We start from the raw sequence: 71,920 nt of genomic DNA on the forward strand, positions 1-71,920 counted from the left end.
GAACCCCTTGCTAAAATATTTGAAGCCCACCCCGAATCCCTTCCCCCCCCCCAATCTTTATATCCACATAATTTCAGCATGTACCAGGAAAAAATAGATCTTGTGAATAGCTCAGGGTATATAGCAGGGCATCCTGTTCTGCTATTCCCCATCTTCTGTATCCTCTTTTTCCATGCATCACTTTTGTCTTTCGCTCAGAATAAGCTGAGGGGGGGAGGGAATTCTCTTAAATTTCAAGCCCGCTTTTCAAATATAAGCTGATATAGTTTTAAACGCATCTTCGATCCTAGGTAGAGGCAGGTATTTCTCTCTCTGGGCACAATGAGAATGTATCTGCTAGGGAAAAAAAAAAAACTCTGCATTGGCGACAGGAAGGGCATCCAGCCAGTAACCACTCAGCTCCATTCAGTTGCCCAGACTCCACCCCGCAAGGGATTATGGAGTCATTAAAAGACGATGATTCAGTCTAGGGCACTGTTTCTAAACCTTGGCAATTTGGAGCTGCGTGGACTTCAACTCCCAGAATTCCCCAGTCAGCCGGGGAATTCTGGGAGTTGAAGTTTACACATCTTAAAAGTTGGGAAACATTAGGCTAGACACATTTTTTTTAGAAGAGTGAACTTGAATTCCCAGAATTCCCCAGTCAGAAAGATTGTCCTGGGATGTTTTATCACCTGTATCCCTTCTAATTCTCCTGTTCTAATATCCATGGCAGATATACGATTGAGGAATCCGACTAATCGATAAAACGGACTTTTTGGCCTCTTTGCTGATTTTTGCATTGCTCACATTTTACCGACGGCCCCGGGGTGGGATCCCACATCTCCATCGCTCTCGCTTTTTAATCTCTTATAGTTTCATTTCATTTTATTCGATCGTTTCCAGGAGGTCAGGCATAAGTGAGCTGTTGTTGTTTTTTAAATACTGATTTATTAATTTATTGATCTTTTTTTTTTTTCTTTTCTTCCTCTGCTCAAGAACCCAAGCTGGTCTCTGGTATATGGAGCAACTCGACTTGGTGGTTTTCCTCTGGTTGACCAGGGGCCCGGTTTGAGTCTGGAATCGGGGTGCTTGGTGCCTGGAGTAGGAACAAACTGCAAATAGGGAGGGAAAAAAGTGGGTTTTAGTGTCGCGCTTTAGCTGCAGTTCAGCAGTAGAATGCTTAATTTTTATCTCTCCTTGATCAGTTTCCATCCATGATTCCTTGTCTGGCCCTTCAGGTGCCTTGGAACAGAGCTAAACATGGCATTCCTCTCCCTCCCAGTTGCACAGGCCTGTTATGTTGATGCATCATGCATGTTAGCATCATGCATCAAGCTTTCAGAAGAAAGAGAGACTGGGGTTTACTGTTTTGAGCAGCTGCCACAAGTTTGGCTCAAATTCACATTCTCCCCTCTTAAGTAAGTCCCATTTTGAAGAGGCACCTCCATAGTGCCAAATGCCAACATGCCAGAGCGCTGCGATTTACTCATGCACCGGGTCGGTACCTGTTGGCATCTGTTCCCGGCTTTGCAGCATGATGTCAGATTTCCACGTTGGGATCTGTGAAGCCTTTCTTTCCCTCATTCACCAGCACGGGTTTTTCGGTCCTTGTGTGCCAGACGAGAATCTGGGGATCAAAGAAGAAGGATTAGGAGGATCAGTTCCTCAGTCTTCTTAACATGCAACATACTATACGTTACATTATTAAACTTAAGGGCATCGCTAGCTATGTTCTCCAAAGACAGATGGGGTATCTCAGTGGTGAAATGTAAAATTTGTTACTACCGGTTCTGTGGGCATGGCTTGGTGGTGGTGGTGGTAATATGACTGAGTGGGTGTGGCCAACTTTTTTTTTTTTTTTTTACTTTTAAAACTTTTAAAGGTTGTAAAAAAAATGCTTTTAAAGCCTCTGACGATCCCAGCTGACTTGCCTGATCAGCAGAGGCTTTTTTTTCCTTTTAAAAACATTTTTTCTATAACCTCTTCAGTCGAAGAGGTTGTAGAAAAAGTGCTTTTAAAAGCTTCTGATGATCCCAGCTGAGCCTCACGATCATCAGAGGCTTTTTTTTTTTTAACTTTTCAGAGCATTTTTTTGGCCAAAGAGGTTGTAGAAAAAATACTTTTAAAAATAATTTAAAAAGCCTCTGATGATTGCACGGCTCAGCTGGGAAATGGGGGAGGGGCAGGGATTTTTGCTACCGGTTCTCCGAACCACCCGCCTCCATCGCTACCGGATCAGGTGATCCGGTCTGAACCAGGAGCATTTCACCCCTGGGGTATCTCCAGTTGTTATAACAGATCGGAGAAAAATAAGATGGGATTCCAGAGATAAAAATAGTGATGGAACCAGAGGTGTATTCGCCCAAACCGGTAGTGGAAATCGCTGGTGGAAGATTACCAGGGTAAAAAAAAACAATACAGTAGTGGCCAAAATTGTAGAAACCTTTTGGGAAAAGTGTATTTTCTAAAACTAGCTCATAACACCACTTGTTTTTGGAGTAGTACCATAAAATTATATATCAATGGAAAGATAATTTAATCAAAAATGTAATGCAATAACTTTTATGAAGGATTTGCTGTTAGAATAACAGTTACAATACAGAGAAGAAAAGTGAAACACATAGAGAAAACGAGAAATAAAAAAATGATCACCATAGCAAAAATGAGATATACAAAAATGATCACCATGTCAGTTAATACTTAGTTGGGTAACCTTTAGTATGAATTACGGCCTTACAACGTCTTCCCATGGAGTGAACCAAGTCTTTTAGTTCTGCAGCTGTTATCATGTGAAACCAAGATGGAATGATTGCTTCTATTAACTGGGTTTTATTGCTGGGTCGCTCTGACTAACAAGTTTCTTTAGTCAGCTCCATAGATTTTTCAATTGGATGAAGGTCTGGGCTATTCCCAGGCCATTCCAGCAGTGGAATAGGATTATCTTGAAACTCCCAAAAAAAATGTGGTGTTATTAGCCATCAAACCTCAAAAATACACTTTTCCCAAAAGGTTTCCACCATTTTGGCCACTACTGTATTCCTGTTGCCAGGAGACTAGCAAATCTTTCCAGTGGCTTCTTCAGCCCCATTCAGACGTGCTTCAAACGTGGTTTCCAAACACATCTCCCAAGAAAAGCACTTAGCTACCCTTGGTTTCCTTTCAACATATCACCTGAGTTTATAATTACGAATTGTGACTATGCATTTCTGAAAACATAGCAATGCGGGCATTTCCTTGCTCATCCCTGGTTTGCTTTCATCCTGGTAGAAGAGAATATTTGTAGCTCAGGGTTGAATATATAATGATTTGTAACTTGTGAAGCAAGAAAGCCGATGCATCTCCTAAGCATGATTCTCACAGCTTCCAGTGCTTACAACCTCTGGCAAACTTTTTAAGACTTGCGGACTTCAACTCCCAGAATTCCCCAGCCAGCCATGCAACCTCAGCTACGAAAAGACCTAAAAAATGGACCGGGCCAATTCTCACCGACGTCTCTTACACTTGAAGCACTTGTGGTTTGGCAGATCACATGAATCTGATTAATCCCTACTGCTATTTTAATTACACTCAACACCTACGAGTCTCCGGCATCGCATGCTGCCTCTCCAATTACGGGAACCGTCAGAACCATTATCTTAGTTATTAAAACAGAAGGAGGATAATTGTCAGCTCTCCAACGGGCTGTCATGTCTAAATCTGTTTTGGGCTGTTGAAATCGGGGGGGGGGGGCGGCAACCAAAATGATCTCGGTTTTTTAAGAAAAGAAAAAAAATGGAATCAAACTCGCTGGATGCTTTCAAGAAGAGACCGGACAGCCATTTGTCGGAAATTGTGTAGGGCAGAGGTGTCAAAACACAAAGATCTGGCCCTTGGGGCTTCCCTGGAAACAGCAAAGGACCGGCCCATGGTGTCTCTGCCAGCAAAAATGGGGCCAGGAGGAGCCGGGCATAGCCCCCCACTCCGGGCTCCATTTTAGCTGGCAGAGGGCTAGCAAAAGAAAATAAACAACAAAAGAAAAGGAGAAATGTTTCCGCCTTTTGCATTTGAGCATGCAAGAAGGGACAGGAAAGGAGAAAAGGAAAGAAGGAAAAACAAAGAAAAAGAAGGAAAGATGGGAAGAGAGCCAAGGAAGGAAAAATAAAGGAAAGAGGGGAAGGAAGGAGAATGGAGAGGGAAGGAAAAGGAAGGAAGGTAGGAAGGAAGAAAGGAAGACAGATTATAATGAGAGTGAGGGAAGGTCTGAGGGAAATCCTGTCTTAGCACTTGGCCACCACAGGTGCCCCCTGACATGAGTGACATCAAGCTGGCCACGCCCACCTTGACCATGCCCCTCCCAGCCCCCACATGAGGTCAAACACAACCTTATTGCGGCCCTCAATGAAATTTGAGTTTGACACCTCTGGTGTAGGGTCTCCTCCTTGGGCGGCAGGGGGGGTGGGTCAGACTAGATGACCTACAAGTCATCTTGGATGATCCACCAAATGTCTCCAATATCTTTTTAGCTCTTCCTTGTGAATCTCCTTACCTTGCCATGGGTCTGGTTGCCATAGCAATGAACAGCATGCTATCGAGACCCCCCGTTTCATGTCGAGAGACCCGGGTTGGGGTTTTTGCCTGGTTGGAAGCAATCGATTCTTCTTCCAAGGCATGAAAAACAGCGCTTCTCATTAGCCTCTCAAGCAGAGTCCCGCTGTTCCTCAATTTTCGGTATTTGAGCTTCGGTTCCCACCCCCACTTCTCCAGTTCCAAGTGGCAACCCAAGGAGTTAATCCATAAGAGGATTATAGGCGCACAGGCAGCTGTAGAAAGGCAGGCAGGCAGTCTCGCTTTATGGAGAAGTGAAATACCAGCCAGGGAAAAGCTTCGGAAGTCGCCCTCCCCATTCATGGGAGCCTAGAATATCTTTGGCCCTTGAAAATAAGAAAACTACTAACAATAGCACTTAGACTTATATACCGCTTCATAAGGCTTCACGGCCCTCTCTAAGCATCTTGCCCCCAACAATCCGGGTCCTCATTTTACCGACCTCGGAAGGATGGAATGCTGAGTCGACCTTGGGCAGAGTTAGCCTGCAATACCGCATTCTAACTACTCAGGATGGAAGGAAGAAAGGAAGGAAAGGAAAGGAAGGGAAGGGAAGGGAAAGGAAGGAAGGAAGGAAGGAAGGAAGGAAGGAAGGAAGGAAGGAAGGAAGGAAGGAAGGAAGGAAGAATGAATAGGACTTAGACTTATATACTGCTACACAGCCCTCTCTGAACGGTTTACAGAATCAGCATCTTGCCCCCAACAATCTGGGTCCTCATTTTACCGACCTCAGAAGGATGGAAGGCTGAATCAACCTTGAGCCGGTCAGGAATGAACTCCTGGATGTGGGCAGAGTTAGCCTGCAATACTGCATTCTAACTACTCAGGTTGGAAGAAAGGAAGGAAAGGAAGGAAGGAAGGAAATAAGGAAGGAAATAAGGAAGGAAGGAAGGAGAGGGAGGGAGGGAAGGAAGGAAGGAAGATAACAATAGGACTTAGACTTATATACACAGCCCTCTCTAAGCGGTTTACAGAATCAGCCTCTTGCCCCCAACAATCTGGGTCCTCATTTTACCCACCTCGGAAAGATGGAAGGCTGAGTCAACCTTGACCTATTCAGTATCAAACTGCCGAACTGCAGTCAGGCGGCAGTCAGCAGAAGTAGCCCGCAGTACTACACTCTAACCACTGTGCCACCACTAAGTGTATTCCTTAGAGCAGTGTTTCTCAACCTCAGCGATTTCAAGATGGGTGGACTTTAAGATGGGTGGAGTTTTGCTGGCAGGGGAATGCTGGGAATCGAAGTCCACCCATCTTGAAGTCACCAAGGTTGAGAAACACTGCCGTAGGATCCAAAATGGCGTGCTGAGGAGGCTTTAAAAGATGGAGCCCGACAGTCAGGATGTAAATGCAGATTGTCCAAGATGATATAGTCAAGAGCGCTTAAAAATGTAGTTTCTACTAGTTCTAGTTCCAGGGGGTCTCTAATTTAGTGTTTCATTGTGAAATGAGATCAAATAAATCGTTGCGAATTGCTCCTGAATAGAAAGAGCATTGTTTTAAAATCGCAATTAACACATGGATGCAAAATTCGACCCGTGTTGAAAAGGCACTCATGACATTGATGCAAAATGGAGTAGCTCCACCAATCCCTTTGCTTTTGTGCCTTGGAGATGCCACACTTCACTTGGGTTTGCCCAGGAGGACGTGAACACGCTGAAGAAGCAACCAAACCAAGGTAGTGTGGCTACTCAGATTCTACTCAGAGCTACAAAGATTCTCACGAACGAAGGCAAATCTGTGTGTCTCAGAATAATGTTGCAGGATCCAATCTGGGTTAGTAACGGGGACCAAGGGTTTATTCTTCCAAGCTCGTGGGCTCATGCTGAAGTCCATTGGAGAGAAGTTCCCTGATGATGAGCCTGAAAGCTTAAAAAAATAAACCTTTGGTCCCATTGATGGATCCTACTACAAAGATTATCTTCTATGGCCATGATGGCGAACCTATGGCACGCGGCACCCTCTCTGTGGGCACATGAGCCGTTGCCCCAGTTTAGCTCCGCTGCGCATGCGTGTGTGCCTCCCGCCAGCCAGCTGGTCATCGGGTCTCTGCCGTGCATGTGTGGGGGCCGGGATGCATGCATGGGGAGTGGGGTGGATGGGCATGGCCACGCACGCATTGCATTTTGGGGATTCGGGCGCGCGTGCACACATCTGCGCACATGTGCGTGTGCTTTGGGCACTCGGTCTGGAAAAGGTTAGCCATCACTATTCTATGGAGACTCAGAATTTGCTTTACCCAAAAGGCCTTCAAGTCAAGCTTCTTCAGGCTGGGTCTGGAGGAGAGGTGGGTTTCAGCTGGTTCTGACCAGTTCTGGAGAACCGGTAGCGGAAATTTTGAGTAGTTCGGAGAACCGGTAGTAAAAATTCTGAGTGGCCCCGCCCTCATCTAGTCTCTGCCTCCCGAGTCCCAGCTGATCGGGAGGAAATGGGGATTTTGCAGTAACCTTCCTCTGGAGTGGGGAGAGAATGGGGATTTTACAGCATCCTTCCCCTGCCACGCCCACCAAGCCATGCCATGCCCACCAAGCCACGCCCACAGAACCGGTAGTAAAAAAAATTGAAACCCACCACACTGGAGATTTGTGGTTCTCCAGCTGGTGTTCTCCAGAGAAACCAGCATCTGTATAAACCACTTCTCTGCTTGGGATACCAAAGGCAGCCGTACCTATAGTGGGCTGCTGCCGGTTTGCACCGGTTTGCACGAACCTGTAGTTCCGACCAGCAGCTGGGCCCTCCCATTTGCCATCGGTTTTTTGTTGCCGCATGCATATTTCGTGCTCACATTTTTGGTTCTGGGCGAACCGGTTGTTACAGTATGTGACACCCGCCTCCGGCTGTACCTTAGTGCAATTGGCAGCTTTGGGCTCGAGGTCATTCAAGGTCACCAGCTCCCGGAGCAGGCTGCTCTCCTGATAGCCCCCCTTGACCCCTCGCAGTTTGAAGTAAGCCTGAGGTCGCTGAAGGATTAGCCTGAGGTTGACAGCAAAGCCTGCCATGTCGATCGCAAATGGCCGGTGGGGATCAAAGACGGTCTTCCATCCATACACCTTCCCGGCAGCGTTGACTTTGGGGGACTCATACCGCAAGCCTCCCACAAAGGCCACCGGCCAGACGGATACTCTGCGGGTGGTCCGCATCTGGAAAACAAGAGGAGAACCACACAATGACCGGACATCCCTTGGATTGGCTCGATGGAAGAGGATGCCATTATGACCACAGTTGGGCAACCGAGGAATATTATCTCTCTGATCTTTCTGACAGCTGAGCACAAGCTCTTCTCCAAGGTGATTTTTTTTCAAGAGGGTTCTAAATCCCATTATCCCCAGGCAACATAATAGTTGGACTTGCTGGGCACCAGGATGAGGAAACTTAGCTGAAGCCACCTTAGATACTCGCGCATACCTTGGGTAAGAAGAACAATCACATCCCTTGAGTTTACTGTCCCAGAATATTAGAGTTGGAAGTAGAGTTGTGTAGTGGTTCACAAGGGGTGTCTGAGGATCCCTGAGACTCTTCTCGGGGGTCTGCGGTGTCAAATCCATAACTTAAAAATTTCTTGGCTTTAATTTCTAATACCGTAAATACGGTTAGATTTAACCGGGGTGAAATGCTACTGGTTCGTACCAGTTTGGGCAAACCAGTAGTAAAAAAAAAGCTACCAGTTCGTCAGAACCAGTATTTCCGACGATCAGCTGTTCCGCAGAACTTATATTGGCTAGAAAGCAGGAAATCCTGCTTTCTAGCATAAGTAAATTGCGCGGCACAGCTGTTTTCTCCCCCTCGCTGTTCTACTTACCTTGTTAAGCCTCTTTTTTCTACACGAAGGATGCATTTGACACGCACTGCGCGTGCATTGTGCAAGCACGGGCAGCAATCCGGTGGCAATCCGCGGAGGATTTCACCACTGGGTTTAACTCACACGAACCAAAGTCTTCGATCATTTTTAAAGAACATAAAAGGGTCCCAAGACTAAAAGATGTTTGAGAACTGCTGATCTAGTGGCAATCTCTGCCCAAGGCAGGATCTATTCAAGTATCTCTGATGGGTGACCGATCAACCTTTCTCGAAGACCTCAAGTGGAGGATATTTGTTTATCTGTAGAGAAAGTCTTTTTTCCCTTCATTTTTTTTATTTTTATTTATTTATTTATTTTATTTTATTTTATTTCTATACTGCCCTTCTCCTGCGGGACTCAGGGCGGTGTACAGCCAAGATAAAACATAGCATATAAAATTTTAAAAAACAGTTTAAAAAACAATAATTTTGGCCTAAAAATTTAAAACAACCCAATTAAAACCGAATTCAATTAAAAACTGAGAGGATGGGATCAAGCCAGCCCGGCTAGATGGAATAAGTGTGTTTTCAGGGCCTGACGAAAAGTCCGGAGGTCTGATATCGTGCGTATCTCAGGGGGCAGGTCATTCCAGAGGGCAGGTGCTGGGGGTCACCAGCCGGCACTGTCTGGCCGACGGCACCTTGAGGAGGCCCTCTCTGTCCGAGCGAACCGGTCAAAAGAGACTATAAAAGGTAAAGGTAAAGGTTCCCCTCACACATATATGCTAGCCGTTCCTGACTCTAGGGGGCAGTGCTCATCTCCGTTTCTAAGCCGAAGAGCCAGCTCTGTCCGAAGACGTCTCCATGGTCATGTGGCTGGCACGACTCAACGCCAAAGGCGCACGGAACGCTGTTCCCTTCCCACCAAAGGTGGTCCCTATTTTTCTACTTGCATTTTTTACGTGCTTTCGAACTGCTAAGTTGGCAGAAGCTGGGACAAGTAACAGGAGCTCACCCCATTACGCAGCGCTAGGGATTCGAACCGCTGAACTGCCGACCTTTCTGATCGATAAGCTCAATGCCTTAGCATCTGAGCCACCACATCCCCCTTCAAATAGAGACTATACAAAGGTGCATTTCTGAGTCAGCGCAGTGTAGCAGTGAAGCTGCTGAATTAGGACTGGGGAGAACCCAGGGGTGAAATCCAGTAGGTTCTGACAGGTTCTGGAGAACCGGTAGCAGAAATTTTGAGTATTTTGGAGAACCGGTAGGGGAAATTTTGAGTAGTTTGGAGAACCGGCAAATGCCACCTCTGGCTGGCCCCAGAGTGGGGTGGAAATGGAGATTTTGCAGTATCCTTCCCCAAGCCATGCCCACCAAGCCACACCACACCCACCAAGCCACGGCCACAGAACTGATAGTAAAAAAATTTGGATTTCACTACTGGGAGTACCCATGTTCTAATCCATCTTCAGCCACAAAATCTTCCTTTTGGCCAATACAACTATCTCACTATATTGTGGTGGTAATGGTCAAAAATTGAAGGAGCTGGCATGATGAAAGTCACTTTCACATGAATGAAAGGCTAGTGTATTAGCCAAAGAAAGGCATGAGTAACTCCTTGAATTAGTTCCCATGCTGAAACAGGAGGGAAGGAAGGAAGGAAGGAAGGAAGGAAGGAAGGAAGGAAGGAAGGAAGGAGGGAGGGAGGGAGGGAGGGAGGGAGGGAAGAAGGAAGGAAGGAAGGAAGGCTACACCCCTCCTAGAAGAATGAAATATTTTGAGAAATATTAAAAGGGCAGAATATTATATTTCTCTAAAGGAGAAATAGGCTCTTGAAAAGCAGCCTCCACTTTTGCTAATAGCCCCAGCAGGACTGGGCCAGCCTATCTACAAGACAAAAGACCTTCAGCTCCAGGATGATGGGATTAAGACATGACCCTCCAGGACGTTATAGGATTATCTAGCAGCAGAGGTCACTGCATTGCACGATCTCCTAAGGGCATTGCATCACCCAGCAAACTTCAACCAAACTTGACTCAGACAAACATGACCCCACATGGCCCCATGGAGTCTGATGACAGCCAATAGAATACATGCTCTTGCACAGGAACAGGAAGCTCAAGTGCAAAGCCCAAGAGAAAGTATAAATACCCCCTCGCTCTCAACCCCATGAGTTCAGCTGTGCCAGAGAACCATGTGCTTGGCGGTTCTGCTTCATCATTAAACCATCTTTCCAGTCAGCCTCCATGTTTCCAGTGTCTTCTTCTCGACTTGGAAAGAATCAGATGGATATTTCTTCCAACGGAAGGAAAGGGAAGGAAGAAAGGAAGGAAAGAAGGAAGGAAGGAAGGAAGGAAGGAAAGAAAGAAAGAAAGAAAGAAAGAAAGAAAGAAAGAAAGAAAGAAAGAAAGAAAGAAAGAAAGAAAGAAAGAAAGAAAGAGCTCCAGGGGGCTGTTAGAGGAATAGCACTCAGCTACTCTACACCCCTTCAACAGAAACTCTCATTCAGAATTGCTAGAAGGAGCTGATTGTTAAGCTTGCTCTTTCTCACAGAAGCTTTTGCTGGTACTGCGTCTTCTCTGCTCACCTTCCCTCTTCACCTGTCTCTCAGCATTATTAATTATTACAAGGGAAACCAAATGAGCTTGTAGTACTTGCCCTCTTGCATAAACGCACTTACTAAGAGCGCTCGCTACTCACAGGGGGGCAGAAGGACAGAGATGAATAAAGTCACCCGACAGCAGCCTGCATTCGCGTGTAAGGCGGGACTAGAACTCACCTTCTCCTAGTGATTGGCCCAAAGCCACCCAGCCAGCTTTCGTGCCTAAGGCAGGACTAGAACTCACCGTCTTCTGCTCATTGGCCCAGTCATCCAGGAGACTTTTCTGCCTAAGACACAGTGGTGAGTTGCTCCCAGTTCAGTCTGTTTCTATAGTCCAACTATATAGTTCTAATCCAACTCCCTGCTTAGGCAGGAAACTCTAAACCACTTCAGACAAATGGTTGTCCAATCTCTTCTTAAAAACTTCCAGTGTTGGAGCATTCACAACTTCTGAAGGCAAGTTGTTCCACTGATTAATTGTTCTAACTGTCAGGAAATTTCTCCTTAGTTCTAAGTTGCTTCTCTCCTTGATGAGTTTCCACCCATTGCTTCTTGTCTTGCCTTCAGGTGCTTTGGAGAAGAGCTTGACTCCCTCTTCTTTGTGGCAGCCCCTGAGATATTGGAAGACGGCTATCATGTCACCCCTAATCCTTCTTCTCATTAAACTAGACTAGCCCAGTTCCAGCAACTGTTCTTAAAATGAACTGGCAAAGCAAGACCCTGTCAACAATTAAACAAGGCTCCCAGGATATTTTTCCAGGAATTTGCTGAAGACCATGAGAAAGTGGAGATGATGTCTACCTGGTCTATTCTTGGACCTCACAACAGTGAGCATCTGATCCCAGTGTTGCTACCTTGGAAGACTGACTGCATGTAGAACAACTCTGGTGTGTACATTGACACCTGCATAGGATTCCTGTTCCATCTATCATTGTTAAATCTGACTTTGGGCAACCAGGTACTAAGAGTGAACGGCTTCTGCCAATAACATTTAAGCTCTGTCAAAGGCAGTGGATAGTGCTGTAGTAATATATCAAAAGCTCAGTCTTTATATTGGTGTCAACATGCTTCAGATTGCAGGATCCCCTCTGTCCCTAATGCCATCTTAAAGAAGACTGCGCAGCTTGTGCTTCCTTGCAATTCTTCAGAACAGCTTCCAGGCCGTTCTAGAAATTTCTCCCAAATTGCAATTGTTCATGTGGCAAAAGGGGGAATATTAAATATAGAATAGAATTCTTTCATGGCCAAGTGTTTGTTTGTTTTTGTTTTGTTTTTATTAAATTTGTATACCGCCCTACTCCCGAAGGACTCAGGGCGGTGAACAGCCATAAAATAAAACATATAAATACAAAATTTAAAATAGAGATAAAACAAATTAAATAAATTTGGCTGAACCATTTTAAAACCCCAATAATTTAAAACCAAATTTAAAATTCCCATTTAAAAGAGGAAAAGTTTAGGTCAGGCCGGCTTGCTGGAATAGGAACGTCTTAAGCGTGCGACGGAAGTGTGGTTGGACACACAAGGAATTTGTCTTTGGTGCATATACAGGAAATCCTCAAGTTATGACCGCAATCGCGGCTGGAATATAGGTCGCTAAGCATCCAAAGAACCACAACAAAATACTTTCCCTTGGGAACCAAGGACATTCCAACAGGTGGCTGAAGAGAGGAGGAGTGGTGTTACCCAGCAACTGGATAGCACCCTGATTGGATGATGTGACTGTTTGGGAAGAGGGGAAAACCTTTACTTTTAATTAGGTGAAAACCATGGGAAACCTTAGAGTCGGTTTTCACCAGTCTGTGCCAATATGATATATCCAATAAAACTCTTCTTTCAGGAATCTACCTGCCTCGGAGTTCATTGTGTTATGGGTGTATTACTTGAAACCCTGACACCCAGGCTGTCAACTTTCCAGCTGACACGCTCAGCGCCTTTAACCACTGAGCCATCGCGCCCTTCTGATGCCCTCTATAAGTTAGGCAAAATACACCATTCCCGAATTGTGGGGTCCAGGGGTGTGTTCTAATTTCTTTTACTACTGGTTCTGTGGGCGTGGCTTATTTTGTGGGCATGGCTTGGTGGGAGGGTAATGTGACTGGGTGGGCGTGGCCAACTTTTTTTTTTAACTTTTAAAAGCATTTTTTCTACAACCTTAAGAGGTTGCAGAAAACAATGCTTTGAAAAGCCTCTGCCGATCAGGCAACTCAGCTGGGATCGTCAGAGGCTTTTCAAAGCATTTTTTTTACCACCTCTTCGGCTGAAGAGGTTGTAGAAAAAATGCTTTGAAAAACTTCTGACATTCCCAGGTGAGCCGCGGGATCATCAGAGGCTTCTCTTTTTTTACTTTTAAAAGCATTTTTTTGGCCGAAGAGGTTGTAGAAAAAATGCTTTTAAAAGTTAAAAAAAAAAGTCTCTGATGAGGTGGGCGGGGTAAGCGAGCGGTGACCAGGCCGGGGACCAGTTCAGGGGCATGGCCAGCCAATGTTATTACTGGTTCTCGGAACTACTACAAATTTTTACTACCAGTTCTTGCAAACCGGTGCGAACCGGGAGCAACTCACCGCTGATGGGCCCCAAAAAAACAAACTATCCAACTTATAGTGTAAGAGGGCCAAAACAGAGCCTGTAATGGAGATTTTGTTGATTTCCTGGCTGTGACAAATGAACCAAAAATATATATATCTGTAATCGAGGCATAGGTTTATAACAGGGGTCCCCCAACCCCCCAGTTGGTGGATTGACACTGATTCGCGGCATGTCAGAAACAGAGTCACGCAAACAAGCGAAGCTCCACCCGCAGGATGCAAGCAGCACACGAAACCAGGCGCCTTCCAGTCCACGGAAAAACCATTCTCCACGGAACCGGTCCCTGGTGCCCAAAAAATTAGGGGCCTCTGGTTTATAATATTTTAGATTTTGAAATTTATACTTTGTATTTTTATCTCTCACATTTTTGTGTACGGTTAATGAATAGTCCTATTTCGAGTCGTTAAACCTGTTTCCTTGCCGATTTCAAACTGTTCTCCGTCTCAGATCCTTTTTTCTCGTTTTCAGATTGCTGTTTGGGGGCAAATCTTTTTTGAAAAGAATAAAATAGAAGGAAAAGATTCAGCCTGGACGCCACACTTCGACAACAGGCAACATTTCATTTGCCTGCATTTAAATTAATTAACTTTACAGCGTGGTTGAAAATGACTTAATTTATAAAAATCCTGAGGGGAAAGGAATGCGTCATGCGCTCTGGTCTATAAAAACCACTGCACGCTGCTGGCAGTGAATCAGAGTTAGTGTTCTTTAATAGCGGTAATATGCAAATAAGCCGTTATTGGAAGGGAAGGGGTGGGTGCCATTTCATGGGCCTCCCAGAAGACTTTTTTTTAAAAAAAGAAAAGCCCAAACAGAAACACAAACTCACGTTTAGGCAATTTTTAAGGCCGTACAATTATGTTAATACAATACGTAATAATACGCACATATATTATAAAGGATTGTGTGTCTGTTAGTATGATCTATTGGGTTAGTGTTTTTTTCCTTCTTTCACTTATGAGTCATTTTGATGTATTTTGTGTTGGGGGGGGCTGCACTAAGGAGGATGTCAACTCGCAAAGATTCTTTGGCTGCTCTCGAGTTGCCATAAGCAAGTGGGGGCCAAAGACAGATGTACATTCCAGACTTATCTCTCTCAAGGCTGTATCCCAGGGTTACCCACAGCGGCCGGAGGGGAGTGGTCTCTACAACCCGCGAAATTGCTCCGTTGGCGAATGTGATTGATGACACACCCTGGGGGGGGTGGAGGGGGGAAACAGGGTCATGATTGGGATGTAAATTACGTAGGGTCAGAGCTGGCTTCACTTGGGAACGTGCCGACATGAAGCTTCTAATAAATAATTGGATTTCTTTTGAAGCTCAGCTCGAGGCTCATGATTTAATTAGGGCATCCTTCGGAACCCTGACAGGAGGCTCATCCAATCTCATTGTACACATATTGTGCATTGACAATAAAGGTTTGAATTGAATGGAATTGAATTTGAATTATAGTATTTGAATTCTGAGTATCGATAAAAGATTCCTTTATTTCTATTCCTGTCTCCCTGCTTTTATCTCACGTCCTTTCCCCATTAAGCCCTCTTGAAGCAAGCTCATTTCTGCATGCAGCCAGAAAAAAAGCTTGTTTTTTTTCCCCCATACAGAAGTTACAACCAAGATCTAGGCACCCCCCCCATTTGTTTTGTGCCAAACTACAGTCTCTCTTATGGGGGTGCTGTAGGTAGTCCTCGACTTACGATTCCCTTAGCGACCTTTTTGGAGGAGGCGTGGCCAGCGCCCGACGGCACAAAGCTTTTCTCGGATGCTCCCGAGAAAACGTTGATATCGAAGTCGTTTGGGGTCTTTATTGACCGAAAACTGTCTCGGAGGGACGGTGAGCAAGAAGGGCACAGACTGGCTAACGCAGGGAAATCACAATTCCCTGGTTAGTCAGAAGCAGCCCTTCAACCAGACGATCTAGAAAGCGGCCATTGACAAAGCCGGGGCGGTCACAGCGGAGAGGCAACAGATGTGGGTGAGAAAGTCGACTTCTCTTCTCTTTTTGTTTTCTGATTTGAAGTTTCCTTTGCATAAACCCCGGGAAACAACTTGAAGGAAAGTGAAGGGAGCAAAGAGAAGAGGGGAGAGCGGGGAGAGTGTGTCAGCTCTCTACCCTCAGCTGTTTAGCAGCGAAGAAAGTGGATTGACCCAAGCAGAAGAAATGAATTGAATGAAGGAACAAAATTACTTGGGGGAGCAAGAAAATAAGAACAGGAAAGCCTGATTGAATACTTGTAAATTTTGGATTTGTGGATTTATGCGAACTTAATGAGACTGAGTGGAAAAAACTAGTTATAAAACTTTTCCTATTTGTCTTTTTCCTTAGTGACATTTTGGAAGTTAGAACGGCACTGAAGAAAGCTGACTCGTGACCATTTTCACACTTACGACCATGGCAGCCGTCACAGAATCGAAATTTGGATGCTCAGCAACTGGTTCGTATTTATGACAATTGCAGAATCCCGGTGTGTGTGTGTGTGTGTGTGTGTGTGTGTGTGTGTGTGTGTGTGTGCGTGTGCCGTGATCCCCTTTTGCGACCTCCTGACATGCCAAATCGGTGGGCAAACCGGATTCGCTGAACAACCGTGTTACCAACTTAACAACTGTAGCAAGAAAGGTTGTAAAATGGGCTGAAACTCACTTAACTGGCATAGCAGTGGAAATTTTGGGCTCGATTGTTGTCGTAGGTCAAGAACTATGTGTATGGGGAAAGTACAGTGGTGAAATCCACATTTTTTTACTACCGGTTCTGTGGGCTTGGCTTGGTGGGCGTGGCAGGGGAAGGATACTGTAACATCTCCATTCCCTCTCCGGTCCTGGGGGAAGGATATTGCAAAATCTCCATTTCCTCCCCACTCCTGGGAAAAGGATACTGCAAAATCCCCATTCCCTCCCCGCTCCTGGGGGAAGGATACTGCAAAATCTCCATTCCCTCCCCACTCCTGGGAAAAGGATACTGCAAAATCCCCATTCCCTCTCCACTCCTGGGGGAAGGATCTAGCAAAATCTCCATCCCCCCCCCACTCTGGGACCAGCCAGAGGTGGTATTTGCCGGTTCTCTAAACTACTCAAAATTTCCGCTACCGGTTCTCCAGAACCTGTTAGAACCTGCTGGATTTCACCCCTGGATGCGTAGTGGTCTTGCCTTACAGACCTTCGGGCTCACTCCCAACCTCGCTGGGTTTCTCTGAGTGCGAACTAGCAGCTCATGAATAATGATTTATCCAATGCGGTATACCATTCTTCGTATGGTTTAGCCTCCAATAAGGTCTCCTGTGTAAGCAGTGGGTTGGACTAGAAGACCTCCAAGGTCCCTTCCAACTCTGTTATTCTGTGATTCTGAATTCTGGAATCAACTTCTATTTAGAAAGGAAGTGCGGACGTTTTCACCTTGATCGGATCACATCCCCCTGGAAGGAACTCTGGGTGGATGTTTATAGGCGGGAAATACAGACACGCAACAAAATCTGATGACCTTTGATCAAAATTTGATCTGCCACACAGACACCTCCCCAAAAAATAATCTGGAAACAAAAAAGGTATAGGTCAGTGCCAAACCTTTTTGCCGTCGCGTGCCAAAAGTGGGGGAAGCACGGGGGGGGGGTCACGCGTGCGTGTGTCCACACCCATAATTTAATGCCCCCCTGCACCCTGCACCCCTTCTTAGGCGCGTGTGACTCCCCTGTGCATGCATGCACGACCCCTCCCCCGCACTCCATTTTGGGCCTAGCAGGCCACCCTGAAGCCTCCGGAGGCTGGAAACAGCCTGTCTCTAGACTTCCGGTAGGCACATTTTTTGCCCTCCCCAGGCTCCAGATGCTTTCCTGGAGCCTGAGGAGGGTGAAAACAGCCTCCCCCACCCCTCCGGAGGCACTCTGGAGGCTGAAAAAACGCCCTCCCGGAGCCTCTGCACGAGCCCTGTACTTACCTAGCATCCAAAACGGGCCGCGTGGAGACTCTAGGAGGGGAGGGGGGGTGTCTGCGGGGCCAGCTGAGAAATCAGCTGCCCGGTGAGTGGGCATGCGCGCTGGAGCTGAGCTAGGGCAACTGCTCGGGTGCCCGCAGATATGGCTCCACGTGTCATAGGTTCGGCATCATGGGTATAGGTAGTCCCTGATTTATGACTTGGAATGACAGCTGTAAATCTTGGAGGTTGTTAAACAGGTCACCACCTCACCATGCCTGATTGATAACCTCTTTTGCAGTAGTCATTAAGCCGCCGTCGTGGTCATTGAATGAATGAGGCAGTCATGAAGCAAACACTATAGACATTAAATGAACCCATTTTACCCAGTGGGCATTTTTTGTTGAAAACGCTTGGAAACGGGTAAAAAAATACTAAAAATTCATGTGACCACAGGATTCTGCCAATGATCCCTAAATTTGAGCCAGCTGCCAAACACTCAAGATTGCAATTTGTGTGTATGTGTGTTTGTGTTAAGTGCGTATGTGGGTTTGTGTGTAAGCCACTGCTAGAACTTCGAAATCGGGTGTTAAGTAGTCCTGGTGAGGTCCGTCCTAACTAGGAATGTTTGTTAAGCGACTGGTCGTTAAGCAAGGACTATGTATACACCCTAGAAATTCTGCATCAGTAGTGACAGTTGTATTTTAAAAAAAACAGTCTACATCAGGGGAATTCACAATTCAACCCTTTAAATGAAGGAAAGCAGGGTGATTTGCAATTTTAAAAAAAATAATAATCCATGGACAATTTATAGGAACAGTTTGTCAATTAGGAGACGATAATGGGGACAGCACGATATGTAATGAGGCATTATAAATATAGACAGTTATGAAATTATTATCTATAGAAAAAAAAGCATGTCAAAAATGAATTCCACCCGACTGTTGCAGACAGCTAAATGGAGTTGTTCTTTTTTTTAAAGCACTCGGCACATCCTTAGCAGAGATTGAAACCTGTTAAAAGATTCCTTCAAATCTAGCATGTGGAATACACACCCCTATAAATCAGATTTTTTTTTTCCTCCTTTGCTGCTTGGACTATTTTCTCAGTGCCACCTGTGAGTCCTTCCTAAAAAACAACAACTTCCTTCTCTCTTTCATTCCCTGTAGTATCATCATTTACTTCCAAACCTTCTTTAAGGTTTAAGGGAAGAATAGAATAGAATAGAATAGAATAGAATAGAATAGAATAGAATAGAATAGAATAGAATAGAATAGAATAGAATAGAATAGAATAGAATAGAATTAGGAAAGAGTAGAGTAGAGTAGAGTAGAGTAGAACAGAACAGAACAGAACAGAACAGAACAGAACAGAACAGAACAGAACAGTACAGGGTAAGGTAAGGTAGGGTAGGGTAGGGTAGGGTATAGTAGGATAGAATAGAGTAGAATAAGAATAAGAAACAGAATAGAGTAGAATAGAATAAGAAACAATAGAAATAGGAATAGAATAGAATAGAATAGAATAGAATAGAATAGAATAGAATAGAATAGAATAGAATAGAATAGAATAGAATAAGAATTAATAGAAAAGACTGTTTATTCTAGTCTCTTTTTAAAAACCTACAGTGATGGAGCCTCCACAATTTCTGGAGGCAAGCTATTCCACTGATTAATTGTCCTCACTGTTAGGAAGTTTCTCCTTAGTTCTAGGTTGCTTCTCTCTTTGATTAGTTTCCAACCATTGCTTCTTGTCCTGCCCTCTGGTGCTTTGGAGAATAATTTAACTCCCCTCTTCTTTGTGGCAACTCCTCAAATACTGGAATACTGTTATCATGTCACCCCTAGTCCTTCTTTTCTTTAGAACTAGCCAAACTCAAATCTTGCAGCCGTTCTTCATAAGACGTAAACTAGCTTGCCGATCACATATTTTCTTTGCCCCAAATGCGGAGGTGCTTGGTTCGAAAAGATCTATTGAGGAGAAACCAGCCACTCCTGAATGCCACGATCATTAATATCGGAGCAGTAATTGCTGCATTCATATCTGCTGGACTTCAATTTTCAAAATCCCAAAATACAATTTGACAAGGTACAATGGTATGGCTTGTGAAATAAGAGAGCTTCATCTCATCTCATCTCTTCCATCTTTCTTCCATCCTCCCCCTTTGGTACAGAAACAGTAAACAATCATTGTCTGATGGGGAGGGGTCAAAAAGACTGAGAAACTATCCTTGTCTCAATCCATCTGCAACGTCTTTAAGGCATCTAGCTATGATGGGAAATGGGTTTAAATGACCACTGCTCTCACCCACCATAAATGGACTTGAAGAACCTCAGAATTTCAGAAGGGAATGGAGGATGAGGCAATTTCTGTAGATTAATAGCAATAGCAATAGCATTTAGACTTATATACAGCTTCACAGAGCTTCACAGCCCTCTCTAAGCAGTTTATAGAGTCAGCCTCTTGTCCCCAACAATCTGGGTCCTCATTTTATCCACCTCGGAAGGATGGAAGGCTGAGTCAACCTTGAATCAATGAGGATCAAACCGCTGGCAGAGTTAGCTTGCAATATTGCATTCTAACCACTGGGAGGAAAGGAAAGAAGGAAGGAAGGAAGGAAGGAAGGAAGGAAGGAAGGAAGGAAGGAAGGAAGGAGGGAGGGAGGGAGGGAGGGAGGGAGGGAAGGAAGGAAGGAAGGAAGGAAGGAAGGAAGGAAAGAAGGAAAGAAAGAAGGGGATTTAGATTTATATACGGCTTCACAGTGCTTTTACAGCCCTCTCTAAGCGGTTTACAGAGTCCACATATTGCCCCCAACAATCTGGGTCCTCATTTTACCCACCTCGGAAGAATGGAAGGCTGAGTCAACCTTGAGCCAATGAGGATCAAACCGCTGGCAGAGTTAGCTTGCAATATTGCATTCTAACCACTGGGAGGAAAGGAAGGAAGGAAGGAAGGAAGGAAGGAAGGAAGGAAGGAAGGAAGGAGGGAGGGAGGGAGGGAGGGAGGGAGGGAGGGAAGGAAGGAAGGAAGGAAGGAAGGAAGGAAGGAAGGAAGGAAGGAAGGAAGGAAGGAAAGGGATTTAGATTTATATACCGCTTCACAGTGCTTTTACAGCCGTCTCTAAGCAGTTTACAGAGTCCACATATTGCCCCCAACAATCTGGGTCCTCATTTTACCGACCGCGGAAGGCTGAGTCAACCTTGAGCTTGGTGAGATTCGAACTGCCCAATTGCAGGCAGCAGACGTAGCCTGCAGTCCTGCACTGTAACCACTGCGCCACCACGGCTCTTAAAGTCAAGATTAAAGTCAAACCTTCATCTGTACAAATAACCTACATAAAAAAAAAAACTACCCGGAATTGAGCGCGGTGTTTCCACTTACCTTCAATCTCTTCTGCACCATCTCAATATTGGTGGAGAAGGTCCACCAAGGCTTCCTAACAGAGGGAAGCATGATCCGCCGCAGGCCAGCATTAGCAACTTAACCCAGTTGGCTGAGTGGCCCGCGAGCATCTTACCTCCTCAAAAAGTTCCAGGCTATAGGTGTTATCATCATCCGCAAAATATACAATCCCTGGTTGGCTGCTATTTCTATTAAATGTCTCCCTCAGCCACCGTAGAGCCAGGTTCCTTTGCATGGTTCCCCGAGGAATCCGGGGGTCCCGCATGTCCCCTCTCAGCTTGTAGTTGCGTGGGGTCTCCACGTTGAGATGGGTGTAGTTCAGCCCGGTATCTCGCAAAAGCCGAGTGACCAAAGCAGTCCGACGTTGAGAATCTTCCACCAAGATCCAATGCAAGTTTGGAACGTGCAAAAAAGTATTGGACAACCGTGTCAGCTCCGCCTTTTGGACTGGCCGGCTGTAAGTAGGAGTGACCACGTGGATAGTGGGCAAGGCGTCCGACCAAGGAGGTGGGCGGGTGTAGACGTATTCTGTCCTAACCACCTCCACAATGTCACGGTCAGATAAGCAGTACTCCTTAGAGTCCGAGCCTTGAGAGAAGTCACGACGGGTGTCCCCACCATCCTCTGCAGTAGAGAAGGAACAAGAGAAGAAGAGTTGAAGTAGCAAACAGGTAAACATCTCCTCTTGGCAGGAGTCAGGAAGGAGGAAAAGGGTCAAAAGGAGGAAAAGAAAGCAGAAGAGCAGAAGCCATAAGCGTACCGGATGGAAAGCGGGCAGATCATATTTGATTGCACACCGTCTTCCCCTATGTCCTAAGTCACTCTCAATTCTGCATTTGATAATAAGACTCAAACCTATTTTCCAAGGCACCTGAAGGCCAGACAAGGAATAATGGATGGAAACTGAACAAGGAGAGATTCAACTAGAAATAAGAAGGAATTTTCTGACAGTGAGAACAATCAACCAATGGAACAGAAGTTGCCTTCGGAAGTTGTGGGAGCTTCATCGCTGGAGGCTTTCAAGAAGAGACTGGACTGCCACCTGTCAGAAATGGTGTAGGGTCTCCTGCTTGGGCAGGGGGGATTGGACTAGATGACCTTCAAAGTCCCTTCCAGCTCTGTTAATCTGCCACCTTAATCCTGAAACTCCTTGGTTCTCCTTCGTTTCCTTGTATCAACTATCAGTTCTTTGGGGTAAGACAATCTGCCTTCTGACTTTGTGGCAAAAGCTGTAGAGGCTGATGCGCTTCTATAAATAATTGTCATCATCATCATCATCATCATCATCATCAGGGGTAAAATCTACTTACCTTCCTTACCAGTTTGGAAGTGCACGCGCCACGCATGTCACATGCGCACACAGACCTTCTGCGCATGCCCAGAAGGTAATGAACACATTACTTCCTGGTTAAAACCAGGAAGTAACGACACCCAGGTGGGTGGGCGGAGCTTTGCTCTACCATCACTACCGGATCGCTGAACCAGCTGGACTACTGCAATGCTCTCTACGTGGGGCTTCCCTTGAGGTGCACTTGGAGGCTCCAACTGGTGCAGAATGCGGCCACGCGGGTACTTATGGGGGCGACATGGCGCTCCCATGTGACACCTATCCTGCGCGAGCTGCATTGGCTTCCAGTGGTCTTCCGGGTGCGCTTCAAGGTACTGGTTCTCATCTTCAAAGTGCTCCATGGCTTAGGGTCCGGTTATTTACGAGACCACCTTCTGCCACTGATAACCTCCCACCGGCCAATACGCTCCCACAGAGAGGGCCTCCTCAGGGTTCCGCCGGTCAGGCAATGTCGGCTGGCGACCCCCAGGGGGAGAGCCTTCTCTGTGGGGGCACCCGCCCTCTGGAACAACCTACCCCCAGGGATACGACTGATCCCGGACCTCCGTACCTTCCGCCGGGCCCTGAAGACTTTTTTATTTCAGCAAGCCGGGCTGGGTTAAACATTTTTTAATTGGTGAATTTTATGGGTAAGGGGTTTTAAACTGGGGGAAGCCAATAAATTTAATTTTGTTTTATAGTATTTTAATATTTATATTGTATGTTTTTTAATTTTGGCTGTTCATCGCCCCGAGTCCTTCGGGAGAGGGGGCGGTGTAAAAATTTAAATAAATAAATAAATAAATAAATAAATAAATAAATAAATAAATAATCGCTACCGAACCGCCTGATCCGGTGCGAACCGGGAGGATTTCACCCCTGATCATCATCATCATCATCCGTCGCGCGCTTAAAACTTTTTTATTTCATCAAGTTAGCCTGGCCTAAATCTTCTCCCCTTCTAAATATAAATTTTAAATACAAATTTTAATCTGTTTTAAATTATGGGGTATTTTAAATTCAGCCAAATTATTTAATTCGTTTTTCATCTATTTTAAATTTTTGTACTTCTGTGTTTTATCTTGTGGCTGTTCACCGCCCTGAGTCGTTCGGGAGAAGGGCGGTATAGAAATTTAATAAAATTAAATTAAATAAATAAAAAAATAAATCATCATCCTCATCCATAATTTGTATTTGGAGCAAAAAAAAAAAAAAATTAACGTTGTGGGAGAAAACTATAATAATCAAGTGAAGTGGCTGAGGAAATCGTGGCGAAGCTGAATGGACTCAAATGAATCGGGGCGGAATGGTTACTTGTGAGGGTGAAGAACCTTTGGTGCAATTGCAAATGCTTTGAACTTGGAATGATCGGCCTCGAAAACTGAAGCTGGTGAGAGTTGAAGCTGAAGACATTTGAAGGGCACCAAATTGAATTACAGAGGCTGTTCCTGCATAGGGTAACTATCCAGAGCTATAAGGTTGTGTTTCTACCCTGAGAAACACAGATTTTGGAGATCTCTGGTGTTGGTGTTTGTGTGTGTGTGTGTGTGTGTGTGTGTGTGTGTGTGTGTGTGTGTGTGTATGAGATGTTTCCCATTTTATTTTATTTTTAAATAAATAATTCAAGGCAGAGAACATATCTACTACTTTTTCCTCCTCCTATTTTCCTTGCAACAACAACCCTGTGAGGCAGTGGTGGGTTGCTACCGGTTCTACCTGGATCGGCGAACCGGTAGCGGAAGCTCCACCCACCCACGCTGGACGCATGCGCATAAACATTCTGCGCATGCGCGGAAGCATTGTGCACACGAGCGAACCTGTAGTGACGGGTTTTGCAACCCACTACTGCTGTGAGGTGAGTTGGGCTGAAAGTAAGAGACTGGACCAAGGTCACCCAGCCGGCTTTCATGCCTAAGGTGGGACTAGAATTCCCAATTTCCTGGTGATTGGCTCAAAGTCACCCAGCCGGCTTTCATGCCTAAGGCAGGACTAGAATTCCCAATTTCCTAGTAATTGGGTCAAAGTCACCCAGCCGGCTTTCATGCCTAAAGGCAGGACTAGAATTCCCAATTTCCTGGTGATTGGCTCAAAGTCACCCAGCCGGCTTTCATGCCTAAAGGCAGGACTAGAATTCCCAATTTCCTGGTGATTGGCTCAAAGTCACCCAGCTGGCTTTCTTACATAAGACAGGACTGGAACTCACCATCTCCTGGTTTCTAGGCCCCTTAACCACTAGACCATACTGGCTTTCATAGTATTTTAAGAGAGGTGCTTTGGGTCAGTGAAGACAGTTTTGGAAGATCCAAAGGTACTAGAAGTCCCAGCTAGGCACATCCCAAAATGGGGTGTGTGTGTGTGTGCAGCCAGTGTGTGGACTGCCGGTGTGAGTAATTCAACCCCAGTTCTGTAAAAACTGACAGAGTAATTTCAGGAGAAAACAGTTTGTGAAATCGCTCTACCCTTATTTTGGTTCATTGATTCGTTTTATTGATTCTCCAGCTTGTTTACTTGAAATCCTGAACGTGACTGGGATTACATCAGATTACACAAGCGTACATTTTATACTTCAACTCGGTGTTCTCCTCTGGCTCACAAATCCACCACCACCCCAATCCCTGAAAAAATACACCGTGAGTTACCTTTTGATTCTGAAAATAATCAAGCTTTGGGCATGAGGGTGCAAAATATAATTATTTCATCAGATACTTCATGAGATTGGAATGCTGCATTTTGAATGGAGCGAAACAACTTCATCAATACAGTTCTTTTCAGCTAACACCTCTTTTGTTCTGCTTATATTTTAATAATAATAATAATAATAATAATAATAATAATAATAATAATAATAATAATAATAATAATAATAATAATAATTTTATTTCTATACCGCCCTTCTCCCGAAGGACTCAGGGTGGTGTACAGCCAATTTAAAAACACAAGACACAACAATAATTAAAAATTAAAATAATTAAATAGATTTGGCCGATTTAAAACCCCAAAAATTTAAAATACCCCAATTTAAAATTATTAAGTTGATAGCCTGGCTATAAAGAAATAGAAGCAGGCAAGCACTGTTCGTCTTGAACTCTACATGGGGCTCCCCTTGAAGAGCACCCGGAGGCTCCAACTTGTCCAGAATGCAGCAGCGCGGGTAGTGATCGGAGCAGCGTGGCGCTCCCATGTAACACCGCTCCTGCGTGAGCTGCACTGGTCTTCCGGGTGCGCTTCAAGGTGCTGGTTATCACCTTTAAAGCGCTCCATGGCATCGGGCCTAGCTATCTTCGAGACCGCCTGCTGCTACCAACGACCTCCCATCGTCCCGTGCGCTCCCACAGAGAGGGCCTCCTCAGGGTGCCATCAGCCAATCAATGCAGGCTGGTGACCCCCAGGGGGAGAGCCTTCTCTGTGGGGGCACCTACCCTCTGGAATCAGTTGCCCCCAGAGATAAGGAGAATCCAAGACCTTAGCGCCTTCCGCCGTGCCCTTAAAACCCACTTTTTCCAGCAAGCCGGGCTGGCTTAAGAAGAAATTTTAAATGTTTTAATTGGTTTGTATTTTTAATTTTGGGCCAAATTTATATATATTTTAATTGTTTTTAATATTTGTATTTCATGTTTTTTAATTCTGGCTGTACACCGTCCTGAGTCCTCAGGGAGAAGGGCAGTATATAAATTTAAAATAAAATAAAATAAAAAAATAAAAACTAAGGGTAGCAAATTGGCAGTAACACCTAGGTGAATGAAGAATGGGGAAAACACAAATGCACCAGGATAGCATTCAGTTATCTAAAGGGGCTTAATGAATAGTGGCATTAGAGCAACGTGGTGGCCTAGAGGTGAAGACTCTCGCCTCCCACTCGGAAGGTTGATAGTTCAATCCTAGGCAGCGGCAGATGTTTCTCTATCAGGGCGCAAAGAGAAAATATCTGCTGTGAACCCCGTGTAGGTGTCAGGAAGGGCATCCGGGCAGTAAACTCTTAGCTTCATTCAGTCACCACCGACTCTATCCCGAATCCCAGATTCACTGAACAACCACGTTTCTTAACAACTGCAGTCATTCACTTAACAACGGTGGCAAGAAAGATCGTAAAGTGGGGCAAAACTCACTTAACAAATGTCTCACTTAGCAACAGAAATTTGAGGCTCAATCATGGTCATAAGTCAAGGACTGTCTCTATGATGGGATGAGGATGTGACGGCATCTGTGGGAACCTGTCAAAAATGGTGTAGGGTCTGTTTGGGCTGGGGGTTGGACTAGATGACCTACAAGGTCCCTTCCAACACTGTTAATCTGTATCTGTATCTGTAACCAATTGCATTCACATAGTAAACATCACCAGATTAGATCAAGATTTTGTGACTTCATTCATCTAATATTACTAAAGCTGATTAGGTTTAATTTTTGGGTTCTTCAGCCTATTGTGTACGTGTAGTCTGATTCGTTTATGAGTCAGAGTATTGTAGGAAACTTGTTAATTCCGTAAGCAAGTCATGCACGACCAGGGAATAATCATATTAAGTGTATTTTAGCAATCAAACACAATTCCAATTAAAACTAATGAATTGAATGGAAATCTCACTCTGCTCCTTCTTCTTTGTTGTGGTCTGCTCTTAAAAATTTGCCAATGGGTGGACCAAAATCAGTTGGGTATCTTTTTCTCAAGACAATAAAGCTCAAGAAACGGAGTTGTCTTTCCTACCAGGAAATCTTGGCAACCGCCATTTGACAAGGATCTGATGTAGGGTTAGCTGAAGAGCGCGCTTCCATTATTATACTTCTCACAATTCTTTAGGGAGACGAGAATAATCCAGAGCTATCAGAAACACAGCCTGATAGCACTCACTAAGTATTATATGGACTCAAAAACCTGACCTGTGTCTGCAGAAGGGATGCCCTGGGGAACGTTGCCTTTTTTTCCTACTGTGATCAGAAGCAAAACAATCATCTCATTTCTCCCAGCAAAAGGATTCCCCTAATCCTCTAACTGCATAAAAAATCTACCGATCTACTGCAACAGGAAACCAACAATTTGCAAAACGGCTGCCTGGTGAACTGAAAGAATGAAAAATGAAGAAGTCTGAGGAAAAAGGTGTGAGTGGAGAGGTTGGGTGCTGGCATTGACACCCATCTGATAGGGATTGGAAAATATTATGTATATCTAAATAGTATTATTATTCTTATTAGCATTCTGCATATAGTAAAATGACCCAGAGGATCTACTGTTCAGTAAGTACTCATATATGTTAAAGAAAAAAACCATTATAAAATCATTAAAAAAAAAGAAAGAAAATAGAATGTGCTTCTCTCTCTATAAAAAGATTAAGAAGAGATAGCTTGCTGAAACAGGCCTAGGAGAAATGAAATAGAAATGTTCTAGTGCCAAGGTTGGAGATTTTGACTTCAGGACCATGGACAGCAAAGTTGGAGATTTTTTTTTGACTTCAGGACCATGGACAGCAATGTCCTACGTGTGGAAATTTACCTTTACCTATTGAATAAATATAGTATTGATATCATCATTGTCGTCATCTATAATTCTTCAAGGAAGAAATGAAAGATTGATCAAATTGGAACAGCCTTGCAGTTGCAAAGAATTAGCTAACATGCAACATACCCCAAATGAAAGATTGCTCGTAAAAGACCCGTGTATAAATAAAACCGTTCATTTTTAAAGGTCAGAAGGAGTTTTAAAAAGCACACACAGACAATCCGTTTATTCCTACCAACGTACGTCACAGAAATGATGAAATGATTCATGGGACACTTTTGATCTGAACGTCAGTCAACCTACCAATTTTTGATTCAATGCAATCAAGAAAGACCAAGATATGGCTCCTCGGGGTTCCAGGAAAATGATTTTACACTTAAATATTATTGCTTCCTTGGGATTTATTGGCCAAGCTTCACCTGCTCCTGGGCAAATTTTTTCCATACTGTAAGGAATGGATTTAAAGTTTTTTTTGGGATAACTGCTATATCTTCTTCATTCCTAGTGTGTTGTGCTGGGTAAGATGTTGGCTCAGGAATTGGGAGAACAAAGTCAATCCGGTTGTCTCTTATGGAAGATTACTGAGCAGGTCCCGAATCTCTAAAACTCAGGGCTTAAACCACCAGAGGAAAGAAGGTATTGTGTTTATATTTTGTTGGTCCATATTTATATAGTAGTTGGAAAAAGAACGATAGGCAAGATGGAACTCTAACCCTGATAGCAATAGTACTTAGACATATATACTGCTTTACAGCCCTCTCTAAGCAGTTTACAGAGTCAGCCTACTGCCCCCAACAATCTGGGTCCTCATTTTACCCATCTCGGCAGGATGGAAGGCTGAGTCAACCGTGAGCCAGTGAGAATCGAATTGCCGAATTGCTGGTAGCCGGCAGTCAGCAGAAGTAGCCTGCAGTACTGCACTCTAACCACTGCGCCACCAAGACTAATAAGATAGTAGAGGGAAGAGGTTGTGATGAAGAAAATGGCCTTGACCAATGTCATACATGACATTGTAAGCCTGTGATGGGCTACGGTTGGTTGAATAAGCTACGATTGGTTGTATTCACACATTTCACTAAACAAGCCATATTCTGCTTAGCATGATGTGTAAATCCAGCCTATCCATAGCTTGTAAGCAAGAGGACCATATAGGGATACAAACATAGTAACAAGGGGGTCAAGGCACATTTCTTGGCATGAGTCTTAAAGGATGCTAAATTTGACCTGAGCCTGTTTGAAAGCTTGCAAGGTTGGCCATGATAAGAAACAAAATACTGGATCCCCGTTAAGCTGATTTAGAGAAAACAATAACCTTGGGATCTTTATGGAAAGGGGTGAACGTATGTTGGACATTGTAAAATGAACAGAGAAATACAGTAGTGGCCAAAATTGTGGAAACCTTTTGGGAAAAGTGTATTTTTGAGCTTTGATGGCTAATAATACCACTTTTTTTTTTTTTTTTGAGTGTCAAGATAATCCTATTCCACTGCTGGAATGGCCTGGGAATAGCCCAGATCTTCTTAACCCAATTGAAAATCTATGGAGCCAACTAAAGAAACTTGTTAGTCAGAAGCGACCCAGCAATAAAACCCAGTTAATAGAAGCCATCATTCCATCTAGGTTTCACGTGATAACAGCTACAGAACTAAAAGACTTGGTTCACTCCATGGGGAGATGTTGTAAGGTCGTAATTCATGCTAAAGGTTACCCAACTAAGTATTAACTGATATGGTGATCATTTTTGTATCTCTCGTTTTTTTCTATGGTTATCATTTTTGTATATCTTGTTTTTTCTATGGTGATCATTTTTGTATATCTCGTATTTTTCTACGTGTTTCACTTTTCTTCTTTATATTGAAACTGCTTTTCTAATAGCAAATCCTTCATAAAAGTTATTGCATTACATTCTTGATTAAATTATCTTCCCATTGATATATAATGTTATGGTACTACTCCAAGTGGTGTTATGACCTAGTTTTAGAAAATACACTTTTCCCCAAAAGGTTTCCACAATTTTGGCCACTACTGTAGGTAGCACAATAATTGTATGGGTTTTCATAAGTTAGATAGTTAGTTGGACATTTTAATAAAGGCCTATCTCTTCTTCTGGGCAAGAAATCATTTCAGAACTCATGAAGAAAATATGAAACCTTCCATATTGAAATAGCATATTGAAATTTATTACTATTATTATTAATCAAATAAATTTATTTTGAAAGGCCATTCTGGAAGAGAGCGCTCTTTCTCTGTTGAACTCCATCCTCCCAGGAGATATGGAATGGGAAGGTGGCCTTCCATTCAGCTTAATTCTTGAAGAACCATAGCTGAATTCCTACTGAGCTTGTACTGAACTGTCTTCATCAGTTAAAGACTGGTGGGCAAGATGGATTTTTGTTCATGGCCAATAAGGAAACTTCGGTATTCACCGTGGACTTTCCTATGTGTAAATTAAGCAAGAAACAAGGTTCAAGATCGCTAAGAAGTTTTGGGTTCAGAATCTTGGAAGGAACATATGGGAGACCGGGTGGTGAAATGAATACAACGGTGGGAAGGTTGACGATGAGTTGTGGTGGTTGTGGATGATGGGGCCAGTGATGGTCAGAGCTGGCCTGGGCTTTCTCCTCACCCTTATGCACTGCGAGCAGGGGCGCAATGGCGCTCTGATGCCAGACGGTGATAAGCAGCGTCCAGGGAAGCACAATCAGCACAATCGCCAAGATGTCTCGTCGCTTCGGCATCTCCAAGGCTGATGGGACCCACAGCTCCTCATTACCTGACAGCAGAAACCCCAGAGACAGAACAGGAGACCACATGGAGATCAAAGCAAGAAGGGATCAGAAGGCAGTTCAAAGGCCACGAGGCTCACAAGTCTTACCAGCGCTCACAACCCACCCATTTCACAAGCAGGTTTGAAGAGGCAGCAGTTGCCACCAAAGAGAGGCCAGGTTGTCTCCAGCAGGGAAGATGCTTCTCTGGGTGATGTTATTGGCCGGGACTTCAGGATCCCTTCTGGAAGGATGCCTGTGAAACAAAGCAAAAAAAAAAAAAAAATGGGTAGACACCAAAGGATGGATGGGTCCATTGTCCATTCCACAATTGTACCACAGAGATGTATAGCTGGAAGGGACCTTGGAGGTCTTCTAGTCCAACCCCTTGGAAACTCTATACCAGGGGGTGTCAAACTCAAGGCCCACGGCCCGAATCTGGTTCATAGGGTGCTTAGATCTGGCCTGTGGGGCCGCCCTGGAAACAGCGAAGGTGTCAGTGTTCCAGAAAACCCCCAACTCCCAGTAAAGACACGGACGCAGGCATTTTCCAAAGTTCTCTTTACTAGAATAGGTAAACTGGCACATCTGAGAAATCCCGAATCTGAAAATCCAGGGCTTTCCTTCAGTAATTCAAAAGCTCCCCAAACCATCCCATTTCTCTCCTTTCATTACATGCTCCAATCAACATCCGTTCCACCTTGACCCAGCCCCTGACCTTGACCAATAGAAAGAATGCTATTATGTCTACTAATTCCACTCTCCTAAATCCCCCCTCCTACTTTCCCACACATGAGGAGGTGGCAGCATTGAAGCTTCCGGCCTAATATGGCTTCCAAGGCTGACAGAAGGATTGGCCCGCAGTGCCTCTGCTAACAAAAATGGAGCTCGGCCAGCAAAAAGGGAGCTTGAGAGGGACGCGTGCAACCCTCCCGAGCTCCGTTTTTGCTGACAAAGGTTGCAGGAGGCCGTCGCAGCTGAAAACGGAGTTCAGGAGCCCATTTTCACTGGCAGAGCTCTTGGGGCAGGGGTGAAATCCAGCAGGTTCTGACAGGTTCTGGAGAACCGGTAGCGGAAATTTTCAGCAGTTCGGAGAACCGGCAGCGGAAATTTTGAGTAGTTTGGAGAACCGGCAAATACCACCTCTGGCTGGCCCCAGAGTGGGGGAGGGGGGAATGGGGATTTTGCAGTATCCTTCCCCTGGAGTGGTGGTGGGAATGGAGATTTTGCAATATCCTTCCCCCAAGAGTGGGGAGGGAATGGGGATTTTGCAGTAACCTTCCCCAGGAGTGGGGTGGGAATGGGGATTTTGCAGTAACCTTCCCCAGGAGTGGGGTGGGAATGGGGATTTTGCAGTATACTTCCCCCAGGAGTGGGGAGGGATTGGGGCCTTTGCAGTATCCTTCCCCTGCCACGCCCACCAAGCCACACTCACCGAGCCACACCATGCCTACCAAGCCATGCCCACAGAACCGGTAGTAAAAAAAATTGGGTTTCACTGCTGTCTTGGGCCGCCACAGACACCCCTGATATGAGTGACGTCGAGCTGGCCATGCCCACTCTGGCCACACCCCCCGAAGGTCAAACACAACCCTGATCCAGCCCTCGACGAAATCAAGTTTGATACCCCTGTTCTATACCATTGCAGACAAGGGACTGTCCAATCCCTTCCTTAAAAACCTCCAGTGATGGAGCATCCATTCTTGTCCTGTTCGATTAGATTCCCACCAGGAAAAAAAATAAATAAATCTTAGATCGTCTCTAGATTCCGTGCGATCTCTTTCCACTTCCTACTGCTTCCTCCTGCCAAAAGAAGTTCAAGGCTGGGAGTATATTAAGCTGACACCAAGGTTTAGCTCAGATTCTAATGGGAACCCAGACAAGATTTAAGCAGGCCATATTTTACCAAGGGGGTTATCTTGGCAAGCGGTATACATCACTTCAGTGGCAATGCCCGGAGTGGATAATTTGCAATTCTGAGAGACAAGTTGGGATGGGATCAAGAAAGAGACATCAACAGGCAATTGACAATGCAGACAATTGGGGTTGGGGGAGGCAGTGTGTATGTGTGTGTGTGTGTGTGTATGTGTGTGTGTATTGACAGGCAGGGGGACAGTGCAGGGGTGAAATCTATTTACCTTCCCTACCGGTTCGCCACATGCGTGCTTGGACCCTCTGTGCATGCGTAAACCCTTCTGCGCATGCCAGGGGTGGGTTCTATAAATTTTTACTACCGGTTCTGTGGGCGTGGCTTATTTTGTGGGCGTGGCTTGATGGTCATGTGACAATTCTTTAGGATTTGGCAGAGGTACTGGTCTACCAGGCTTTTAACTGCTTGCAGAGCTGTATCGGTCTACTCATTTGTTTTTGGAGGCACCGGTCTACTCATTTGTTTTTGGAGGCACCGGTCTACTCATTTGCTTTTGAAGGCACTGGTCTACTCATTTGTTTTTGGAGGCACTGGTCTACTCATTTGTTTTTGGAGGCACCGGTCTACTCATTTGTTTTTGGAGGCACTGGTCTACTCATTTGTTTTTGGAGGCACTGGTCTACTCATTTGTTTTTGGAGGCACTGGTCTACCCATTTATTTTTGCAGGCACCAGTCTACTCATTTGTTTTTGGAGGCACCGGTCTACCACTACACTGCCTTTTAACACTGATCAGCTGTAGGGCGGCCCTTTGAAGCCCCGCGGCAAGAGTTTAAACAGTTTTTTTCCTTCTAGCCGATCAGCTGGGACTTGGGAGGCAGCAATAGATTGGGGGTGGGGCCAAATAAAAGGTAAGAATAATGCAGGGGGATGGGGGTGGGGCGGGGGGGGCCAGCTCCCGAACAAAGAGAACTGGTTCGGTGACTTCATATCTTCACCACTACCAGCTCAGCCAAACCGGGCCGAACCGGGAGGAACCCACCACTGGCGCATGCGCAGAGGGTGAAAAACAGGTTACTTCCTGGTTTAACCAATGATGACTGGGTGAGTGGGCGGAGCCTTGTACTGCCGTCGCTACCGGTTCTCCGAACCACCCGCAGAGCTGGCTGGGGAATTCTGGGAGTTGAAGTCCGCCAGGCTTAAAGTTGCCAAGGTTGGAGACCGCTGCACTAGGGAGGGATATGTAAAATCCAGCATTGCCCACTAGGATCCATTCAAATCATCCTTTTTTTTAAAAAAAATCAACGACAGTCGAATTTGGGGGGAGGGGATTTGTCCTTCAGAAAAGTGAGATACCGTATTTTTCAAACTATAAGACGCACCTAGATTTAACGGAGAAAAACAAGGGGGAACAAAATAGTTTTTGGTTCCGCGCATTGCGTTTTCACCCTTCCTGGCCCCCAGAAGCACTTTGCAGGCCAAAAACAGGCCTCCCAAACTCTCTGCGCATCCCTTTTTTGCCAAAAACACACCCATTTTTGGCCCACAGAGAGCTTCTGGGGGCTGGGGAGGTTGGAAACATGACTCGCGGAAGGTTTGGGAGGCCATATTTGGTCTATAAGACACACAGACATTTCCACCCACTTTTTGGGTGGGTGGGTGCAAAGTGCGTCTTATAGTCTGAAAAATACGGTATTTATTTTAGAGCTGGCCTAAAGGGTCTTGCAAATTTTGGGGAATGGTTTCACTAAATTTCTCCGGGAGAAAGAAAGATTTTCTCTAACTAAGAACGAGAAGAAGAGGCCCCCAACACGTCTTAAAATCGCCAAGGCCCTTTTGAAGCTATCTCACCCCTTCGCCCACACCAAATTTCGTGGCAGGAAATTTCACATACGGGATTTCGTGCTGTACGAATAAATATTTCCTCCTAGCAGGTTTAAAAATCACCTATTAGCTCATTTCATGGAAGGTGTCTAGTTCTACTATTATCTTTTATCTTATCGACGTATCCAATTTTTACACTGTCCCTCTCCCCTGAGTGTTTATGGGAGGGAAACGAAAACTTCGTCCTGTCTATCTTCTCATAAGCTAAATTTTGGGAGGGGGCTGTTAGTAAAAAGTGAGAAGATTAATATTATAGGAAAGGAGCTAAGGATTTTCGGTTAGAGGAAAACAGTTTGGAAAAGGTGTTTGCGTGTGAGAGAGAGAGGGGGGAGAGGGAGAGGGAGGGAGAAGGAGCGGGAGCGAGAGAAACAGAGAAACAGAGAGGAAGAGAGGGAGCAAAAGAGAGAGGGAGAGAGAGAGAAAGAAAGAGAGAAACAGAGAAGGAAAAAGAGGGAGAAAGAAACAGAGGGAGAAAGAAAGAAAGAAAGGAAAGAAAGAAAGAAAGAAAGAAAGAAAGAAAGAAAGAAAGAAAGAAAGAAAGAAAGAAAGAAAGAAAGGAAAGAGAAAGAAAGAGAAAGAGAAAGAAAGAAAAAAGAAAGAAAAAGAAAGAAAGAAAGAGAGAGAGGGAGGGAGGGAGGGAGATAAAGAGAGAAGAATGGGCAACCCCCACCCAATAAAAAGTAGCAATAAAGTTCATCCTCATTAATTACTCTGTAAGCCATTACTGCCTTAAAAAAACCCATAACTTTAATGGAGGCTATTATAAAGTATAGCAGCAAAATTGTGAAACTAATTACTGTGCAGTTATTATAGAGAAGAAAGTGGGGAGGGGGACACCCAATCAACTTCCCCCTCCCTGCCCCCCAGTAATTATTTTTCTGTCTGGCTGAATTCTCCGCTTGCCCAACCACAGGAAGGATGTCTGCTGACCATCCTTCAGGTCTTCTGGGAGTCCTCCATCGCTGCTGTTCCATCCAATGAATGCCCCTCCCTCTTTCCAATTCCAACTTTAGAGGGTATTTTCTCCTTTCCTCTCCCCTCTCCTTCATAGGCACTTGCTCTGCCTTCCAGCAAAATTAAGTGTTAGATGACTACCAGAGCAGTAGTGAAATCCAAAATTTTTTACTACTGGTTCTGTGGGTGTGGCTTGGTAGGTGTGGTGTGGCTTGGTGGGCATGGCAGGGGAAGGATACTGCAAAATCTCCATTTCCACCCTACTCCAGGGGAAGGATACTGCAAAATCCTCATTCCCTCCCCGCTCCTGGGGGAATGATATTGCAAAATCTCCATTCCCACCCCACTCGGGGGCCAGCCAGAGGTGGTATTTGCCGGTTCTCCGAACTGCTCAAAATTTCTGCTACTAGTTGTCCAGAACCTGTCAGAACCTGCTGGATTTCACCACTGCTACAGAGGTTGAAGACACTGCAGGAGGAGAGCTAGTTAGTTAGTTGGTTGGTTAGTTAGTTAGTTATTTTATATCCCACCTTTATTATTTTTTTTAAAGCAACTCAAGGTGGCAAACACACCTAATATACTTCCCTAATTTCCCCACAAAAACAACCCTGTGAGGTAGGTGGGGCTGAGAGAGGATTGGTCCAAAGTCACCCAGCCAGCTTTCATGCCTAAGGCGGGACTAGAACTCACCGTCTCCTGGTGATTGACCCAAAGTCACCCAGCCAGCTTTCATGCCTAAGGCGGGATCAGAACTCACAGTCTCCTGGTGATTGGTCCAAAGTCACCCAACCAGCTTTCATGCCTAAAGCGGGATCAGAACTCACCATCTCCTGGTGATTGGCCCAAAGTCACCCAACCAGCTTTCATGCCTAAGGCGGGACCAGAACTCACCATCTCCTGGTGATTGGCCCAAAGTCACCCAGCCAGCTTTCATGCCTAAGGCGGGACTAGAACTCACAGTCTCCTGGTGATTGGCCCAAAGTCACCCAACCAGCTTTCATGCCTAAGGCGGGATCAGAACTCACCGTCCCCTGGTGATTGGCCCAAAGTCACCCAACCAGCTTTCATGCCTAAGGCGGGATCAGAACTCACCGTCTCCTGGTGATTGGCCCAAAGTCACCCAACCAGCTTTCATGCCTAAGGCGGGATCAGAACTCACCGTCCCCTGGTGATTGGCCCAAAGTCACCCAACCAGCTTTCATGCCTAAGGTTGGACCAGAACTCACCGTCTCCTGGTGATTGGCCCAAAGTCACCCAGCCAGCTTTCATGCCTAAGGCGGGATCAGAACTCACCGTCTCCTGGTGATTGGTCCACAGTTACCCAACCAACGTTTGTGACTAAGGCAGAATTAGAACTCACAGTCTTGTACACACAATTCCCCACCAATAGAAAACTAGCAGGACAAGCAAAGAATTAAGTTAGAACATTTTGACTCTGGATTTCTATTTTATTCCTTGGCTGGAGCACTATTCAGAAAGGCCGTTTCCTACCTGCGATCCACCCTCCTCCATTTCGACTTCATTCCGTTCAAAAGTATGGATTTCCCTCACAACCTCTGCTAAATGGCTCCCATAAGCATGAGTTATTGAATAAACTATAACTGGCTGGAGTCATTAAAAAAACGTGCTAACCGAGAACCATGATTTAAAACGCACGACGACTTGTGAAGCCCAGACAAATCACTTAGTGGGTTAGGATGGAGTCTCTCCATAGTTTCAGCCTCCAGCTTGCCTATAAATGCTAAGAAGAGCTAAAAGAGCCAGAAATCATACAATTCAACTCCAGCCCACATCATTTCTACTTAATTCAGCATCCGAGGGGCTGTCAGGAGGTAGGGAAGACATCAGGAGAGGTATGGAAAAAAAAAAGCCAAGTTCAAAACCTTTATTGTCATTGTACATCATGTATGCAACGAAATTGATTTAGCCTCTGCTGGTGCAGTCCATACAAGAATACAAGACAACATGAATAATATAAAGATTGAATATAAAGATGACACCGGGGTGGGATTGAAAAATTTGCCCTGAGTGGCGTTGTTGTGGTCCGCCAACAGCCTGTGGAGCTGGCAGTGGAGTCGGACAGTGAGGAGGCTGAGGAAGAACAGGGGCCAGTCCTGGAGGCTGGGGAAGGCCTGGATAAGGGCTCTGCGTCGGAGGCAGAGATGGGGCCAGGGCCATCGGGGAATGATGTGCGAACTCCTGAGCCTCCAGAGGCAGACAGCAGAGAGGCAGAGGAACAGGAGGAGCCTGTTCCTAGTGCACGCATGCGAAGAGCTGCCAGAAGGAAGAGCAGCTAAAGCAAAAAGGACGACTCGAGAGTAAGGCGGTGTCTTCTGCTTCTGAACTTTTGCTAAGAAAAGCCTTTGGCAGGTTGCCAAAGTAGACCAAGTTTGGTGATAAGGCTGAAGAATTGTGTTATGAAGAATTTGTTTTGAATTTATTTATTTATTTATTTTATTATATTTCTATACCACCCTTCTCCTGCGGGACTCAGGGCGGTGTACAGCCAGAATAAAACATAGCAAATAAAATTTAAAAACATTTAAAAAAAAAATTAAATAGTTTTGGCCCGAATTTAAAACAACCCAATTAAAACCGAATTCGATTAAAAAAACTAAGAGGATGGGATCAAGCCAGCTAGATGGAACAAGTGTGTCTTCAGGGCCCAACTAAAAGTCCGGAGGTCTGATATCATGCGTATCTCAGGGGCAGGTCATTGCAGAGGGCACTGCCTGGCCGACGGCACCCTGAGGAGGCCCTCTCTGTGCGAGCGAACCGGTCGGTGGGAGGCTATCGGTGGCAGAAGGCGGTCTCGCAAATACCCCGGCCCTAAGCCATGGAGCGCTTTAAAGGTGGTCACCAACACCTTGAAGTGCACCCGGAAGACCACAGGAAGCCAGTGCAGCTCGTGCAGGACAGGTGTTATATGTGAACGCCCCGTCGCTCCCATAATCCCCCGCGCGGGCCGCATTCTGGACCAACTGCAGCCTCCGGGTGCACCCCAAGGGGAGCCCCATGTAGAGAGCATTGCAGTAGTCCAGGCGGGAAGTGACGAGTGCTTGAGTGACCGTGCGTAGGGAATTGTGTTATGAAGAATTTGTTTTGAATGAGTTTGGTCTACGCTGAGAATGAGTTAATTCTCAGCTGTTCTAATAAAAATCTGTTTGTTTAGAACTGATTGCGTCTGATAATACTTGGGCCTAGGTCACAACAGGCGTGGCCTTGGGGATTTGGCCTACTCGGCCTCCTGCACCACGGTGGGAGAGGGATTTTCGCCCTCCCCAGGCTCCGAAGGCTTTCCTGGAGCTTAGTTCCTAGTCTTTGGAAAGCTGCCATTTTGCACTTTCCCACAATTCCCCACAGTAGCGTTTCGTAGGAAACTATGCTGCATTGTAGAGCATCGGTCTCATAAAAGCTTAATTTTTATTCTGGGCTAAAGCTCTGGGCCTTCCCCCTTTCCATCCATTATCTGTAAATTCTCACTGGTTTTATTATTTTAATTTATTGTTATCCTACCTTGTTATTGTTTTTTTATAAATAATTCAAGGTGGCAAACATATCTAATGTTCCTTCTTCCTCCTATTTTCCCCATAACAACAACAATCTGAGGTGAATTAGGCTGAGAGAGAGAGATTGGCCCAAAGTTACCCAGCTGGCTTTCATGCTTAAGATGAGACTAGAACTCCCAGTCTCCTGGTGATAAACTCAAAATCTTCCGCCCGGCTTTCATGCTTAAGATGAGACTAGAACTCACCATCTCCTGGTGATTGGCCCAAAGTCACCCAGCTGGCTTTCATGCCTAAGGCAGAACTAGAACTCACAATCTCCTGGTTCATTGGCTCAAAGTTTCTCACCTGGCTTTCATGCCTAAGGCAGGACTGGAACTCACCATCTCCTGGTGATTGGCCCAAAGTCACCCAGCTGGCTTTCATGCCTAAGGCAGGATTAGAACTCACAACCCCTGAATTTTTCTCCGATGGAGAATCCTTCCTACTGCCTCCCCTCCCCAGAAGAGGCTCACCTGAATGCCTTCACATTCTCCTATGCGCAGTACGCTATTCCTAGCCGTCAAGATTTATTTTTAATTATGGAAACTTCACAAATGCGCTGGGGGCAGGGGGGAAGCGGTACCTGCACAATTTATCTTGGTGACTTTTAAATGTTTATTAATAACTCCAGGTAATAAAAAATGTAAGTTTACTTAATGTGAAAACAAGGAGCGAGTGTCAAACCGAGATTGAGATGGCTTGCCTATATTTTGCTACCTGTAACTCGGGGAAGCAGGTAAGAAGGGTTGAAGCAACTATTCGGCTGCCCGAGTCAGTGACTTGTTCTGCATGTAACCTTAAACTATTCTTAGGGTTAGCTTTATTGAATGAACTATCATTGGGTGGGTTTGTGCATCGCTGTAAGCCAAAATGCCAATCTGAATGTATACCCTGTTTATCTCAACGGGACTGATTCATAACAAGACATCTAGATCAGAGATGTCAACTTGCAAAGCTTTCAAGTTGCCATGAGCAGGAGGGAGGGAGAACTGAAGTGAATTCCATACATTCTTTCTGACCGCACTCAGAAGGAGAGTGTTAGGTTTCACAGCCAGCCAAAGTGGTTAATGGGAGAATGTGATTTATGACATGGCCAGAGAGGAGGGGAGAGACAGGGTCATAGGGGAATGTAAATCTACGTTGGATCAGTCCTAACTGCATCCGAGTATTGCCGGAATGGTGCTCCTAATAAATGAATATATTTCCTTTGAAGTTTGGATCATGGCTCATGAATTAATTAGGGCATCTTTCGGAAACTTGACAAGAGGTGGGTTTCAGCAGGTTTTCTGGAGAATCTGTAGTGGAAATTTTGAGTAGTTTGGAGAACCGGCAAATACCCCCTCTGGCTGGCCTCTCCCCCATCTATTCTCTGCCTTCCAGAGTCCCAGCTGATCGGGAGGAAATGGGGATTTTGCAGTATCCTTCCCCCTTGAGTGGGGTGGGAATGGAGATTTTACAGAATCCTTTCCCTGGAGTGGGGAGGGAATGGAGATTTTACAGTGTCCTTCCCCTGGAGTGGGGTGGAAATGGAGATTTTGCAGTATCTTTCCCCTGGAGTGGGGTGGAAATGGAGATTTTACAGTATCCTTCCCCTGCCACGCCCACTAAGCCACGCCCACAGAACCGGTGGTAAAAAAAATTTGAATCCCACCACTGATCTAGATTGACCCATATTTTATTGATTTTATTTATATTTTGTTTTTTTTTGAGTGGTGCGGTGGCCTAGAGGTGGAGCTCTCACCTCACAATCAGGAGGCTGTGAGTTCCATCCTAGGTAGAGGCAGATCTTTCTCTCTGGGCACACTGAGAATATATCTGCTGAACGAAACTCCACATTGGTGACAGGAAGGGCATCCGACCATTAAAACGTTTTGCTAGCTCCATCCAGTTGCTCAGACTCCACCCCGCAAGGGATTATGCGGTCATTAAATGATGACGATTTATATTTTGCTTTTTTATTTTTTATAAATAATTCAAGAAATCAAGCATACCTAACACTGTTTCCTCCTCCTATTTTTCCCACAACAGCCCTTTGAGTTGGTTTGGGCTGAGAGAGAGTGACTGCCCCAAAGTTACTCAGCTAGCTTCCATGTCTAAGATGGAACTAGAACTCACCGTCTCCTGGCGTTTGGCCCAAAGGGCATCGAACTGGTTTTCAATCCTAAAGTGGGACTAGAACTCACCATCTCTTGGTGATTGGCCCAAAGTCGCCCAGCTGGCTTGCATGCCTAAAGCAGGATTAGAATTCACAGTCTCCTGGTTTCTAATCTGGTGCCTTAAATTTTGGTCGGTTTTTTTGCTGTTTTCAGGCCGTTTTCAGGCCATTTTCAGTCTGTTTCCATGCCCTTTTCCAGGCTGTTTTTTTAGATCAGCTGGCCAGCGCACATATGCACACCAGGAACCAGAAGCTCTTCTGGCACGCGTGCCCACAGAGAGGGCTCTGCACGATAGACCAAACTAGCATATTTTGTGCTAAGTCATGGCTTGGTTTCAGCCATGATTTGTTCAGCTAATTACAGCATCCCTTTTAATACCTCACGCTAAGCCTCAAACCATACTTTATATACTGAAATAATTAGCTTCACGCCACAAGCTAAGCCAAGAGTAAGCGACTTGCATTTTGGCTTGGTAAAACTTAGTTTATTACAGGGGTGAAAAAATGCTCTCGGTTCGGACCTGATCGCCTGATCCGGTAGCGATAGCGGCGGGTGGTTCGGAGAACTCAGCTGGGATCGTCAGAGGCTTTTAAAAGCATTTTTTTCTACAAACTTAAGAGGTTTGTAGAAAAAATGCTTTTGAAAGTAAAAAAAAAAAAAAAAAGCCTCTGATGATCGCGCGGCTCAGCTGGGATCGTCAGAGGCTTTTAAAAGCCGTTTTTTCCTGCAACCTCTTAAGGTTGTAGGAAAAAATGCTTTTAAAAGCCACTGACAATCCCAGCTGAGTTGCCTGATCGTCAGAGGCTTTTAAAAGCATTTTTTTCTGCAACCTCTTAAGGTTGTAGAAAAAAATGCTTTTAAAAGTAAAAAAAAAAAAAAGTTGGCCACGCCCACCCAGTCACATTACCCACCCACCCCACCAAGCCACGCCCACAGAACCGGTAGTAACAAATTTTACATTTCCCCACTGGTTTATTACCATATGGTAGTTTTCAGTATATACTTCTCTCAGGCGGTTTGAGGAGGGGGTGGAAAAGGAAAAAGAATTTTTGTTTTCCTTTAAGAAAAAGCACCGCAGCTAAATATATTCTTAAAAACCCTTCAGCCAATTCCAGTAACTGGCAGAACTCCATTGCCTGATAAGTGGCAATCAGCATTTCTAATAGGATGGCTACTGATTTAATGCATCAGGATTCCTCGGGGGGCAGACCGGGAGCTGGAGAAATTGGAAAAGGAAATGGAGTTGCAGGGATGTAAGCCTTCGAAGAGCCCGCAAATTCCAATCCCGAAATTAAAATAAATAAATAAGTAAATAAAAATAAAATAACCTAGGGCGATGTTCCCAGAATATTGCCGAGGGAGCTGACAGCATGTTGAAAGTCTAAAAAGAGAACTGCCAGGAATAATAACCAGAAGTTCGTTTTAATTCAATGATTTGACATTTCCTTTAATATCTCAAAAATATATATATCTAAAAGGGACGCGGAGGTTCAGTGGCTAAGATGCCAAGCTTGTCGATCGAAAGATGGACAGTTCAGCGGTTCGAATCCCTAGTGCTGTGTAACAGGGTGAGCTCCCGTTACTTGCCCCAGCTTCAGCCATCCTAGCAGTTCGAAAACACGTAAAAAATGCAAGTAGAAAAATAGGGACCACCTTTGGTGGGAAGGTAATAGCGTTCCGTGCACCTTTGGCATTGAGTCATGCCGGCCACATGACCACGGAGACGTCTTCGGACAGTGCTGGCTCTTCGGCTTTGAAACGGAGATGAGCACCACCTCCTAGAGTCGGGAACGACTAGCACATATGTGCGAGGGGAATCTTTACCTTTACCTTTTTACCTTAATAGCTCAGAGATGGGGGTGTGGAGAGGAAAGGCACCGATATTTTGGACGTGCCTTATTCTGCCCACTCAGTGTGCTCAGCTGAGAAATCGCTTAGAAAGCAAATGGGGCTCGTGATTAACCTTTCTTTAGCCATTAGGCTTCATTTCACACAAAACCAGGGCAGCAACAGCCTGAGAGAACTGACGCTAAATGACATCCAGTTTGGATTTTGTTTTTGGGGACAAGATTGGGGGAGTGGTGAGGAGGGCATATCATCCACTCTTCGTTTTCCAATTGCTTTACGTGGCAGGAGTTTTCCATAAATGCCTCGAGAAATTCAGTGGCTCACGAGGTTAGGATGGCGATTGGCAGGCTCGTGTTTGAGACCCGGTTGCTGCTGCGGGACAGGGTGAGCTCCCATCACACGCTCCAGCTCCTGCTCACCCAGCAGTTCGAAAGTCAGCGATTGTGAGTAGAAAAATCGGTACCTTAAGGAGGACTTGGGGGCTCCTTACATGTCCCGGGGACATGAAAGTGTTGCTCCCAACATGTTTGTAGCTCATCATTGCTTGAATATATATATTTCGAAGCAAGAATGTTTACCAGTATCTTGATTCTAACAGTAGATCACCCATCATGCCTTCTCCAGCAGCCATTTTGGGGCAACCATGGTATCATGGCATCCACCACATTCTTCAACTTTCCAGAGACCAGACCAAAATAACTGTGTCCACCAGACCAAAATAACTCTGGGGTCCTTGATGGTCTCTGAGCTTGGTTGTTTTCTTGCGATGTTTCATTACCCATCTAGGTAACATCATGAGTGTTAGAAGGGAGTGGGGTTTGCTCTCTTCGCCATTCAAAAGAGACAATCAAAAAACTAGAACACAAACAGAAAGATCAAAACGCGCACTCACCAGCCATCAAAACCTAGTTAAGCATAGATTTACCTCAGGATTAATACTAGGCCAAGATTCAAGCAGTAAACAATGCTCCAGTACAGAACTATATACTATATAAACAGGGAGCAAACCCCACTTCCTAGTAGCACTGAAGATGTTACCTACTTGGGTAATGAAACGTCTGCAAGAAAATGACCAAGTTCAAAGAGAATCAAGAACCCCACATTTCGATCCTGGGCTACAAATACTCTCTTCTGTTAGGACCAAAATAAGATGGGATTAAACCAGGGGTGAAATCCAGCAGGTTCTGACAGGTTCTGGACAACCAGTAGCGGAAATTTTGAGCAGTTCAGAGAAGTGGCAAATACCGTCTCTGGCTGGCCCCAGAGTGGGGTGGGAATGGAGATTTTGCAATTTTCTTCCCCTCAGGAGTGAGGAGGGAATGGGGATTTTGCAGTATCTTTTCCCCAGGAGTGGGGAGGGAATGGGGATTTTGCAATATTTTTACCCTGGAGTGGGGAGGGAATGGGGATTTTGCAGTATCCTTTCCCCAGGAGTGGGGAGGGAATGGGGATTTTGCAGTATCCTTCCCCTGGAGTGGGGAGGGAATGGGGATTTTGCAGTATCCTTCCCCTGGAGTGGGGTGGTAATGGGGATTTTGCAGTATCCTTTCCCCAGGAGTGGGGAGGGAATGGGGATTTTGCAGTATCCTTCCCCTGGAGTGGGGAGGGAATGGGGATTTTGCAGTATCCTTCCCCTGGAGTGGGGTGGTAATGGGGAATTTTGCAGTATCCTTCCCCCTGGAGTGGGGTGGGAGTAGAAATTTTCCAATAGCCTTCCCCTGCCATGCCCACCAAACCACACCACACCCACCAAGCCACGCCCACAGAACCAGTAGTAAAAAAAATTGGATTTCACCACTGGATTAAATCCTTTTGACTGCAGTGGGACTTACTTCTAAGTAAGGCATCTGTAAGCTATAGATTTAGTGCTAAGCACATCTTATTTAGCTGAATTGTGTCTGCCAAACTTCTGGGGAATCTTGATCAAGGCTAAATCAACCTATGCTTTTCTTCTAAATCCTAATCAGGGATCCCATCCAGATCCAGTCCTTCATGTTGGCAGCTCTCTACAAAAGTTGTGTCTTTTTCCAGGTTGTAAAGCTTCTCTCCACAAATGCAGCACACACAGACACACAAATATGCTTCTCCTTGTAGTCTTTGAAAGCAGAGAGCTTCCCAGCCCTATTATTTGCCCTGAATTTCACTGAAGTTAATTAAAAAGCTCAGATAGGATTTATGTCCCACGAAGTCACTGGAGATTTGCCATCTCTATTTTTTTAAAATTAATTTTTATATACACTTATTTTGAGCGTAATGACCACCGAAACACCTTCGGCTTCCTTCTAACAGACGTTGGATTGAACCGTTCCAACGATTGAAGCGTGCGGCCCTTTCAAAGAATTTGAACAAAGAAATCAGTTAGTTTTGTGAAATCAACTAAGCAGATCCAAATTGGTTTATATTATCACTGTAAATGTAAATTTCCTCTATTTGTTAAGCTCTCTGCTGGTGTCGAACAACTGGCCTGTAATTGGAATTTTGCAGATTTCACCGAGTAACTTTGGAAACCACCAAAATTAATATTGGTTGTCAAGTATTTGAAAACATGGCAGAGTTCTAGTTGTTAATTGTACTCTGACATAATGAACGATGAAGGTAAATTGCTTATTCATAAAGCAAATACTTTCCGACTGGGAACGCTGTGAGCATGGCAGTCTACAGGCAGTAGATATCTTCATTTCTACATTTGATTTGTTAAACGGAAGGAACGTTCAATTTTTTTTTTTAAGAGGGCCTGGACCAGGTTTCTGTAACAGATTAACCGAGTTGGAAGGGACCTTGTAGGTCATCTAGTCCAACCCCCCACCCAAGCAGGAGACCCTGCACCATTTCTGACAGATGGCAGTCCAGTCTCTTCTTGAAAGCCTCCAGTGATGAAGCTCCCACAACTTCTGAAGGCAACTTCTGTTCCACTGGCCGATTGCTCTCACTGTCAGAAAATTTCTTCTTATTTCCAGGCTGAATCTCTCCTTAATCGGTTTCCATCCATTATTCCTTGTCTGGCCTTTGGGTGCTTTGGAAAATAGGTTGACCCCCTTCCTCCTCTCTGTGGCAGCCCCTCAAATATTGCTATCCAGCCCCCTCGAAGACTGCTATCCTGTCTCCCCTGGTCCTTCTCTTCACTAGAGTAGCCATGCCCAGTTCCTGCAACCGTTCTTCATATGTTTAAGTCTCCAGGCCTTTGATCATCTTAGATAGATTCAGATTAAAGGAGTTGGAAGGGATCTTGTAGGTCATTTAGTCCAACCCCCCGCCCAAGCAGGAGACCCCAACACCATTCCTGGCAGATGGCAGTCCAGTCTCTTCTTGAAAGCCTCCAGGGATGAAGCTCCCACAACTTCTGAAGGCAACTTCTGTTCCATCGGTTGATTGTTCTGTCAGAAAATTTCCATCCATTATTCCTTGTCTGGCCTTCAGGTGCTTTGGAAAATAGCCTGACCCCCCTCCTCTCTGTGGCAGCCCCTCAAATATTGGAACTCTGCTCTCATGTCTCCCCTGGTCCTTCTCTTCACTAGACTAGCCATGCCCAGTTCCTGCAACCGTTCATTGTATGTTTTAACCTCCAGTCCCCTAATCATCCTGGTTGCTCTTCTCTGCACTCTTTCTAGAGTCTCAACCTCTTTTTTATAGTGTTGATGTTTAATGTGCAGTCATGTGAGGCTCTCTCTATGTAGCTGGGACAGTTACTCGGGAAAAGCTCTCCGAGTGCAAATCCTGTTGGGTTCAGAATCGCAATTTGTCTGGATCTGTCCTTGTGCCCTGGCTAATTTTGACTGCAGTGACAAAAATGTGCCTACCTCTGTTCCATACAAAATGGAAAGGAAGAAGGAAAATTAGTAAGGATTCCCCATTGTGCTGAAGAGAGAAAATGCTGGTGAATTTCACCCCAGGTTTCCCACAATAGCTTGACCCCTTCCTCTCTGTGGCAGCCCCTCAAATATTGAAACACTTGCTCTCATGTCTCCCCTGGTCCTTCTCTTCACTAGACTAGCCATGCCCAGTTCCTGCAACCGTTCATCGTATGTTTTAGCCTCCAGTCCCCTAATCATCTTGGTTGCTCTTCTCTGCACTCTTTCTACAGTCTCGACATCTTTTTTTATAAACAATCTGCTTTGTATGTGCCGAAGCCCTGAGTCACATTCTGTGGCCCCCAGAAGCAATTCAGAATCTGTGTCTGATGGACATCATCGGCAGCTGAAAACCAGCCAGCGCCGATGCAGGCAATATCCTGAAGGGGGCACAGAGCACGCACGAGACGAACTCTGCCAATGACGGCGGAGGAATTGTAGTAGTTGTTTTTGTTGGTATGGGCTGCGGTAAGAATACGGTAATCATGCAGTAATTACAGCGCAGCTCAAATCAACCCGGCAAATTTTATTGCTATTATTACAGCTGTCACTACCGTTCTGGCACCGAAAGAAGACGGGTCATTACATAAGCGTCGAAAGAGAGAGAGTGTGCAGAAGAAGGAATGTCGGTTCGGCATCCACTCCCGATGCGGGGGGTGGGGATACGTCTTCTGTGCTTGATGCATTTATTATCAAGAGTGGGGGGGTTCAAAACATTTGAAAGGGCATCAGGTTTAGAACAGAGCAGCCCCCTCCCTCTCCAAAGTAAACTTCTTCCAGTTTGGTATGCTTGGATCCATCTCTATTAGAGAGCAACCGTCCCAGTTGAGGGAAGGGCTCATGTAGAGTTACTACATAAACACAAGTTTACTCTCAACTGGGACGGTTGCTCTCCAATCATGGGTGGGATTCTACCGGTTTGGACCGGTTTGGGAGAACCGATAGCTCCGACGATCAGCTGGGAGAGAACCGGTTCGCTCCGACGAACAGGTGGGCCCTCCCACCCTTCCCTGCACTTTACTGACCTATATCTTCTCAGCTGATTCACACGGCAGAGCGGATTGCCGCGCCTCAGCTGTGTTACTCCCCAGCAGTAACGCAGAAGGTAAGTTATCGTAAAACTGCACGCACGCGCAGCGAAGCACGCAATCACCGAACCGGTTGTTAAAACGGCAGGATCAGGGGTGAAATCCTAGCAGGTTCTGACAGGTTCTGGAGAACCGGTAGCGGAAATTTTGAGTAGTTCGGAGAACTGGCAAATACCACCCCAGAGTGGGGTGGGAATGGAGATTTTGCAATATCCTTCCCCCAGGAGTGGGATGGGAGTGGAGATTTTGCAGTATCCTTCCCCTGCCATGCCCACCAAGCCACGCCCACCAAGCCACACCACGCCCACCAAGCCACGCCCACAGAACTGGTAGTAAAATAATGTGGATTTCACCGCTGGGCAGAATCCCACCACTGTCTCCAATAGAGATGGATCCAAGGAAACCAAATTGGGGGAAATTTACTTTGGGGTGGGGAGGGTGCTGCTGAAATGTTTTGAACCCCCCCTTAATAATAAATGCATCCAACATGGAAGATGTCAGATTCCTCCTGAATGCCTCCGAGCCTTCTCTAATGTTTTCCAGGTAAAAGCTGCTCAGGCTAGGAAAATTCCTGTATTAGACTCCTCCATAATAATTCAGAGATTACAGGTAGTCCTCAAATTACAGCCATCTGTTTAATGACTGATTGAAGTTACAAAGGGACGTAGGATCATTTTTCATGCTTATAACCATCGTAGCAGCCCCTTGTTCACGTGATCAAAATCTAAACGCTTGGCAACTGGATTGTATGGATGATGGTTGCAGGATCATGGGATGCCTTCTGACAAGCAAAGTCAATGAGGAAGCCAGATTCACTTCACTTCACTTCTCTCTCTCTCTCTCTCTCTCTCTCTCTCTCTCTCTCTCTCTCTCTCTCTCTTCTCTCTCTCTCTCTCTCTCTCTCTCTCTCTCTCTCTCTCTCTATATATATATATATATATATATATATATATATATATATATATATATATAAAGAGAGAGAGAGAGAGAGAGAGAGAGAGAGAGAGAGAGAGAGAGAACACAAACCCAGCCAATCAGAGCACAGCCAACCCCCCATCCAATCATAGCACAGCCAAAGCCCCAACCAATCAGAATACACCTCCACCCAATCAGAACACAGCCAAGCTCCCACCCAATCAGTTCACACCCCCACTGGCAGTTAAAAGGAAGAAACAGCTGCGATCACACACATTGCTCCTAGAAGCACGAAGCTGAAGACACCAGCCTGGGTTCCGGACAGCTCCCGACCTTTGCACTTTCCACGCTGACCTGAAGACATGGCTCTTTTGGCAAATCCCCTGATCGGCTGTGTGATTTTAAATTGTGGGGATTTTAACTTGGTTTTTGGTTTTAGTATTTTATCATGTTCTTTTATTGTGTAAGCCGCCCCGAGTCCTACGGGAGAAGGGCGGCATATAAATTTTGCAAAATAAATAATTTATCTATCTATCTATCTATCTATCTATCTATCTATCTATCTATCTATCTATCTATCTATCTATCTATAGCTATATCTATCTGTCTGTCTGTCTGTCTGTCTGTCTGTCTGTCTGTCTGTCTGTCTATCTATTTTATCTGTAGGGCTGAAACAATAAAGAACCAACTTAGAAGAAACATGTCTTTTGGGTTATGGCCTAACAAGCAGGTCCTGAGAACAGCTTCAGAAGCTGTGGTGACACAGTGGTGAGAATGCAGTATTGCAGGCTAACTCTGCCTACAGCCAGGAGTTCAATCCTGACCAGCTCAAGGTTGACTCAGCCTTCCATCCTTCTGAGGTTGGTAAAATGAGGACCCAGATTGTTGGAGGCAAAATGCAGATCTGTAAACCTCTTAGAGAGGGCTGTAAAGCACTGTGAAGCAGTATATAAGTCTAAGTACTATTGCTGCTCCATCCACCCTCCCTCCCTCCCTCCCTCCCTCCTTTCCTCCCTCCCTCCCTCCCTTCCTTCTTTCCTTCCTTCGTTCTGTGATGGCACACTGGTTAGGATGCAGTATTGCAGGCTAACTCTGCCCACAGCCAGGAGTTCGATTCTGACCAGCTCAAGGTTGACTCAGCCCTCCACCCTTCCGAGATGGGTAAAATGAGGACCCAGATTGTTTGGGGGCACTGGGTTGACTCTGTAAACTGCTTAGAGAGGACTGTAAAGCACTCTGAAGCGGTATATAAGTCTAAGTGCTATTGCTTCACATCGGAACCAATGACCCAGAGCGACGGTCAGTAACTTTTCCTTCGAAGTTTTCAAACCCACGCAGGGGAGCCTTCCGTCAGAGATGTCTGTTTTAGGATTCTTGCCCTAGGAAGCTACTTGGATTCCTTGACCTTCAGCGGCCCTGCCCAACCCTCATTCCATTATCTCATCTCTGGAGAGAAAAATGAAATATTGTTTTCTGCTTGGTAAAGGCACTTAAACCAACTCTTTGAAGGAACAGCAAGTCATCATTATTTCAGACAGGTACACAAACACCATTTCTTGCCACCCCCTTCCTCTTTCCCGTAATTGCACAACGAGCATTAAGTGCTTTAATTTTTTTTTTCTTTCCAAAAGTGGTTTGCCTCCGTAACATCGCATCCCCCAAAGGTATTTATTCTTAGTTGCAAATGCGCCCATTTTACTGCTGTGAAATGAAAATCAGAAATCTTTCCTTTCCCCTGATCCTTATGGGTGGGTTTGTGGAAATATGAATGATGTCATAACATCTTAACGATGTCAGCGTTTCAGCGCTGACATAGAAGGGGAGATAAGCCCTGGACTTTTGCCAGCTAAATCCCTTTGAAGCTCGGTCTCCGTGGAAATGAAGAGGGGGGTGGGAACATTCCTGTGAAATGACGAGACAAGAAGTCAGGAGAGTGACTTGAAAGACAGCCAATGAGAAGCAGAGAATTGGGGATCGGAAAGGGAGGGATTGGGGGGCAAAAGGTCAGTCTTGTCTGCATCGAGTCATGATCCGGTTGCTGTGCTCGAATAAAGAGAAGATTTCCTTAAAGATTGGCAGTTTGGAAATTCATTTATTTTGAGATAGCATCGAAGTCTGACAAACGACTCCATAATCCTTTGTGGGGTGGAGTCTGAGCAACTGAATGGAGCTAGCAGGGTGTTTTACTGGCCGGATGCCCTTCCTGTTGCCAATCTGGAGTTTTGTTCGGCAGATATATTCTCATTGTGCTCAGAGAGAAAAATATCTGCCTCTACTGGGATCGAACTCACAGCCTCCTGATTGTGAGGCGAGAATGTTTTTCATAACCCCAAAGATTAATTCTAAAAGCATGCTTTTGAGGAAACCGACTGATTTTCCATTGAGGTCGAAGGAAGGTTCAGTCTAGATCCACCATCAGGGCATTTTTTTTTTTGCCAAGGGCAGAATTTTGAATCAAGGACAGAAGCGTAGGATGAATATCTGGAGGATTTCACTGGACAACAACGACTTTCCGTCTATGCAACACGAGAGGGCAGTTGTGGGCATCCCAACCACGTAGGCCAGTGGTGGGTTTCACTTACCTTTGCTACCAGTTTGCTCGCGTGCGCAAGTGTGAGTGAAGCAAGCATGCGCGCCACTCCCGCACATGTGCAGAAACTTCTGCGCATGCGCTGAGCATCTTTGATGACATTCAGGTGGGTGGGCGGAGCCTCCCACCACCGTTACTACCGGTTCTCCCGAACTGGGGTGAACCGGTAGCAACCGACCACTGATGTAGCCATCGGAAACACACTAGAGATTTTTTTTTTTTAAATTGATTTATATGCCGCCCTTCTCCGGAGACTCAGGGCAGCTTACAATGCGTTAAGCAATAGCCTTCATACTTTTGTATATTTATACAAAGTCAGTTTATTGCCCCCATAATCTGGGTCCTCATTTTACCTACCTTAGAAAGGATGGAAGGCTGAGTCAACCTTGAGCCTGGCGAGATTCGAACTTGCAGTAATTGCAAGCAGCAGATGTAAGTGGATGTTAATAACAGTGCTTTAGTCTGCTGAGCCACCAGAGCTCTTGATTTCTAAGTCAAGCTGTGTCTAAGGATGTAATAGCTATCCTCAGCGATCCTCGTCACACAGGCCTGGTTTTAGGATGTCGAGCAAAGTCCCGATGTGCTTTTTCCTAAGATTAGATCATTTGTTTCTTAATGTCCCACCAGTGCTCCAGATCTTCAATTACCCAGCCGCACGTTATCTTTAAACTGTAGTACCATCCTAACAATTGTCAACTGAGTCCATAACCCGAAGAAAGTTAAATAATTTCACAGTCCAATGAACACATATCAGGTCTTATAAAGCCAGGCATGCCAAATGCTTTCAGCGGAAACGCAATCTTTCTTCCGTCCCTGCCTAGCTGCTCTTCGGCCTACTTGAGACGTCTTGCCCGTGTCTTCGTCCCGTTCATCATCTCAACTGTGCCTTAACCGGTGTGTTATTTATTTATTTATTTTTTAATATGGAGACCCTGTGAGAAACCTGACCTGGGTGTAGAACTTCTAAGGTGCAAAATTGGCAAGTGGTTGGTCGGCAGAAGAATTCAAGTTTTTCCCCAGATTGAAGGTTGAAATCGGTTAGAAGCAGGGATGGGCTTCAAAAATTTTAGCAAGGGGTTCTCTGCCCAGTTGCTGGGTGGGCGTGGCCGTGGTGGGTGTGGCCTAGTCAGCCTCCTGCACTACGGTGGGCGGGGGGTGTTTTTGCCCTCCCCGGGCTCCAGAGGTTTTCCCCGAGCCTCTGGGAGGGTGAAAATGGACTTCCCAGGCTCCGGAGGCCCTCTGGAGGCTGTAAATTTCCGGAACTTCCAGTAGGCCCATTTTTCACCCTTCCCGAGCCACCATGTGTGCCCTGCACTTACCTGCATCCAAAACGGGCCGCGTGGGGATTCCTGGGAAGGGAGGGGAGGGGAGGGGTGGGCGGGGCGGGGCCAGCCAGGAGTGGGATTTGGGGGTTCTCTGAACTGCACAGAATCTAACTAGAGGTTCTCCCGAACCCCTGAAAACTCCCAGTAGCCGAGCCCTGGTTGGAAGTCTCCCACTTTAAAAAAGTAACTTCATGATATTGATAGAAACCAAAAGAAATTCTTGAAAAACCCCACAGCTACCTGACAAACATCTAACAAAATGAAATTCAATGGCGAAAGAAGTAAGGTTCTACATTTAGGCAAGAAAAACAAAAGGCACAGGTACCGTATAGGTGGTACCTTGTTCAATAGTAGTAACTGTGAGAAGGATCTTGGACTCCTAGTGGACAACCATTTAAATAGGAGCCAGCAGTGTGCAGCAGCTGCCAAAAAAGCCAACACAGTTCTAGGCTGCATCAACAGAGGGATAGACTCAAGATCTCGTGAAGTGTTAATACCACTTTATAAGACCTTGGTAAGGCCACACTTGGAATATTGCATTCAGTTTTGGTCGCCACGATGTAGAAAAGATGTTGAGACTCTAGAAAGAGTGCAGAGAAGAGCAACAAAGATGATTAGGGGACTGGAGGCCAAAACTTATAAAGAACGGTTGCAGGAAATGGGTATGTCTAGTCTTATGAAAAGAAGGACTAGGGGAGACATGATAGCAGGGTTCCAATATCTCAGGGGCTGCCACAAAGAAGAGGAAGTCAAACTATTCTCCAAAGCACCTGAGGGCAGGACAAGAAGCAATGGGTGGAAACTCATCAAGGAGAGAAGCAACTTAGAACTAAGGAGAAATTTCCTGACAGTGAGAACAATTAATCAGTGGAACAACTTGCCTCCAGAAGTTGTGAATGCTCCAACACTGGAAGTTTTTAAGAAGAAACGATATAGGGTTTCCTGCCTAGGCAGGGGGTTGGACTAGAAGACCTCCAAGGTCCCTTCCAAGTCTATTATTCTATTCTATTCTATTCTATTCTATTCTATTCTATTCTATTCTATTCTATTCTAACTTTTAGGGTTCAGTGGGGAAACCGAGCATCTCCTTAATTCAGGCTCTTGGGGCGGAGCTGAGTCTGCCAAATGTTTTGTACATTTGCATGAATCAAGGATCCTTCCACCCTCCACCATCAGTTAAATAATTGCCACACAGAGTGTCTCCTTCTATTATGGTGTTGTCATGAGAATAAGGTGGCGAAACAAGAAAGGGATTGATGAGCAAAGTGTGAGCTGAGAACACCGCACGAAGCAGAGATGAGAAATAATGTTGGCAGGGTTATTAAAAGATAAATTGTTGAGGTTAAATGGGTTGAAGGCTTGGGAATGTTGTAACAAATCCAGACTCAGCCAAGCCTCTGTGGTTGGCAGCTCAGGCCAGAGGAAGGATGTAACAACAGGGCAAGAAACGAAACCTATGACTTTGGTGAGAAGTCAAGGACCTCTCCATCAAAGATGAATAATATCCAGATCCTCCTTAAGCTAATACTGTATATGTTGGCCGAGTTTATAAGCACACTGAAACTTGGTTACTGAATTAATCCACGTCCTGAATTTGTAAAGTACATTGCATCAGAAACCAACAAGTTGGGTTTATACACACAGAGACACACAATTAAACAAGCTTAACGTTGTCCGAGCATGTTGAGTGAATGAAGCTTCCGGTTTTGCGACTGACCTAGTTAAGCAGGCTTGCTTGAATTCAGTACAAAAAGTAGTAACAGAACCTGGAGATGGGGTTAAAAGAGGGATTAGTTTAGAATCCCTACATAGCAAGCAAACTACGTCCAACCTCCTTTGAATTGTCCTTTTAATTCTGTTTACTTGTCTCTAATAGGCAAGCTCTAACTGGTAGTTGAGTAGATTCCAGGCAAGCTCTAACTGGTAGTTGAGTAGGTTCTCCAAAGGACAAGAAGCAATGGGTGGAAACTACTCAGGGAGAGAAGCAACTTAGAACTAAGGAGAAATTTCCTGACAGTTAGAACAATTAATCAGTGGAACAACTTGCCTCCAGAAGTTGTGGATGCTCCAACACTGGAAGTTTTTAAGAAGATGTTGGATAACCATTTGTCTGAAGTGGTGTAGGGTTTCCTGCCTAAGCAGGGGGTTGGACTAGAAGACCTCTAAGGTCTCTTCCGACTCTGTTATTCTATTCTATTCTATTCTATTCTATTCTATTCTATTCTATTCTATTCTATTCTATTCTATTCTATTCTATCCTACATTCCAATCCTATCCTATCCTATCCTATCCTATCCTATCCTATCCTATCCTATCCTATCCTATCCTATCCTATTCTATTCTATTCTATTCTATTCTATTCTATCCTACATTCCAATCCTATCCTATCCTATCCTATCCTATCCTATCCTATCCTATCCTATCCTATCCTATCCTATCCTATCCTACATTCCTATTCTATTCTATTCTATTCTATTCTATTCTATTCTATTCTATTCTATTCTATTCTATTCTATTCTATTCATAAATATTTAGCAAAAAAGCAGTTTAACTGGAACTTCACATTTGATCTTTCACGCCTGACAGATTTGTTTGCTTCGGTTGAAAATGGTTTGCTAGGCCCTCCACTACAGATTTTTTTCAGCTTTGCTCCCAGAATGTAAGAATCATAAAAGACTAGACTTGAGGGATTTTGAGGCAAGTTTGAATAAAAGATTATCATTAGTCTCCCGAAAGGGGGTAGGTTTATCAGATGCTCAGTTCAAGCCATTGTGAATGCCCAAATGTTTTGAAATTTCAAGACAAAGCAAGCACTTCCTGAATTAAAATGGACCCATTTTGCATTTTAATGAATGCTAATCTATTTTGCAATCCCCAAGTTCAATTTTTTTTTTAAAAAAAAGGCTAATACGATTTACAAATAAACTAAACATTCTGAGGTTCACAGTTCTCCCAATTTTGTAGTGCAGTTCTTCCATTAAATTGGGCATAGAAAAATATATCCATTGGGGAAATGTTACATTAAAAAAATAACAACATAACTTAGGGAAAATTGCATTAAAAACGGCTTTGTGCTGTAAAAACTTACTTGTAAAAAATGTGCAGACGCCTGTGAGTGTGAGTCTGCATTTGATTTTTCAAAAGGAACTTTTGCCACAGATGCAAAAATGGAACGACGTAAAGCTATAATAGAAACAACTGAAGGAGCTGAAAAAAATATGGATTTATCCATCTTTATGGTAGAGAGGCACATGAAATGGATTGTGGTACTGGGAAGTGAGAAGGGTTTCCAAATAACTTTTGGTGCTGCACGAATAGAGTAGAGTAGAGTAGAGTAGAGTAGAGTAGAGTAGAGTAGAGTAGAGTAGAAGAGACTAGACTAGACTAGACTAGACTAGACTAGACTAGACTAGACTAGACTAGACTAGACTAGACTAGAAAATATAATAGAGTAGAATAGACTAGAGTAGAATAGAATAGAAAAAATAATAGAGTAGAGTAGAGTAGAGTAGAGTAGACTAGACTAGACTAGACTAGACTAGACTAGACTAGATAGACTAGATTAGACTAGACTAGACTAGACTAGACTAGACTAGACTAGAATAGAATAGAATAGAATAGAATAGAATAGAATAGAATAGAATAGAATAGAATAGAATAGAATATGGACGGGACCTTGGAGATCTTCTAATCCAATCCCCTGCTCAAATAGAAGAACGTATACATTCTGAATAAATGGCTGGCCAGTCTTTAAAACCTCAAGTAATTTTCCACCCACAACTTCTGGAGGCAAGTTGTTCCACTGATTAATTGTTCTAACTGTCAGGAAATTTCTCCTTAGTTCTAAGTTGCTTCTCTCCTTGATGAGTTTCCACCCATTGCTTCTTGTCCTGCCCTCAGGTGCTTTGGAGAATAGCTTGACTCCCTCTTCTTTGTGGCAACCCCTGAGATATTGGAACACGGCTATCATGTCTCCCCTGGTCCTTCTTTTCTTTAGACTTGCCAAACCCAACTCCTTCAACCCTTCTTCATATATTACGGCTGTCTTCCCACGATTTATTTGATGGATCATTGATGGGTCTGTTTTTGGAGTTGGCCTAATGCACTGAAGCACAGACTAATTGATAGCTTGGATCAAGCTATTCTTAGCCAGGTTTTGCACGTAGTAGCTCTACAGTAAATCTTTAACTTGGCAAAAAGTGTTATTGTAAAAAAAAAAAAAAAGAAAAAAAAACCCTCAGTTGCTGTTTTCCTTTGGGTGGATCCCAAAATCCTGCTATTCGTTTTGCTGATCAGTTGGTGGCATTCCATTTACTGAGGTTCCAATATTAATGGCTCATTTTACAGCTCCGTTATGATGATGGATGTAAATTAATAACCCCTGCAAATCTCAACCTTATCATCTAGTTAATGTGCCTGAATAATAGTTTGCATTGAAACCTCTGCTGGTTACTCACAAGCCCCCCCCCCCCAAATCCTGTACTACATTTGGTTTGGTTTGTCTTAGCTGCAGCTCTTTGCGTTCTCTTACTTTAGGAAATGAAGAAGAAAGAGGAGAGGTCACAAAAGAACAACATTCATACAGCTGTGTGTAGGCACTGCAGGGAAGCTGGGCAGCTGTCGATCGGAAAAAAGGCCAGGCATACAGATTAAGATACAGATTAAGAGTTGGAAGGGACCTTGTAGGTCATCTAGTCCAACCCCCCGCCCAAGCAGGGGACCCTACACCATTCCTGACAGATGGCAGTCCAGTCTCTTCTTGAAAGCTTCCAGTGATGAAGCTCCCACAACTTCCGAAGGCAACTTCTGTTCCATGGGTTGATTGTTCTCCCTATCAGAAAATTTCTCCTTATTTCCAGGGTGAATCTCTCCTCGATCAGTTTCCATCCATTATTCCTTGTCTGGCCTTCAGGTGCTTTGGAAAATAGCCTGACCCCCTTCCTTCTCTCTGGGGCAGCCCCTCAAATATTGGAACTCTGCTCTCATGTCTCCCCTGGTCCTTCTCTTCACTAGACTAGCCATGCCCAGTTCCTGCAACCATCCATCGTATGTTTTAGCCTCCATGGCATGCTGATGTTTAATGTGCAGACATGTGAGGATCTCTCTATGTAGCTGGGACAGTTACTCGGGAAAAGCTCTCCGAGTGCAAATCCTGTTGGGTTCAGAATCGCAATTTGTCTGGATCTGTCCTTGTGCCCTCGCCAGATTTGACTGCAGTGACAAAAATGTGCCTACCTCTGTTCCGTACAAAATGGAAAGGAAGAAGGATAATTAGCAAGGATTTCCCATTGTGCTGAAGAGAGAAAATGCTGGTGAATTTCACCCCAGGTTTTCCACCTACCCCCCACCCCCCACCCCCCACTGGTTACTGAGGAGGAGCTGCAAGGCTGTGAATCTAGCATTCCCCTTCTAGGACCTCTGTCTTGGAATCTGGCATAAAGGTTTTGACAAGGACTTCCCTGGAGCTAGGACTCAAGAGAGCAGGCAAGACGCACCAAAAGGAGGGAGGAAAGAAGAGGAAAGAAAGAAGGAAGAAGGAAGGAAGAAGGAAGGAAGAAGAAGGAAGGAAGAAGGAAGGAAGAAGGAAGGAAGAAGAAGGAAGGAAGGGAGGAGGAGGAGGAGAAAGAAGAAGAGGAGGAGGAGGAGGAGGAGAGGAGGAGGAGGAAGAAGAAGAGGGGGAGGAGGAGGAAGAGGAAGAAGAAGAAGAGGAGGAGGAAGAGGAGGAGGAGGAGGAGGAAGAAGAAGAAGAAGAAGAAGAAGAAGAAGAAGAAGAAGAAGAAGAAGAAGAAGAAGAAGAAGAAGAAGAAGAAGAAGAAGAAGAAGAAGAAGAAGAAGAAGAAGAAAACAAAGCAGCAAAGATGTGCTTATCAGGAAACTAGCATATTGCTATATCTTAGCCCCTTTGGAGAATGACAGTAAGGAGAAGTTCAACTTCGCATACTCAAAATACATATGGTACGTTTCTTCTACTTGTCTCTGTAAGCCATAATTTTAGCTGTCATGGATTGCTGTTTTTTTTTTTTTAAATCCTTTTAATCCATAATATGAAGGAGACTCAGCTGCCAACCTCAGTTTCTCTCCTGGTGTCACGGACATTTTCTGGGGACTTCTCTTCTCCTTCAGGGTTTGCTGGAGAAAAGCTTATGCCAGAAAGAGAGGGCATCGAGGAAATTATCAAGAATTTCAGCTCTAGTGCTCAAACATCAGCCTGATATTTTTAGCCCAGCTCTGGGCGAAACCACCTGGGGCCTGAGCAGCTACCACATCCGGTTTTCCAGAGAGAAGCTGGAAAACGTTAACCATGTATATTTTAACCCAGAGCTTTTAGCCTTCGCAAATCCACCTTTCTCTGCAAAGATGCTTGACCTATAATGTAGAAAGTCCCCCAATTAAAAAATCCGAAGCTGTGAATTCTATTTTAACACTGCCAGAGGCCAAGACGATTAAACATTTATGGAGACCATCCGTTACAGCCAAGGCTTCCCATCCTGCTTCGGGCTGGCCCAATTTGGTAGTGGGGAAAATGAAGAAAATCCCTAAACTTGGTCCTGTTAAAAGATGAAATTTAAATGCTCGATGAGCCTGATGATCCCCAAGTCGGAGGATATGATCCTGACCACCAGCCTCATGTCCATCCGTTCTATAACGATGTTTCTCAATCATGGCAACTTTAAGCTGTATGGACTTCAACTCCCAGAATTCCCCATGCTGGCTGGGTAATTCTGGGAGTTGAAGTCCATACAGCTTAAAAGTTGACACGGTTGGGAGACACTGATCTATACCATGAGTCTGACTGTTTCCAAACATGAAAAAATTGTCTCCTTCTTCACTTCTTAGCCCTGCAAGGTACTCCAGACAGGAGGCTCAACAGGAATACTAACAGGGGTAGATTGCTGGGGGTTCGCAGGGGTTCGGGAGAACCTCTAGCTAAGATTCTGTGCAGTTTGGAGAACCCCCAAATCCCATTCCTGGGTGGCCCAGTCCAGCCCACCCTTCCCTTCCAGGAGTCCCCACACGGCCGGTAAGCGCAGGACGCGCGTGGAGGCTCAGGGAGGGCGAAAAATGGGCCTACTGGAAGTTCAGGAAGGCTGGAAATGGGCCCATTTCCGGCCTCTAGAGGGCTTCTGGAGCCTCGAGGAAAGCCTCCGGAGCCCGGGGAGGGCAAAAATTAAGGAGGACCTCTTCTGAAATGTTCCTCACACCCCTTTTCCTTCTCTGGGCTGAGATACATTTCCACACTGGTTGTCCAGCCAGTAGCTTTGCTTCTGGCTTCCCAAGATCTTTCCCAGAAGCCATGACATTACACCACCACATAAGATACACATAGAACCTTTAAGCACCTTAATGGTGTGGCAAAACGTGAATTGGGTTGTGTCAGGAGCAGAAAATCAGGACCACACAGGAGATGGCGGTTGAGTGGTGTGGTGGCCTAGAGGTGGAGCTCTCGCCTCACAATCAGGAGGCTGTGAGTTCGATCCTAGGTAGACGCAGATATTTCTCTCTCTGAGCACGCTGAGAATATATCTGCTGAAACAATCTCCACATTGGTGACAGGAAGGGCATCTGGCCAGTAAACACTCAGCTCCATTCACTTGCCCAAGAGTCCACCCCACAAGGAATTACAGGGTCTTTTAAAGAAGATAGTGATCAGTGGTGGGTTCCTCCCGGTTCGGCCGAGCCGGTAGTGGTGACGATATGACGTCGCCGAACTGGTTCTCCCCCCCCCGCCCTCCCACCCCCCACCCACCCACGTTATTCTTACCTTTTATTTGGTCCCACCCCCAATCTATTGCTGCCTCCTGAGTCCCAGCTGATGACTAGAGGGAAAAAAAAACTGTTTAAACTCTTGCCGGGGGGCTTCAAAGGGCCGTCCTACAGCTGATCAGTGTTAAAAGCAAACAAATGAGTCGGGTCGTAAGTGCGAGGACTGGTCGTAAGTGCGAGGACCTTCCAGAAATGACTCTGACCAGCTAGCCACGCCCACCTAAGTCACATGACCTCCAAGCCACACCCACAAAATAAGCCACGCCCACAGAACCAGTAGTAAAAAAAATTAGAACCCACCCCTGATGGTGATGATGCGGGAGATGGCAGTTAAGAAGACTAACCGCGGAAGTCTATACACAAGAATCTAGCCCATTAAAGTTCAGTACAAAATTGGCGCCAGAATTCAAGAGAGAGGTTGATCTTAGATCGTCTGTGGCAACATAACAATTCTAGGCTGATGAGTCACTTAACTCTTCCCCCTCTCGCTCTGCCTGCATTGTACTCTATTACCCTTTCAGTGTTTGTCCAAATAAGAAACAACTCATGTCCATCAGGGGAGGGAAAAAAAAATCTTGGAATTAATATTGTGTTTGGGTACATTTTATTGCTTTGGTAGGAGAAGCAATATTTGAACTTTCCAGCTCAGAGCTGTCACCTTTCCTTTTGCAATCAAACGAAAGCGTCGCCCCTGCCGTTGTGCCAATTGCACAAACGGGTCTTGAATTACAAGCGTGCGGCACTGCAACGGGTTTACAAGATGTTTTGTTGCCCTGCGTTCAATTACAAGCGTAGACTCTCGTGTTTTTCTGTATGTTTTCATGGATCATTAAATGGACAACTGCAGGCAGGCATGTCAACTGAAATTCCAGTGGTTTTTACCCGACAAGCGGAGGAGAAAGAGAGACTTAAACTTTCCAAGATGATCAACCTGGACGGCGAATAACAGCCGTTCAGAATTGCTAATCCTCTCACAGATATATCAAATGAATTATTAAATTAATCATGCACTCGTAAGAGACTTTTTTTTATTAATGACGTCTGGAAATACCTGCCTGTACTGCAGATGGGTGGTTAGGACAGGAGAGAAATTTCCAGAATGGTGAAAGGCCCCACCAGCTTGCCAAAACTGGCTATCGCTTTAGGAATGGAATGCAGATGAGAAAAGGCCCTAATTTGGAGGAATAATAATAATAATAATAATAATAATAATAATAATAATAATAATAATAATAATAATATTTATTTCTATACCACCCTTCTCCCGAAGGACTCAGGACAGTGTACAGCCTATTTAAAAACACAAGACAAAACAACGGTTAAAAATTTAAAATGATTAAATAGATTTGGCTCAATTTAAAACCCCAGAAATTTAAAATACCCCAATTTAAAATTATTATATTGATAGCCCGGTCTGGCGGAACAACAGGGTCTTCAGTGCGCAGCGAAATACCCAGAGGTCGGAGATCTTATGTATTTCCGGGGGCAGTTCATTCCACAGGGCTGGGGAGCCGACATAATTTGGCCGATGGCACCCTGAAGAGACCCTCCCTGTGGGAGCGAACTGGCCGGTGGGAGGCTATTGGTGGCAGAAGACGGTCTCGAAGGTACCCGGGTCCTATGCCATGGAGCGCTTTAAAGGTGGTAACCAACACCTTGAATCGCACCCGGAAGACCACTGGGAGCCAGTGCAGCTCGCGCAGGAGGGGTGTCACGTGGGCACAACAAGTTGCGCCCATAACCACCCGCGCGGCCACATTCTGGACCAGTTGGAGCCTCCGAGTGCTCTTCAAGGGGAGCCCCATGTAGAGAGCATTGCAGTAGTCCAGTTGGGAGATAACAAGGGCGTAAGTGACCGTGCGCAGGGCGTCCCGGTCCAGAAAGGGCTGCAACTGGCAAATCAGGCGAACCTGATAAAAGGCCCCCCTGGCCACGGCTGTCATATGCTCTTCTAAAGACAGCCGTGCGTCCAGGAGGACACCCAGATTGCGAGCCCTCTCTGTGGGAGGCAAAGACTCACCCCCAATAGTCAGCAATGGCACCTGCTGACTATATCGGGGCGCCGGATGCTATCTCTGCCTTCCATTCCTACACCTATGGATGGGAGGGGAGCAACCAGGTTGGTGCAGGGGGCATCAGGCTGGAAACCAGGAAGCTATGAGCATTAGTCCTGCCTCAGATATGAAAGTCAGCTGATTAACTTTGGGCCAATCACCAGGAGATAGTGAGTTCCAGTCCCGTTCATATTTAAACATGAAATATTTATTTATTTATTTATTTATTTATTTATTTATTTATTTATTTATTTATTTATTTTATTATTTATTTATTTATTTATTTTATTATACTCATATGCCGCCCTTCTCCCAAAGGACTCGGGGCAACTCACAAAAATTAAAACGACGAAAAACAATAAAAATAACAACTAATAATAATAACAAATAATAATAATAATAATAATAATAATAATAATAATAATAATAATAATAATAATAATAATAATAATAATAATAATAATTTTATTTCTATACCGCCCTTCTCCCGAAGGACTCAGGGCGGTGTACAGCCAATTTAAAAACACAAGACACAACAATAATTAAAAATTAAAATAATTAAATAGATTTGGCCGATTTAAAACCCCAAAAATTTAAAATACCCCAATTTAAAATTATTAAGTTGATAGCCCGGCCTGGCGGAACTAAAACAATCAATTAAAATCTCCCAATTAAAAACCACCCATCAGATCAGCAAATTTGTTGAAAAAGCCATGTCTTCAGGTCACGGCGGAAAGAGCGGAGGTCAGGGGCCGTCCGGAGCCCCGTGGGTAACCCATTCCAGAGGGCCGGTGCGCCCACAGAGAATGCCCTCATCCTGGGCACCACCAGTCGACATTGTTTGGCCGATGGCACCCGGAGGAGGGCAGTCCTATGTGAGCGCCCAGGGCGGTGGGAGGCAGGCAGGAGGTTGTCCTGCTATAATAGGGCTTTATAGGTAAGTACCAGCACCTTGAAGTGGCTGGTACTTACCTATATATGGCTGGATGACTTTGTGCCAATCACCAGGAGATGGTGAGTTCTAGTTCCGCCTTAAGCATGAAAGATGGCTGGGTGACTTTGCGCCAATCACCAGGAGATGGTGAGTTCCAGTCCCGCCTTAAGCATGAAAGATGGCTGGGTGACTTTGCGCCAATCACCAGGAGACAGTGAGTTCCAGTCCCGCGTTAAGCATAAAAGATGGCTGGATGACTTTGGGCCAATCATGAGGAGATGGTGAATACTAGTCCCACCTTAAGCATGAAAGATGACTTTGGGCCAATCACCAGGAGATGGTGAGTTCTAGTTCCGCCTTAAGCATGAAAGATGGCTGGGTGACTTTGCGCCAATCACCAGGAGATGGTGAGTTCTAGTTCCGCCTTAAGCATGAAATATGGCTGGATGACTTTGGGCCAATCATGAGGAGATGGTGAGTTCTATTACCACCTTAAGCATGAAATATGGCTGGGTGACTTTGCGCCAATCACCAGGAGACAGTGAGTTCCAGTCCCGCCTTAAGCATAAAAGATGGCTGGATAACTTTGGGCCAATCACCAGGAGATGGTGAGTTCTATTACCACCTTAAGCATGAAATATGACTGGGTGACTTTGGGCCAATCATCAGGAGATGGTGAATACTAGTCCCACCTCAAGCATGAAATATGACTGGGTGACTTTGGGCCAATCATGAGGAGATGGTGAGTTCTATTACCACCTTAAGCATGAAATATGACTGGGTGACTTTGGGCCAATCATGAGGAGATGGCGAATACTAGTCCCACCTCAAGCATGAAATATGGCTGAGTGACTTTGGGCCAATCATGAGGAGATGGTGAGTTCTATTACCACCTTAAGCATGAAAGATGGCTGGATGACTTTGGACCAATCATGAGGAGACAGTGAGTTCCAGTCCCGCCTTAAGCATGAAAGATGGCTGGGTAACTTTGAACCAATCATGAGGAGATGATGAGTTCCAGTCCCGCCTTAAGCACGAAATATGACTGGGTGACTTTGGGCCAATCACCAGGAGATGGTGAGTTCTAGTCCCACCTTAGGCATAAAAGCTTCACCTTGCTGCCAAGTTCTGAATGAACCAACCTAATAGAGCAAACCAAGCCAATGGATGTACTATAAAACACCACAAATGTGAGCTGTGTGGTACAAGTGGAACAAGAAAATCATGCACATAGCTTTCGGCAGGGCTATCACATTTCCAACTCCAGGTGGAAAACATCGTATATATTAATTTAACCATCTCCTTTCTTGCATGAAGCGAGCCAATCACAGCCCAGTTTCTACTATTAGATTCTTACGACTGGAAAAGAAAAAAACAACAACTAGAACTGAAACCAAATCGCAGCCCAAAATGAGATCTGAACAATGCCACCTGAGTGCATCGTTTGACTTTCTTGATTGCGCATACAATGCTTGAAGGAAGCAATCAGAGAGATACATACAAAAGCTGGGCCCTTTTGATTGCAGAGTTCACGCAACATTCTTTCTCAATGAACCAGTTTGGCTTATGAATGGGGCCCTAAAATATTACACAAGGCACTTATAACTATAAAGGTAAAGGTTCCCCTCGCATATACGTGCTAGTCGTTCCCGACTCTAGGGGGGGGGCAGTGCTCATCTCCGTTTCAAAGCCGAAGAGCCAGCGCTGTCCGAAGACGTCTCCGTGGTCACGTGACCGGCATGACTTAAACGCCAAAGGCGCACGGAATGCTGTTACCTTCCCACCAAAGGTGGTCCCTATTTTTCTACTTGCATTTTTTACGTGCTTTCGAACTGCTAGGTTGGCAGAAGCTGGGATGAGTAACAGGAGCTCACCCAGTTACACGGCACTAGGGATTCGAACCGCTGAACTGCCAACCTTTCAATTGACAAGCTCAGCATCTTAGCCACCACATTCCTTGAGCCACTGCATCCCTTATAACTATACCCTAGACTTATCCAGTCTTAATGAAGCCCCTTCAAAGATAGGGATTCATTTATCCTTGACCAGGAAGGTATCTAGAAAGACATGAGGCCAGATACAAAATCCTAGTAACCCAGCCTTACCAATCTTGGACCTTCCAGAAATGTTTGCATTGCAATGGCTAGAATTCTCAGCCAGCAATCCTGGACTGGTCCAGACTTTCTCCTCTTTAGAACCTCAATTTTAATGGGCTGGAGATAGAAGGCACAATATATTCCATATATTGAAGATCTTTGGACCAGTGATGAAATTCAATTTTCTTTTTTACTACTGGTTCTGTGGGCTTGGCTTGGTAGGTGTGGCAGGGGAAGGATACTGCAAAATCTCCATTCCCACCCCACTCCAGGGGAAGGATACTGCAAAATCCCCATTCCCTCCCCACTCCTGGGGGAAGGATATTGCAAAACCTCCATTCCCACCCCACTCTGGGGCCAGCCAGAGGTGGCATTTGCCGGTTCTCTGAACTACTCAAAATTTCCGCTACCGGTTCTCCAGAACCTGTCAGAACCTGCTGGATTTCACCCCTGCTTTGGACTCTTTTCCAGATGAAGGAGAACCACAGTTGATTCACTTTTGAGGGGGTCTGCAGCAGGTCCCCGTCTTCAAAACCAGGTGGGATGCGGATGAAACCGAATTGGGTTTAATTTCCCTTTTCAATTTAACCAAATCCAAAGGATGTGGATTAAATGAATCCCACCCTGAGTCCTTCGTAATGTAGCCTTTCTCTCTTTTGAAATACACTGTTTGGCAGTGGCTTTCGGGAGAGATCTGAGGACCACATCAAAATTGCTTTGCAGGAGTTCAATTGTTGGAGTGCATGAGTTTTGCATGCATCTCCCGGAAGATTGATGATGCAATCCCAGCTGGCACCAAAGTCCAAAGTTGTGAGATTCTATTTTCAGTTGCCTGCTGCTTCTGATTTTTTTTCCCTCCCAAAGATCCCTTTCTCTCGGTCACCTGAAATGACCCAATGCCTTCCTCCTTGTTCCAAGCATCCAGGGAAATCCATGCCAGCTTTTTCCAGGTGCCCAGTCATTAGATATCAACAGCCCATGCAAATTGCATTATCCAAATCTATCGCTCAGGAAGAGTTGGGAGAGATGCCAGTTTTTCACGAACATCTGCTGCGGCTTGCATTTTTTTTTCTTTTGGAATCCTTTTTGTTCCGTGACAAATGTTGGGTTTGCTTGAAGAAAAGACAATCAACTTGGCTAGCCACACTTGAGTCACCTGTGTTTGCATCTGACAATCAAAGAGGAGATTTGACAGACACTTGACTCCCTCCTTTCGGTGTGCAAAATTGGGAAATTTAGATGGATTATTGACCACTGAAGGGAGAAAGACATACAGGCTGTTGCCAGCAAAACTTGTCCGTTTGTGGGCTTCTTTCCAATGCAGGTGTAGGTAGAATATTAACTACGTTGTACTGGAAGAGAAGAGGGATGTGGTGGCTCAGTGGCTGAGATGCTGAGCTTGTCGATAGAAAGGTCGGCAGTTCAGCAGTTCGAATCCCTAATGCTGTGTAATGGGTGAGCTCCCGTAACTTGTCTCAGCTTCTGCCAACAGTTCGAAAGTAGGTAAAAAATGCAAGTAGAAAAATAGAGACCACCTTTGGTGGGAAGGTAACAGCGTTTTGTGCGCCTTTGGTGTTGAGTCATGCTGGCCACATAACCAGGAGACGTCTTTGGACAGCGCTGGCTCTTCGGCTTTGAAACGGAGAAGAGCACCGTCCCCTAGAGACAGGAACGACTAGCATGTATGTGCAAGGAGAACTTTTACCTTTACCTTTACTGGAAGAGAAGCTGAAAAGGGGGAGAGGGGGAGATCTTCCCTGCGGAGTCTGATATAAGAACTAATAGGAGATGCAAAGAAGCAAAGTCACTTGCAAAATAAATAAATAAATAAATAAATAAATAAAAAATCAAAGGAACTTCCAGCCCTGATTAGAAGAATTGTCATGGATGGTGTGTTGACTGGCTTTTGAGGATTGTTCTACTCATATCAGGTTGTTAAACATGGACTCCCCAACTGGTTGTTTGAAATGGACCAGTCCAAAAAAACCAGAGAGATCCATCTTGCCCCCTTTCAGGGATTGTGAAGCTAGGCTTTCCATCAGCAAGCACCTTTCTCCACGACTATGAAAACTTTAGTTAGCAATAGCACTAGCACTTATATACCGCTTCATAGTGCTTTTACAGCCCTCTTGAAGTGGTTTAGAGAATCAGCCTCTTGCCCCCCAACAATCTGGGTCCTCATTTTACCGACCTTGGAAGGATGGAAGGCTGAGTCAACCTCGAGCCGGTCAGGATTGAACTCTTGGCAATCGGCAGAATTAGCCTGAAATACTGCATTCTAACCACAGGGAGGCAGGGAGGGAAGGAAGAAAGGATGGAAGGAAGAAGGAAGGAAGGAAGGAAGGAAGGAAGGGAGGGAGGGAGGGAGGGAGGGAGGGAAGGAAGGAAGGAAGGAAGGAAGGAAGGGAGGAAGGAAGGAAGAAAGATAGCAATAGCACTTAGACTTATATACCGCTTCACGGTGCTTTTTAGCTCTATCTAAGCGGTTTACAGAGTCAGCCTATTTGCCCCCAACAATCTGGGTCCTCATTTTACCAACCTCGGAAGGATGGTAGGCTGAATCAACCTTGAGCCAGTGAGATTTGAACTGCCGAACTGCAGCTAGCAGTCAGCTGAAGTAGCCTGCAGTGCTGCACTCTAACCACTGCGCCACCTCTGCTCTTTTGATAATAGCAACGTCCAACCTTGGCAACTTTAAGACTTGTGGACTTCGGCTCCCAGAATTCCTCAGCCAGCCAGTTGTGCCCTTAGTTTACAGGAGCCTGGTTTAGCTCAACAGACAGAAGCACTGTAATTTAACACCAGCTGTCTGCAATTAAAGTAAGATCGAATCTCGCCAGGCTCAAGGTTGACTCAGCCTTCCATCCTTTCTAAGATTAAATGAGGACCCAGTTTGTGGGGGCAATAAGCTGACTTTGTATAAATATACAAAAGTATGAAGGCTATTGCTTAACGCATTGTAAGCCACCCTGAGTCTCCGGAGAAGAGCGGCATATAAATCAAATTAAAAAAAAAAAACAGTGTAAAGAAATGAATATTTAGCTGATTCTCAGAGCAGACTGTTCAGCCCTTTCCTATTGGCTTAAGGAGACCGATGTGATTCTTATCCATTTAGAATTAATCGGTCTTCCTGCTCGACGGCAGGTTACGGTTCATTTCCTTGAAACTCAATCGAAGGCAGAGATGAAGCAATTTGGGGCTTCTGGGTGGAATGTCACAAATCACCGAGGACAGAACAGAAAGGCAAAAAAGGATCTTGGAACAGAAGTCTCGACTCTTCCCTCTGGCCCAAAATCCTGTTCTTCCTTTCTCCTCCTTTCTGGAGGAAAAACGTCAGTAATCAGTACGCGTGGCAAGAGTTCCTAAAGGTTAGCGCCTCTCCTAAAGCGTTGATTTTCTCTGAAGTCGGCAAGATGCTGCTGGGCCTGAACAATATCCAATTGGGGAGGAGTACCCGATTGGTTTAAAAGATTTTAAAAGGAGATGGAATAAATTAGGGAAGATCGATTGCTTAACCGGGCTAATTGCAGAGGCAGCCTACCATAGAATAGCGGGTGGAGGAGGACTATCTCAGTCTTAATCTGGTTGGGAATCTCTAGATCCGCTTTGGGAAAACTGGGGGAGCGGAGATCTAGTGGACGTGACCTTGAGAGAAACTGTGGAGAATCCTTGTTTGTTTGTGTGTATGTGTCTGTCTGTTTTCTCTCTCTCTCTCTCTCTCTCTCTCTCTCTCTCTCTCTCTCTCTCTCTCTCCTTCTTTACCTCCCTCCCCCTTATCTATTTTTATCGTCCGTCGGTCCGTCTGTCTGTCTCTCTATCTATCTACTTCTCCATCTCTCTACCTCTCTCTCTTCCTCTCTATTTTTATCCTATCTATCTATCTATCTATCTATCTATCTATCTATCTATCTATCTATCTATCTGTCTGTCTGTCTGTCTGTCTGTCTGTCTGTCTATCTATCTTCTACCTCTACCTCTCTCTCTTTTTATCATCTGTCTCTGTCTGTCTGTCTGTCTGTCTGTCTGTCTGTCTGTCTGTCTCTCTCTCTCTCTCTCTCTCTATATATATATATATATATATATATATTTCTCTATCTCTCTCTTCCTCTCTATTTTTATCCTATCCTATCCTATCCTATCCTATCCTATCCTATCCTATCCTATCCTATCCTATCCTATCCTATCCTATCCTATCCTATCCTATCCTATCTATCTATTTCTACCTCTACCTCTACCTCTACCTCTACCTCTACCTCTCTTTTTATCATCTATTTGTCTCTGTCGGTCTGTCTATCTGTCTGTCTGTCTATCTATCCCATCCTATCTATCTATCTATCTATCTATCTATCTATCTATCTATCTATCTATCTTTCTGCTGTTGGGAAAAATGGAAGGCAAAAGGAGAAGGAGACAGCAGAGGAGGAGACGGCTAGGTAGTGTCATCAATGCAATGAACCTGAATTTGGGCAAACTCTGGGAGACAGTGGACGATGGGGGCTGATGAGCTATGACCCACAGGGTGGCGAAGAATCGGACACGACTTCACGATTGAACAACCACAACCAAAGTGAAGTTCGGGTCAGTCCCCTTTCCCAACAACCTTGCATTTTGCTTGGATGGCTTCACTATGATTACCACCCGCTAGTTAACATAATAGGTTTTTTTTTTCCCCCTCTGCATGAATTGAAATGGTAAATTGGTTCTATAGGTTTAACTGCTTGTGGGCTCTTCAGATGACCAGAGTCCTTGTTCCTCAAAAGGAAGCAGATTTTCTTGAGCTCTTGACCAACCACTCAAACTCTTCCACGAGGCTGAGCTTGCTCTACACCAGGGGTGGGCAACTGTGGCCCTTTTACAACCTGTGGACTTCAACTCCCAGAATTCCTGAGACAGCCAAACTGGCTCAGGAATTCTAGGAGTTGAAGTCCACAGGTCATAAAGGAGCCATATTTGCCCACCCCTGCTCTACGCTAAACAGAGATGGTTCCCTGAGATGTTAGGCTTGCAGGCACCATTAAATAACGACAAATCAACATGGTTTTTTACAGGGTTGTGGGAAATGTTCAAGATCTGGGGACCAACAGATCACTTTCTGGTTCAGCCTTCCAGAAATTTCTTTTGGGCTGCCACCTGAAGAAAGATCCGTCGTCTTTTTATATGTTAGCTGCTGAAGATTAATAGGAAAACCGTCAAAGTCCCTTCCTTGTTTAGAATTTATTTTTTCATTTTTAAAAAAAATCCATTTTTTTTTTCATTTCTACCATTTCCCCCCGCAAATTCCCTATGGTGTGAAAAAAGTGTTTAAAATTCCCACGCATAAAGCTATTATCTTCCCCTCGGAATTCTGCAGAATTTTCTGAGTAAGATCCTGCAACCTTGAGTGGTAACGTTTTTGCGACTTATGCAATATCCGAAGCATAGATATTCACTTATCTAAGATAAGTGAATTCCACTTTTTCTTTTTAAGAAAGCTTTGCTTCCCCTCAACATCTCCACATAGCTCACCCCTAGATGGGAACTATGACAATCTCAGTTTGCTTTTTAGTCTTATTGAGAGAAGCTGAATTTTACGACATCTATTCCCTCCCCAAGCAGTCCACAACGAACCTTTAGAATTGTTACAGAGAAGGAGGAGGTGCGGGTCACGTGGCAGAAATTATATAAAGCAGGATGAATTTCAGATGAAAGATATCCAGCTGGGTGACTGAACCATGGCAAAGAACAAAATAGGGATATCTTGCTATATTATGCTCGTATATTAACGTTGACTTCTAGAAGGCTTCCTATCCCAAAGCCTTAGATTCTCATCCAAGATAGCCATGGGAGGCCATGAAGGTTGAACATCAAGGTAGCTAAACTCCAACCCATCTGAAGGAACTAATCTTGTAGGGGAAAACTGCTGTCTGTCAAGTTCCATCAGCAAAACCCAATCACGTCAAGCCATGGCCAACAGACAGTTGAAGCACCAAGGCTGGCATTTCATAATTGCTTCCCAAATGGTTTCATCTACAAAAGGTGGTAGGTCCCAACCCAAAAGTTAGTGGCTGAGACGGGGTACCTAGAGATCGCAGACTGATTGACCCATCCCAATTGTCATCCAGAAATCTCCAGATCAGAAACCTGAGATCTTTGGAAAAAAAACTTCTTGGTTCTGCTGGACAGGCCGGAAGCATTAAATTAGAAGAATTCCTATTTTTAGGAGATGCTGTAATTTGGCTGTGGTCCCAAAGCTTGCAGCCACGGTGAGAGTTTTCACTAGCGCACCCATCCTCACATCCTTCCTCTCATTTTCAAGCATTCCCCCCTCTTTCAATTCAGAAATCCTGTCCCCCCACCACCACCAGAAGCATGCAACGCAATCCCATCAGAACGGTTGCGTAGCTGTTGCCTTTGCTCGCATCGTGAAATCTTTGGCAATCAAAGTCACACTCAGTTGGCTTGTTCCAGGGATTTTGAACTTGGGCAGTGATACTGAAGCCCAAAATACATACGTGTCATTGATTGAACCTACATTTAAGAACCTAGATTTGTGTTTGAAAATAGTCTAGATGCCGGGCCTTGGAAGACCAATCGATTTTTTGCAAGATTGGTTGCTTAGATTTCCAGATCCTTATATGCCCTCTG

At 45.0% G+C, this 71,920-nt stretch overlaps 1 protein-coding gene across 1 annotated transcript; it reads right to left on the reverse strand.

Moving 5' to 3' along the window:
- Nucleotides 1–1,493: 1,493 nt before the first annotated feature.
- Nucleotides 1,494–30,486, reverse strand: B3GAT1 (beta-1,3-glucuronyltransferase 1). The gene is made up of 4 exons (XM_070952335.1): nt 30,285–30,486; nt 20,959–21,467; nt 7,410–7,706; nt 1,494–1,609 (listed from the first exon to the last, which is right to left on the reverse strand). The coding sequence occupies exons 1-4, from the start codon at nt 30,469–30,471 to the stop codon at nt 1,523–1,525; spliced, it is 1,080 nt and encodes a 359-aa protein (XP_070808436.1). The 5' UTR covers nt 30,472–30,486; the 3' UTR covers nt 1,494–1,522.
- Between the last annotated feature and the right edge of the window lie 41,434 nt (nt 30,487–71,920).

Source organism: Pituophis catenifer, unplaced genomic scaffold (genome assembly GCF_029215685.1).
Source record: "Pituophis catenifer annectens isolate HBS135680 unplaced genomic scaffold, rPitCat1.0.hap2 SCAF_12, whole genome shotgun sequence".
Lineage (NCBI taxonomy): Eukaryota > Metazoa > Chordata > Lepidosauria > Squamata > Colubridae > Pituophis > Pituophis catenifer.

Excerpts from the sequence above, each read along its gene's own strand:
- B3GAT1 (XM_070952335.1), bottom strand. The coding sequence starts at position 30,471 with ATGTGGTCTCCTGTTCTGTCTCTGGGGTTTCTGCTGTCAGGTAATGAG. Across the intron at positions 21,468-30,284 it reads CCTGCTCGCAGTGCATAAGG|AGGATGGTGGGGACACCCGT; the intron begins GTGAGGAGAAAG and ends TCTCTACTGCAG. Across the intron at positions 7,707-20,958 it reads GCCTGGAACTTTTTGAGGAG|ATGCGGACCACCCGCAGAGT; the intron begins GTAAGATGCTCG and ends CTTGTTTTCCAG.